Genomic DNA, 72,089 nt, shown 5'->3' with positions numbered 1-72,089 from the left:
TTCTGATCCAAAGCTAAAAATCACCTTTTACTCTATTTCCCATTCCAAATGCCATTTTGTTCCAAATAGTTCGTTAGTGGTTCTGCAAAGATATCTAATTATAACATTAAGAAACTACAATAATAAAACATATAAAGACATTTCCATGATAAAATTTCAACTCTGACTATTAAGCCCCTCCCATTATTATAATTTTCACAGAGACATTAGTGTTCAAGAACTTAATCCCATTGAAAGTTAGTTTCTTTATATTAGGTTTCAAGTATTTTGCTCTTGCAAGTTACAAGTCCAAAGGAATTAAATTCTAATTTCTTATTACACTCAGTCTGATATCCAGGGATTTTTCTGCTTTTGTGAAAATTTAGAAATTTGCTGTGCCTGAATTGTTAGATCTTATTTGAAGTGGGCCTTTCCCATTAAGAATATTTGTTTCTATTTACCTCTGCCATTGGCTATCCTAGTCTGGCAGTGAGATTTTAATCTAGAGCCTCACTGAAGATCTGTGTTCTTTGCTGCACCCAGAATCTAGCAGCTTTTCACTTTCAAAGGCCCATATGTTGTTCTTCCCATCAATGACTTAAAACTCAGTATATGGAGAAATTATTTCTTCCCTCCAATTGCACTCTTGCCTTGTTTGCACCCGCTCATAAAAGTCTGTGTGGCTCATCAACGTCTGTTGCGGTCCCTGCATGCAAGAGCATATGAAAATGATGTGAATCACATTGCCTCTGTTGTTTCAGTCAAGCAACAGCAGCCTGCTTCCCCAAGACCCCACCATGTAGAATGGTCACAACCCCCCGGTAAAATCCATCCTTTTGCTAGGACCACGGTGGTGTTTTCTTGAGGCCTGAATAGTCTTATCTTTGTTGAGGACAAATAAACAGCCCTCACATCTCTTGGTTTAGATCAAGTTCTCCAAGAAGTAGACTCCAAGGTGGGATTAGACACGCAAAAGATATACTGGGAAAAACTTCAGCGAGTGTAAAATGGAGTCAAGTCATATAGATATAATTTAAACCCTAGGAAATAGAGGTTGTCATTTAGGAATAGAACTTTAAGAGGGAAGAGTAAACAATTCAGGACTTGGCTCTTCAACTTCACCATTTAGAAGTGGAGGAGATGAAGAGGAGACTGGAAGGTAAGAGGAGAATCAAGAGAAACCAAGAGGGAGTGATGTCACAGAGGCCAAGAGAAAAGGATGTTTAGGAGGGTCAACTACAGTGAGATCAAAACCAAAAAATGACCATTGTACAGCATCAGGGAGACTGTTGGTGATCTTGTTTATAAGCTGTCAAGCATAATCCAGGAAAGTGTGGACACTGGTGATAAGGGAAAGAGGATATTGCTCCCCTCTGCGATATAGGAACAATATAATGGGAGCAATATAATGTCAAGAAGAGATGACCTGCAGAATGTTTTGAGAGATTGGATTCTGCCAATAAAAGAAGCATTTATTTGGTTATAACAGGAGGAAAGAAGAAGAGGGGTGCTGATGTGAGCAGATTTATGGATTGGGAGGGAACAATAAGAGGTCTCCTATCTGGTGCCTTCTATTCATTCTATGAAACATGAGGCAAGGTTATCCACTAAGAGTTTAAAGAAGGAAAAGTTATGAGCTTGCCATCTTGGAGAAACGAAAACTAAGAACAGAGGAGAGCAGATTTATAAGGTAACTGTGCCCGTATGAAATTCGAGATAAAGATGTTAAAGGGACACCTAAGTGATAGGACATGTGATTTTTCTCCAGGAATGTTCAGCTGCCCTAGTGAAGACTTGAGATATCAGATGGGAAAATTCTTTCAGGCTGGAGGATTGTCATCCAAGTGCCAGGCATGAAAAGATAGGGAAGGGAATAGATTTAAAATGAAGGATTTTAATGATGACCTAAGTTGTACAATAAAGGAAGGGAAGGCTGAAGGGATGGTGAGGAAATGAAAAAGTCAATGAGCTAAAAATTATATTAAGGTTCAGAATTTTTGCAGTAGGATATACTTGGCCACGTATCTTGGTGGATAGGAACTTGTGGTTGGGGAGTGAAATATCAGAATTTGATATCTGAATGGTGGCACGTTTTCTGATCTAGGACCTGGAAAAGGGTGGCCAAAGTGCATTGTAGGAAAGGTCACAGAAGATGAGGAGGCATGGAGCTTCAAGGTCAAGATGTGGATGGTACATCCATGTGGATCATGGATGGTACATCTGTGTGGGTGTTGCAAGCCAAGAACCTTGCAGGAATGTAGGTAGAAGGTACAATGTAGATGTAGGAATGTGAAGAAGCTGGTGACCCAGAGGCTAAGATTATCAATGAATGAAGAAAGTGACCAGGAGGACAGTGCCGACAGCAATGAAGAGGAGGTAGGGTAAATTTTAATAGTGTTTGTCTCATGGGAGCAGGGGTTTTGAAAGCTGGAGATGGAGTGATGGTCTGGAGGCAGCTCAGGAAAGCAAAGAGGATCCAAAGCCTTTATCCTAGCCTGTGGTATGATGGATGTAAGGGGAGAATAGCCCTCTGTCTTAGACTATTTGGGTTGTTATAACAAAATACCACAGACTGGGTGGCTTATAAACAACATAAATTTATTTCTCACAGTTCTGGAGCTGGAGGTCTGAGATCAGGGTACCCGCTTGGTTGGGTGAGAGACTCTTCTGGGTCATAGACTGCTTGTTGTCTCCTCACACGGCAGAGAGGCCAGCTAGCTCTCTAGGACCTCTTTTATCAGGGCACCAGTTCTATTCAAGAGGGCCTGCCCTCATGACCCAAACACTTCCCAAAGGCCTACCTTCTAATACTATCACCTTGGGCATTAGATTTTCGACATATGAATTTGGTGGGAGGACATAAAAATTCAGACCATAGCATTCTCCATTTGAAAAATGGGTTCTCATTGGGCAATAAGATTTCAGAGTTAAGAACCAGGATGTTGACAAAATACCTCAAGAAGAAGTTTCAAGGTGGATAGGAATGTGGTATCTTGGATGGAGATCCTGGAACAGAAAGATAAAAGGTAAAAACTAGAGAAATCTTTAAAATGTGTGCACTTTAATTAATAATAATGTATCAATATTGGTTCATTCAATTTTAACAAATTTACATTTTAATTTAAAAAAATGTACATATTAACGTAAGATGTTAATAATAGGGGAAATGAATGTGGGATATATGAAACTTTCTGTACTATCTGTGCAATTTTTGTAAGATTAAAATTTTTCTGTAAATCTAAAATTGTTTTAAAATTAAAAATTTAATTAAAAATATATGTCCCGTGGGAAAATGTTCAATATTATTTTAGTGCATGCTACTTGTAATGTATAGACCAAACTCAACGCATGACCAAGTTAAATATAGTCAGAAGTGCTGCTATGCAATGAAAAATATTTTAAACTTTGTAACTCTATTTCTGCACCTGGGACCTAACCCCTTTCTCCCCTCACTGACTTTTCTCCAAAGACTATAGAGACTGAGGGTGGTCCCGGGACGGGAGAAACAGTGGACACTCTTTGCATGTGAGATCAAAAATTTTTTTAAAAAACCAGCCAGTTTTGTGTTGTTGATGTATATATTATATATATAATATATATATGATGTGTATATATAATGTTTATATATACATGATGGATATATATAGAGTGTGTGTATGTGTATGTGTATGTATATATATATGTGTGTATATATATTCTACCTCTATGGAGGGTAGTTTGGAACTATATATCAAAATTACAAATGCATATAGCCCTTGATCACATAATTTCAGATCTGAGAACATTCTAGCGAGAATCTTACGTGACACGTGAAATGACATCTGTGCAGTGTTACCCTCTACAGCATTGTCTGTCGTGGCAAAGTGTTTGAAACAACCTAAGTGTTCATCTGCAAAGGATTAGTTAAGTAAACTTAATATGCAATGAAATACCATGTATTATAAAAGGGAAATTTTCACTCTATGCGTACATCTGTGTGTGTATGTATATATGTATGTGAACGTATCACCCAAAATCAATATAAACTAAGAAATGAGCCAGTATCTTACAAGAGTAAGAAGAGATAAACACAGAATTATGTGGGAAAAAGCCATTAAAATTGTCATATTTTAAAATAAAATGCATGTATTTCATTTCAAGATATATGAGACAGTGTGAAAAATTCTGCTTTAAACAATATTTCCAGTTGAATTAATTGAAATAAGCATGGTAAATATACTTGGACTTCCTGTGGTGCCATCCCAATATTTATTTTTCTCTTCCTTTTCTTACAGTTCTGGAGAATGACTTTAGTCCTTTGTACCCTACCTTTATAGTTTAAAAATGTAACATCCTTGTCAACTATCCGTTAGGATATCCTTAAGCCAACTTTGAGTGAAAAAACAATATGGTTATACAGTAGTTTTAAATTCTTTATATGGATTAATAAAATGGTTCAGAAAATAGTAAAAAAATTCAGTTTTAGGAATGCTAAAACCACTGAAATAAGTAATTACATAAAAAATAGAAGGTTCAAGCATAGCTTTAACGATACTGTCAGAATTTGTAATAACCCTGGAAAGAACATGATGGGAAATAAATGTCTCCAATTTCTATAAGGAGATAGTGAAAAGGGTAAAAACATGAAAACTATTAAAATATGAGCCCTTATGTATCTTTAGGAGATACCCCTCCACCAAATGAAACCACCATTAGGCAATTCCAATGATGTGTAGGTGGGACATAAAGGATTATCTTTATAATATTTTACACTGTTTTCATACTTGTTTTCTCAGAACGAATAATCTTTTAAGACTAGTTGATCTAAAAACCGAATAGCAATGCTATAAAAATAAACCAGAATGAAGAAAAGTAAGCTGATAAATTATACTTTGGAATAATAAAAGGAGTCTGTCAACTAGAAGAAGTCATAAGAAACAGACTTGCGTGAAGGTGGATGGAGGGAAGTTTATGTGGGTTAACATAGAAAACAAATTACCAAATGTCTGTATGATTTTGACTTCAGTCTTGGGTGACACGGTAACAGAAGGAGAACAGACGTCTGGCTGTCCCCACACCCTGCACCACAGCGTGCCCCACAGGCTGCCGCATGCTTTATTTTCAGTGCAGTAACCTAAGCATCAAAAATCCCAAAGGGTCTATGGCTCCAAATATATCAAGTTAAAGAAAATCTTGATTAATCTCATTCTGCAGCCATTTTACCTAAAATAAATTATGTATGAATCTCCTGCCCAGGAATCTGAATAAATTCCTGAATCAGACTGAGGAATAAATTTATTCAGAATAAATCTGAATCAGGTTAAAAAATGGTCATTGCTGTGGGCCATTCTGTGGGAGTGAAAGAGAGGGAGAGGGAAGTTACGTATATTATTTGTAGATTAAACAGCACACACGTACTAAAACTCTTGGAAACCAAGTAGTCAATCAGTTTTGACCATTAGCAGCAAATGGTTAGATGGTCTACTTATGGACTCTGTGGGCAACCTTCCCTTTCACTGGCATTGCACATATAGCCCTTTATGTTTTCATTGTTTCTTTGCACAAATGGCCACAAATATAAATGTGTTCACAAGTGTATTTTAAGATTGTTTGCACAATGAACCCATGTCAGTATGACGATATATTGTTGGCAAACATTCCAATCATTCATTAATTAATTCGTTCATTAGTCAAACATCTATTGAGTGTCTAGTCTGTGCTGGGAATTGAGCTACATACTGGGGATATACTGCTGGTGGCAGCATCCCTGCCTGACCAAGTAAGCTATCAATTATGATACACTGACAGGCTCTGACAGCAGGGTCAGGAGAGATTTCCTTTAGGTGATAACACTTGAAATGCATTAGAGAAAGAGAAGATAGGGATTAAGATGAAGAGTAGACAAGGAAAGAACTTTCCAAGCAGAAACACAAGGCTGCAGAAAAGAGCAAGTCTGGACTCTTGGGGAAGCTTCCAGCTTTGATATAATTGGGAATGAGGGTTTAAAGAAGCAGACTGGGGAGAGATGGGGGTTGTGTCACATTAATATTTGGAATTTTCATAAAAGTATGCTCTTAATTACATTGTCAAAAAAGCAATAGAGAACAATTAGCAAGGTCACAAGAGGAGGCAGTGAGACCAGTAAAAGAGCTACTGTTATAAAGGCAAGATACGGTGAGGGACAGAAGCAAGGCTGTGATGGAGAAAAAGGGAGAAAGAGGTAGTTTTGAGTGAAATGTAAGAGGTGTAACTGGCAGGAATTAGAGACTTACCTGATTTGGGATGTGAAAGAAGTGGAGGAGTCAGGGATGATGAGCACGTCCCTAGACTGGGTGACTGGAGGGTGTCAGGTACCAAGACGGGCAACGCAGAAAAGGGAGTCACCATGTGTGGGCAGTGAAGAATAAAAGGGGGCCATTATATGGGTGTAGTGCACAGAGTGTGGGGGGGTGAGAGATGCAGAACAGAGGTGTGAGTTTAGTTTTAAACATGTCTAGTGTCAATCTTCTTTGAGACATCCATGTAGAAACTGTGAAATAATCTAGAAGATGTTTCAGTGTGGAGCCAAGTGGGTGGTAATTTGAAAGAGGGGTTATGATATCATTTATTAAATGTACAAAGAGTGAGAAGAGAAAGAAAGCTAGGATGGAATCCCTAGGAACCCCAATATTAGAGGTGGAGGAAGAGGAGTCTTCAAAGGACTGGAAAAACAAAAGGAAGACCAAGAAAGAGAGGTGTCAAAGGACAAAAGTATTTGAGAAGGAGGGGTAGGTTATAATGGTCAAATCCTGCTGTGAGTTCATGTGAAACAAGTCATGAAATCCAGGAGCATTTGGCAACCCAGAGGTCACTAGTGATCTTAGAAGGAACAGATTCATGGAGATCCTGTAAGAGTGAGAAGGAGACTGAGACACTTGTAGATCACAGCATCTGAAAATTGACGCAAACGCTTTGGGCAACAGGCAGGAGAGAGACGTTGGACTGAAGGAGAATGCTTCTGAGGTGGGTACTCACAAGACCTGTGAATAGGCTGACGTAGCCAGTGAGTGGAGAGGGGAGGTTGAAGATACAGAGTGGAGACAATTCCTGGAGTTGGTTCCTGAGGAAGCAGAAGGAGCACACGTTGGAGGGCAGTCCTGGGCAGGAGGAGAGAATCCTCCCATGAGCAAGTGAAAGGAATGAGGAGAGCAGGATTCAGTAAGTGTGAAATTGATGGCAGGCAGGAGGAGAGGAGACCAGGACCTGGGAAGCTCCTACTAATTCCTCTATGTTCTTTGTGAAGTTGTAGGTGAGGAAACTTTCTGAACCAAATGTGGGGTAGAATATAGTAGTGAGGAATCACAGGATAGGGATAAAATTCTGGAACGACTTTTAGTGTGAAGGCATAGAAGCAGACACCAGGACACACAGCAGGACTGCCAGGTAGTGGTGAGGAAATGAGGGTTGGAGATGATGAATTTTTAGGGTCCCTAATCTGCAAGTGGTGTTCACAGACCTGAGACTGTGGAGAGACTGGACTGTTCAGAGTTGGGATTTCATTTTGGGGGAAGAGGCATTGAAAACCCATAGAAGTCGGGGAGTTGATATAGTGACAGAGAGGGGTCAATAGGTGAAACGTGTGGTATAGAGGGATGGGCACAATTAAAGGGAGGAGACTGAAGAGAGAAAGTAAGGAGACAGGGGCTTGGGCATTTCAATGAATTTAGAAACAAATCGGTGGGATAAATGTAGTGGGAGAGTTGGAAATATGGGAAAGTGTGTCTAAATAATAATAGAGTTTAAAAGTACACTGGCAATGTTCTAGTAAGCTTCAAATGCAGCTGTGAGAATTTGTATCTATCCATAATCCCAGGAGAATGGGCAGCAGGTGACAGCCTAACCTCCCCAGGCACAGGCTAGTGCACTGACTATTAGCTGTACCTTAATCATATTCTTTGCCCAGGATTGATTGAGGCACAGGTCACAGTTAGTCAGTGACAGGTGCTTGAGCTGAAGGATTATTTAGGGTTGTCTTAGTGCTCCAGTCAGCAGGGCTGATCAAGAAAAAGTGATGGGGAGCAGTAGCTAGAGAGAAGCAGGGACGAGAGACCACATGGCCCCAGAGGCAGATAGATGAAGCGCTAATAACTTCCCCACCCTAGCTCCAGTCTCCAGGAGGCCTGACAGAGTGAGATTTATCATGAGGCTTTAGCTTCAGGATCCTTCACGTACACGGCAGCTTCCAAGTCCCAGCAAAGTGCTCATGCGGTGACATGTTAAAGTAAAATCTGTAAATGAAGATATTACAACTGCAATTGGTTAAAACAGCAGTCGCTCTCTCCTTGTCTTCTTCTCTATCACACTTCTCTGTCTGCCTATTCGTCACAGATATTTATGGAATCAGCTGTGGGGAATTTGAGTGTTGAGTAGGAGTTACATTTAGTCTGGTTGTGTTGAGATATATTTATGTGATTCTCGGTCACTTCTGTGTACAAAGTTATCATTACCCATTGCTGTGTGTAAAAAGTACCGAGGGATGTGTTTAGCTGGAGTCATGACATGAACGAGCAGAGCCAGCAGCCATATGATGATACGAAGTTGTCCAATGGCTCCAAGATTCAAAAGTATGTGAGTATTGAGGAGGAAAGAAGGCTTGAATCATACATAGCCAGAAGCCAGTCTGAGGAACATTCTTCCAGCCATCAGACCTGAAATACTTTAAGCAGAAGATTTGGTCTTACTCATGTCTATTCAAGGAGGAAGTTCTTTCCTTTCAGGAATAAATTCAATAATACAACATATAGAATAGTAAATACACTATAAATATTTTCCCTTTATAGTGGGAATTGTACAAACTAGAATTTATCAAGATCTCCGTGTTTGTATACATTACAAAACTGTATAGCTTTACTACAAACAGATAGTATATCTTTAATGGCTCATATATGAAAGGAGCTTGGTAGAGATTTCCTCAAATTTGACAAGACCACAAAATTGACCTGATACTACCAATAATAAGATGTGAAGCTGAAATAAATTTTTTAAAATATCAATAACACAAACCAAATTTCGACCATCTGTGCTAGAAGAAAGACTGGATTATCTTTCCAAACTCTCTAGGGAAAATGTTACAAAATTGTGGTCATGTGAAGAGGTGATTAAAGAGTATACAGCCAAAGATTACAAGAAAAATATCATGGAGGTATGCTAGGTGGTTATAAATAAAGCTTTATGTTACTGTTATGTTGTAGACCTTATGGTGTTTTTCGTATTCATCAGTATTTTAATATTTGTAATTTGTTATTTCTTTTTCCATTCCATACAGATATTTATTTTTGTTTATGATTTTTAATTCTTCATTGTGTGTTATTTTTCTTTAAAAGGGCTCCCAAGATGAGTAAGCTCCAGGTCCTACAACCTGGACGCACCCCGAGACCTGACTTAGATCTGATAATGTCCCTGGCACCTCACAGCTGGAGACACTGATGAAAACCAGGCTCTCCAAGGGCAGGGATGCTGGGTAATATGCTGGCCCCAGGATGGCCATGGGATCAGAAAGCCATGCTGAAGTGGAACAGAGATGAAAGTCCACACAGAGAACAAGGACTGAAGAGATTCAGGTGTAAGATGGGTCACTTAAAGGTATATATGTGATAATCAATGAAGCAAGACTATGGGATGGCTCCCAATTAAAGATCAGTATTTGGGAAATGACCTTTTTAATCTAATTGTTAGGTCACTCCTTCCACAATAGATGTATGCCTACTATATACTAGGCACTATATGTATATGTGTGTGGGTTTGTGTTTGTTTGTGCGTGGGAATAGGTGTGCTTGTTTATGTATATGTAGTGTTTCCTTAATTACCACAATTTATCTATTCTAACTTAGTTAATCCTAGGGTAAGGGTTTGAGGAAAGATTGAGTAAGACAATGAAATGTTAATATGAGTTGAGAATTGGGCAGATTTAAACATTAAAGAGGCAACTAAGTAAGCCAACAGGAAAATAGACTTTCCCATTGCTGATACACTGTCAGGGATTTAATAGGGAGGAATTCAGATTTTTGGACATCTGCATATAGATTTTTCACTTTGTTGTTTTCTGGATTTAGAGCTAATTATTTAGAGTATACCTGAAAACTGCCCATCTCCCAAAATACTTGTCTTGTCTGATGTGACCCTGATAGGAAGCAACCTCCCTATGCCACATATCATGCACACAAAAAGGCCTACACACACCCACATACACGTAGCCACACATACCCCTACACGCATGCACATACATTAAACAACTTGGGTTCTGCTAAGCAAGATACCAACCTTGACTCTAGAAAGGCTGGAATGCAGACATGGGAAAATTCCTAAGGGATAGTGCTTCTTCTGGCGTCCGAAAGGAACATGGGATTCTGAAAAAAAATTGGGTATCCTGCTGTGCTTGGTGGATGAAGGCATTTTTGTTATTTGTATAAAATTGGATCAAAGTATTCTCTTCAGTGACTTTGTGTAGACGTCCTACTCTTTCTTGGTGACCCTTGATTTAACAAGTAAATTATGAGAGACTCACTTGGGCTTCCTCTTTCAAGTTTATCCTAGATCCCCAGCTCACCAAGGGAAACCATGGCTCCTGGGGAAAGTTTCATCATTATAATACAAAGCATCAATTGTACACATGACAGATTCCAGGGGATCTAAGTAACAAGAAGCTCTCAAGTGGGCTGGGTTCAGGAGGCCATCAGGGACCAAGATCTGGCAGAATAAATGCAAGCTCTCAGAAGACATTCTGGTTTGGATTCTATAAGAAGGGGCAACTCACTATAAGGTATTACTTCTGCACTCATGGTCCACGTGGAATCCTGTTGCATCACCCTAAAATCAGGAACCCATCAGGAGAAACAGTGTCTGTCTGTCCAATAAGGATGAGAATTTTTTTTAGTGATCGCTTCCACCAACGGTTTATCTTTCTTTATTAGCTTAAATCCACTGGCCAACCACCTCAAAAATTTCCAGGAAGAGAGTGTGGTACCTCACTGATGGATGTGGTTTATATATACACAGGTACAAGTAATTTTATTCTGTATGTGATGGAGCATAGGAGAATTCTCCAATATGAGTGTATTTCTTTACCTATAAATGTATTTATGTTCTCAGAAATCTCCGGACTTTCTTATTTCTTATATCCTAGCAAAGGCTTTCTGACATTGTTATTTCTGTAACACTATTGGATACAAAAAGAATCAGGTGGTCCAGTTCATCCAGTTTGAAGCTACAGTTCAGTGCATTAAATGATAGTATTCTCTTTCGGGCAGCAGCAATATGTGCCCATAGCAACCCAAAGAAAAAAAGATCTATGTTCACTGAAGAGCTTTTTCTTGCTATAATTGGGAAAAGTCACTTTAATAGATAAAACATTTAGCAGCCTGTGTCCCACTCTGGGAGCTGGAACATAGAGTCAATAGGACAAATTCAGTGAAGCATTAGACACATCTTCAGTTCCTAATAAACATCATATTCCTCATTCTCTGGCTTGTTTTTAGTGATGAAGCAACCCACTCACAGAGCAACACTGGGCTGGACATTCAAACTCTCTAGCAGTGAACAGTCCTGATGATTGAAAGCAGCTTTGCCATGGGGGTGATCACTACAACGTACAATTGAATTAGAATCTCAGGCAGACAATTTCCATCAATAATTAATATGTTGTTGGCTCAATAAGATAGCTGGATTGTGATCGATATTACATCATAAGGCAGTAATTGCTGAGCACTTCAATACAATTTTGAAGATCCAAAATGGATTGTAATATTTTATTTCCCAAAGCAGTTAGGTCAGCATTTTGCTGAAAGATGAAGTTGTTTTTATAAACGCTCAGTGATCAGCTGAGGACACAGAGAAAACCAATGACAGAACTGGGAACACAGTTCCTGTTTCTGGAATGTAGTTCTGTGCTTGGTCTTCCAGGCATTCATTGCTAGTGACCCTACCAGCTTAGGTCAGGCTGTGGGGATGCAGACCAGTACAGCATTGATTCTCAAATGGGGTGCCTGGAGCAGCAGCACCAACATCACCTGAGAACTGGTTAGAAATGCTAATCCAGGGTCTCTCCCCTAGACCTACTGAATAGGAAACTCTGGAGTTGGGGTCCCCAAAATCTGTGTCTTAATAAGCCCTCCCAGTGTTTGTGCTACATGCTAACATTTGAGAACACAGAAAATAATAAAAACACCAGATAAGAAGGAACCTACACATGGTCAAGTCTGGCCAAGTCTCCTGTCTTCACTCAAAAAGCCTGAGGTTTCTAGGTAATGATCATGAGAACTCAGACTAGAACTTGCATTCTAGAAGGAAAGGTAGACAAACACATAATCACAGATTTTACAAAGGAAAAATACAAGATGTTATGGGACTCCATAAGGTCATGGAGGAATTAAATTGTGAGTAAATCAAGGGCCTGATGTTTGGTTGAGACAGGAGGGATGAATAGGTGTCAGCCGGGTGAAGTATGGCAGAGGAATGATGCAGGTAAAGGGCACTTGTGAAGGAACTAGGTGATGGGAGAAAATGCTGAGAGTTTAAGAAACAGTGTAAGAAAGGCAAGTGGGGATTCCTGACTCATATTCTTTATGGGAGTGGTGAGAGAGGAAGTTGATATATCGATACCAGGTTAGCTGGGCAGATTGGACCCTAAAATTTCTGTCACTGAGAAGGTGAATAATAGTAATAAAGAAAGAGATTGGTTAAATTTTTTGTTTATTTGCTTTTTATTTTTGCTTTTTGATGTTATTTTGGTTACTGCATAGAATATACGCAAAGGAACAAGGATGGAGATCAGGAGAAGAGTTAGGGGACAGTGGCATCAGTCCAGGCGAAAGCTGATAGTGGTTTGAATCAACTGATGGTGGTTGGAGAGAAGTTATCACATCCAAACAATATACAGGAAGTAAGATCAATAGGACCCAATAATTTATTGGACTTGTGAGACAAAGAAGAAGGAGTCTTAAAGGACAGTTCTGTATTTTCTGGCATTAGACACCAGATGGATGGTGGTGCCATTTACCTTCGTAAAAATATGAGGGTGGAGGCTTAGTTCAGCGAGGTGCAAACACAGAACAGGTTTTATTCATATAATCACTATCAACTTTTCCCTTTTGAAATCTGATCCTCATCTCACCTCCACTCACTACTCATTTTAGACATCAGAGAGAAGGAAGTTACTAATCAACAGTGTCTTAGTACCTACTCATATATATCAGCTTTGTCCTATATTGGGTCCAGTTATTAAATCTTATTTTCCTTTTGGATAAATATATCATGACGTTTCAGGATCGTTACCCTCTATTACTGCCTTCTGCACATTGAGACCTGGGACGGAATCTCCTCCTGTGTCTATCTGCATTTTGGTGGGAAGAGGAGGCCAGTGGAGGTCTCCCCTCTATGATAGTTGCTGCTTCTGATTCTGGAGCTAGTGGATTCAATTAAGCTACTTGTGTCTTCATGGTCACATGGGGCTGTACAATATGGACTTCTGATCTTGCATCCTTCTTGGTTTAAGTGGTTCCCTCTCGGTCTCTGACCTTGCCTTCCTGATTTCAAAGTATGGTAGAAGTCCAGAGTGGGAGCTGTAGCTTCCTGTATCCCAGCTCCCATCAGCAGTACAAAACCTTTACCCAATTTTTGGTTATGAGCCCCAACACTCACCTGGAGTAGGTAATCTGAAGCAGTTTGCCTCTCCTTCACTTAAAATTTATATTCACACAAAATGTTTCCACAGAATTAGGCTTTCAATTATAATATACCTATAATGCGAGAGAGATTTATTCTTGGGAAAACTACAAAACCATCAGCCGAGGTATTGTCTATCATTACTCCATTTACAAACATTTAGCAATCTGAAGTCCTACACTAAAGATTTCCTTTCCTCCCAATAATTCTCAGTCCTGAAACTTCCTTATAGGCACAAAAGATATGAGAATTAACCAACTTTCGTAATTAAAGAAAACAGAGACTTTTTAAATAACACGTGGGCAAGAGACAGTTCTTGAGACTTGCCAAGAATTTTTTTTCGTTTTGAAAGAGAACAAAGAGAGACTATATCCTACAAAATATCAAAACAGTCTCTAAAATTACAATATCTAAATTGTGTTAACTCAGAAAAAAAGGAGTGAAACAATGGAAGAGAAGAGAATTCAGCAAAGAGTTATCTAAAATATGTTTAAAATTACATAAAAAGACAACATTTCAAATCAGTAGTGAAAGTATGAATGTTGTTAGAAAAAAATCTACCAATTTGATAAACAAAAAGTTATATACCTGCCACACATTAAGAATCAAAATAAATTTATATGGATTAATAATATAAATAAATGTAACAAATGCATTGGAAGCAAATATATAAGTTCATTTTCCAGTCAGAGTTAGAATTGTTTTATTAAGACATAAATCCTAGAAGTCAAAATAAATTGAAAGTTAAGATAGAAATGAAATATATATGTATATAATTAATATAAGGTAATATAAAGGATTGCCTAATTTGGTTTAGGAAGGTTACGCTTGATACACAAACCATAGAAACCATACAAAAATTATTGACAGATATGACCTCCTGTAAAATCTTCTGTATGACAAAATATACCATAAAATAATCAAAAGACAAGTGATGAACTCTAATATGCAAAAAGTTCTTATAAATAAATAAGAAAGATAACAATAGAAAAATATACAAAGCATATGCAATTGTTAATATACAAAATTAGGAAAATGCAAATTAAACAAATGGCATGGAATTTTCCCTTTAGATTGGGAGAAATTGCTAATATCCAGTGTGTTGTTGATGGTGTGGTGACAAGGTAATCTTGTGTTCCATTTGTGGAACTCCAAGTTGGTATAGATTTTTTAAGAAGTTATTCTGTCAATACCCGTTAAATTTAAATGCACATTCCTCCCAGGGAAATGTTCACTTGTATGCAAAAAGAACATGTGCAAGGACAGGCATGGAAACTTCACTTGTACCAGCAGAATAACTAGAAACAATCTAACTACCCATCAATGGGGAAATGATAAAATACAACCTGTGGCATAACCTGCAGTGGTTAAAAAGAAAAAGAATAAATCCATATGTTTTGATAGGAAAATAATCCTGAGATATTTTCAGTAATAAATGCATGGTTAGAAAAAAAATGTACATTGTGATTCCATTAATGTCATGAACAAGCCAACTATATATCTATATATATGTATGCATGAGTACTTGTAGATCTGCATAGACACAGATCTGGAAAGTACTCATCAAGCTTAAAACAATGCTTTGTTCAGAAGAAAATAATTGTATGGGCATCAGTGAAAGGGGAAAGTTTTCATTTTAGTGTATGCTTTCCATATGATCATAACTTAAAAATAAATAAGGAAAAATAGTGCTGCACAGCAAAGGAAACCATCAACAAAATGAAAAGGCAACCTATTGGATGGGAGAAAATATTTGTAAATCATATATCTGATAAGGGGTTAATTTTCAAAACATATAGGAAACTCGTACAACTCAATAGCAAAAAAAACAAACAATCCAATTAGAAAATGGGCAGAGGATCTGAATAGACATTTTTCCAAAGAAGACATACAAATGTCCAACAGGTACATGAAAAGATGCTCAACATCACTAATCATCAGGGAAATGCAAATCAAAACCACGATGTGATATCATCTCACACACATTAGAATAACTATTATCAAATAGACAAGAAATAACAAGTGTTGGCAAGGATGTGGAGGAAAAGGAGCCCTTCTACACTGTTGGTGAGATGGTACAACCACTATGGGAAACAGTATGGAGATTCCTCAAAAAATTAAAATTGAAGTTATCATATGATCCAGCAAGTCCCCTTCTGGGTATTTATCTGAAATAAACAAAACCACTAACTCAAAAAGATATATGCACCCCTATGTTCACTGCAGCATTATTTACAATAGCCAAGCTATGGAAACAACTTAAGTGTCCATTGATGGATGAATGAATAAAGAAAATGTGGTGTATATATATGCAATGAAATATTATTCAGCAATAAAAAAGAATGAAATCTTGCCATTTGCGACAACATGGATGGACCTTAAGGGCATTATGCTAAGAGAAAAATAAACCAAGCTCATAGATACAGAGAACAGATTGGTGGTTGCCAGAGGCAATGGGTGAGGGTGGGTGGAATGGGTGAAGGGGGTCAAAAGTTACAAACTTCCAGTTATAAAATAAGTAAGTTATGGGGATGTAATGTACAACATGGTTACTATAGTTAATAACACTGTATTGTATATTTGAAAGTTGCTAAGTGAGTAGATCTTAAAAGTTCTCATAACAAGAAAACAAAGTGTATAACTATATATGGTGATGGATGTTAACTAGACTCATTGTGGTCGTCATTTTGCAATGTATACAAATATTAGATCCTTATGTTGTATACCTGAAACTAATATAATTTTATAAGTAAATTATTCTTCAATAAAAAATTATACCTGTTATATTAGAATGATTGTATTATAGCCTCCCTTTGCAGGAGAGTGAGTATTCATCCCCATTTTCCCTGATTCCAATCAATTCTATAACCTAAAGTCTTTCACCACCACTTTCTAAGTGATTATCTGAAAGATCTATGGTGAGTAACTCAAAATAACTCCTTATGAATTCTTCATTCATCCACTTTCATGAGATTCAATTAATATTTCATTCTCTAAATAAACAGAGAATGTCATGGTATAACTAAAACATTGTAGTCTGTTTCCATTAAAAGTGGGAAAATTGAGCTTTAAGAGAATAAATATCTTGCCTGTGTTTATACTGCCGGTAGACAGCCTATAACAGAATGCTATCCTTGGTTTTATCTTAGTTATTTTTTTTTAATCAATAACTCCAAAAAGTGGAATTTTCATAATAACACAGGAAAAGAGGCAGAATTCCAGAGCTAAAAATTGGACATTCTCATTCAGGTTAGGGGAAAAAAACAGCCATCTGACTTTTGGGAAATCCAATATCACTACCAAGGCTGTTCTTCGTGTAGCTAAATAAAAATTTCTAATTTTCAGGTCCCAATGGTAAAACTATTCCATCTTGGCCTGAAAAACTAAACTATTCAAGACTGTTATGTCTCCTTATTCTAACTGCCACTCAATAAGCACACTTTCTATCTTTTAGCTCACTCATTCTCTCCTCCATAAGATATGGTCTATTTTTTTGTGCTTTCCACATTACTTTTTATCTCATTGTGGGGATAAATCTCCAGAATTTCTTCATATCCAGAATTTCTATATAGTTTTTTTTTAAGTGCTTCAATCCCTTTGAAGTATTCCTTCTGTTCATTAATTTTATTCCTGAGCTTATTGAATTGTCTTTCTGTGTTTTCTTGTAACTTGTTGAGTTTCTTTATGACAGCTATTTTTAACTCTCTGTTGTTTAGACTGTAATCTTCTGTGATTTCAGGTTTTCTTTCTGGAGAGTTGTTATTTTCCTTCTCTTCCACAACGTTACTGTAGTTCTTCATGGTGTTTGATGAATTGATCCTCTGCCAGTGCATTTGTGGTAGTATGTGGTCACAAATTCCACCTGCTACCCGGGGGAGGCAGGGGCTGTGTTTTCTGTTCCCACTCCATCTATTCATAGATGTGTCAGTTGAGCTGCTCTACATTTATGTGGGCTTGCTGCAGCAGCTCAGCAGGTTGCGCTCACATGGGTGGGGACACTGTCCTCAGCAGGTGGGTTGAGGCCAGGTCGCTTAGCCTACTGTGCTTGGTGGGCAAGTGGGTCATGCTTGTGTGGGTGGGCCACCTTTGTGCAGGCTGGGCATTGCATTTGGTGGGCAGTCTGGCCAAGCCACTGTGCTTGACAGGCAGGGTGCCTTCACATGGGCTGAGCAGCCACCACTCAGTGGGGAGCACTTGCACAGGTGGGGCTGCCATGGTAAGTGAGTGCCTCCATGAGTGAGGGCCGGGCTACCACTTCAAAAGTGTTTGCATGTTGGGCCAGGCTGCTCCCTCCCCTACTCACAGTCATGCCAGCTGCTATGTGAGGAACTGTGACCTGGATTGCTGACACTGGGGAGGCGGAGGCGTCTGCTCCCTTAGTTATACTGCTTCCTGGGGGTACAGTCTACCCACCTTCAAATGTATAGTTGCATGGATCTCTCAGGCATCCTGTTGTTCTGTGTAGAGAATCCTCTATTGCTTATGTCTGGTTAGTTGTAACTTAGAGGGGAGAGACAAAGGGAACAACTCATTTCACCATGATGCTGACATCACTCCCTCAAAAGACTGAATCTTACAGTTCTTTAATTTTTTAGGCTCTTAATGGCATAAGGTCTGCCTTGCACATAATAGGTCCTCACTGCTTACCTGATTATAATTATCATCATCATCATAATTAACATCATGGTGATACTATCATACTTATTCACTATTTACTTAAAGGCTTTGGGCAAGTTTGACTACTTTGAGCCTTGATCTCTTCATATTTAAAATGGGATTAGCATTACCACCTTGTAGTGCCTCCATGAGAACTACAGCTGATATGTATGAAGCATCAGAACCCTTCATAGCATGTGGGAGGTGATTAATAAAAAGAGGCTGCCATTATCAAAGCACCCCCGTGATTATTTTGTAATCATCATGTCTCTTATCAATATATCTTCTGTGGTCTATAGAAACTCACACATAGATAGAAATATAATAGATATTTAATAATGGGAGGCTGATAAATGCATGTTAGTTATTAATGAATTGTCAAGGAATAAAGGCTGAAAAGAAAAATCACAGAGGAGCTTCTGGCAGAAGCCACCCTCTCTAATCCATCTACTTAACTCTTCTGTCTGTCCCAGGTTGACATTCCTATGTCCTTGGCACATGATGGATTATGGGCTCATAATCAAAACTCAGCCCAAGGACTGTCCTAAAGCAATCACAGAATCTTCTGCCCCAGAGATTGCTCCAACTATCAGGTCCCAAAGACGTAAAAACAAACAAACCCTGAATAAGATACATTTCAATTCTCATGCAAAGCAATATGAGGCTACATCAAAACTATATCACAAACAAACTATTGGGGGGTCTACAGACTCAGGATTAGTGTTTCATAAGACACCCAGAGAGTGGGAGGACAGTTCATGCATGATAGGGGTACAGAATGGCATTTTCCAGGAAGTCTCCTGCACTTGTTCCAACCATTTTGGGGGCAGATCCAGAGGGTGTATTCTAAGGTAGTTGATCATTAAAGCTGGCTCTTCCATTTCTATTTCATATAGTTTCCATTTAAATGTAACTGAATGCAGGTGGAGAACTTTCCAAGTTCCTGTTGAGGGGTGATGTAAAGCGTTTAACATGTTATTTAATGAAATAAGAAAATAATCTTTTCTGTCTGCCACTCTTTCAAATATCCTCCACCTGCTTTCTCCATTTAATCCCCAAATAGTTATTTTCATTGAAATCTATATTGTATTATTAGAGTTAGATATTTTGCCTTATTTGTTTTTATAGCTCTAAGGTCTTAGAAAATCACTGTATTACAGAAATTATTTACTGATGTTCTGGCTTTGATAGTTTTCTTCATCTTGCCATAAGAAAAAACATTTTTTTTCATTATACATACATACAAATATAAGCATCAATGTCTGTTTAGAGGGGAGTTATGTCCCAAGTATGCTAACTGGGAGCATATTTGATCTTTTAATTTCACATCTAAGAAACATACACAATGTCTGAAACTCAGTGAACAGCTTCCTGATATTCCAAAAGGCTTAAACATGAAAACCTCTTCAGAAAAAATTAACACTTCATGTATTAATTAGTCATGGAGACCCTTAGACATGTTTCTCTTTATGGGAAACAAGGGGCATAAAATTCAGTTAGCATGAACATTAAAGAGAGAGGTTGGAGGAAGCGAGATGACAGAAAGTCAACCAGCAGCCTGAAGAACTGTGGAAAGCAGAAGGATACCCGATCTAACTCACCGGGCCGGACTTCAAGAGCTTGCCCCACCCTGAGCATGTGCTTAAGAGATGGACTCACAGGGGTGGAAGGAACATGAAGTTTCACAGCGTATGAAGTGGCTATACGAAAGCAGGCTACACTAAAATTCAGTGGGTAAATTTGCATCAAAGTGATTTACTTTTGTGACTGGGAAATACAAGACCAAAAGAAGTTGGAGGTAAAGAGGGGTGAGGCAGAAACCAAAACTTCTGATCAACAAGTTTGGAATCAAGGCCTGTCCAGTGAGCCACGACCAGCCTTTGAGCATCACGGAGGCCAAGGTTCTGTGCCTTAGAATTCCATATCTGGCAATTCCTAGATATGAACCCAGCCACATACCCAGCAGGGCAGAAAAAACATCCACTTGATCCTAACAATATGTATGTAAGTGCTGGCTCACCCTCAATTCCCAAGGCAGACTCAGTTGCTTTCTTTTTCCCAGGTGGAAGCCTCCAGGCAAATTGCTCCACTGGGACAAATTTCCATCACCAAACCCCTGTTGAAAAACCACTACCATAACAAAGCCTTATGATGTTAATAGGAAAACCCAAGAAGACCACGCTAATGTACAAAGGAGGGTCTGCAGGTAGAAAGGTGCCAAAAGAGAAAGTCCACTGGCCAAGTGAGGCAGAGATGGCCCAATGCACAGGACTTTGTGGTGTCCGTATAGAAAACTGCAGGTCCACTAGCTCACCTCAAGGCGATCAGGGCTGCAGGGAGTAGCTCAACCTAATACATTTTCAAGGTTTGGAGAGAAACCAGAGTGATAATTTAGTTACTTATAATGGAGTTAAAGGTGGTAGTATTACCAGTACCATGAAGTTTCTTAGAATACCCAATTCTGTTATGAAATTTCACTCAAAAGACCACAATGGAGCCAGCCTGGTGACATAGCAGTTGGATGCACATGTTCTGCTGGGGTTCGCAGGGATTCAGATCCCAAATGCACACCGACCCACTGCTTGTCAAGCCATGCTGTGACATATATGGGCGTCCCATATAAAGTAGAGGAAGATGGGCATGGATGTTAGCCCAGGGCCAATCTTCTTCAGCAAAAAGAGGAGGATTGGCAATGGATGTTAGCTCTGGGCTGGTCTTCCTCACAAAAAAAAAAAAAAAAAAAAAGGAGAGACCACAATGTAACCTAGGAGTTTGCTCACTGAGAGAGCTGGTTAGAATTAGAACGGAGGAATCTGAATGTTTGATAAGGGATATTTCAATCAATCCACAAAAATTTCAGAGATAGTTATCTGTCTAGATAACCAGTAGCAATGCTCTAAAATCAAAGTGTCCTTTGCCTGGAGACAGGGATAACTGATGTGGGAGATCAAAATTGGCCACCCTGATATATATCTCTTTACCTTGATTATTTTCTCTGATGGACATTTGACCTCACCAAGTAACTGCCTAAAGGAATTTAACTCTGGGTATGGACAGACTGGCAGGGTCCTCACTAAGCCATTCTTTTCAAAGTTCTGTTTACCAAATATTTACATTTGTAAAGGTATCTCCCTCTGTGTGCTGGGAAGAGGGGGAGATGGCCTTGTCTCTGGAAACTCTTATCAGTGTGGAAGGAAAGGACTTAAATCTACATACTCTTGATTACTGTGATTTCTCTCTCTCAGGGCAGATTCTCTATAGGTGGCCCTGTAAAGAATTGTCTGGCAAACATTTACATTTCCCTCTCCAAGTGAATTGTCTTCTTTCCCTCTGAAATCCCAAATCACTACTACCCCCAATATCCTCCTTTGTCTTTAGCTGAAGATGTTATTTAAGATGAGAATCACCACGATTTTGTTGAGAAACTCAGTTTCCTCGGTTTCTCCCATGTATACATGTGATTAAACTTGGTATTATTTTCTCTTGCTAACCTGTCTTTTAATTATTTGGCCAGCTATAAGAACCTTAAGGGAAAGGGCAGAGAGGGATTCTCCCTCTTCCCTGACACTGACAAATTCTTCAATGATATCTTTTTTATATCCTAGAATCTATTCAAGCTTTTTCCAATCTTACTTTTTGATAACAAAATAATTATTGCAATAATTATGCCATTAAATAATGTCATAGTTTTTTTCTTTTAATTCATCTCGTCCTTTTCATTACAGATGCTCTAGCCCCATTGGCAGCACAATGACAATTGATTACTGTCATTAAGTGTAGAACTCTGCTTGTTTCAGTTTCAGAGGTGAACTGTACCTCACCTAGAAGCCCCCAAACTCTGGGAGCACCTTTGAAAGCCCCATCTACAAGAATTTCTTCATGAAACTATATTTTTGGAGTTAAACAGTGTAGCAGTGCATCAAGAAGTAAATCATCATCACGTCATCATGGCCAACACTGATCTTCACTTCATCAAAAGGTTATGCCATGACTCACCTTTCTTAGGATCATTAATATTTTTCCCTTTTACTTTCTGCCCACTTGTGATGTTATCATCTGTTTTGCATTTAGATGAAGAAGGGATTAATTTTGAAATACTGCAGTGAACAGAATGTGGGGTTTACAATCACACAGAGGCGGACCAGTCTTTGTTGGGGATGGAATATGGGTCTCCACACATACTTGAACCCAGCAGTCTGCTATGAATTTAGCTGGTCCTTGGGGTGTATCTGCAAGAAACCCTGAAAGCAGTATGACCCAGAAACATTATGGAAAAGATGCATATATGTTTCAGAATTGACTCTTCCAGAAAGAATTGCTACCCTATGCTTCACTCTAAACATGAATTAGACTTAAAAGCAGACCAGGTGGTTTTCTGGGATATACATAAATTATATTTTCCATACCCTTGATCTTAAAAAAAAAACTAAGCACTTGGAAGTCAAAATAACTTTGCTCTAAAAGAGACAATACTGGTGCTCAGTGGTAGATGGATCAGAAGATTCAATCGATTACATTAACTAAAACATCTTGTTGGGATATCCAGTGGGTACCCCCTAAATAACATTCTATGACCCTGCTGAGATCCTCAACAAGTGGAAAAATAAAACAAACTGTATAATCTCTATTACAGATACAGGCTAAATTGAAGATGTCATTTAGTTTGAAAGCCAAAGAAGACTGTTCACTGAATTCCAGAATTAGGCCAACTCTCCAGTCCAGTCTCAGTTAGCATTGGACTGGGTGGTCCATCAGGAAGCCTGCATAGTAAGACTTGCAGCATGAGAGCCAAGGCAACCTCATGCTTTCCCTGGATAGACCCACTCCAAGGCAGAAAAGAACAGAGCCAAGCCCAGTATGCCCATTTACTCTCCCCAGATTGACCAATCTGGGGAGTCACTCATCTCTGGCAAAGACAGGTCATGATTACATCCACTGGGCTCTAATCACAGGAAGGAAACATCAGGACTTAAAGCAGGTTGTTCCTAAGAATCCTCATCTATAGAGATACGATTCAATCAATATTCTCTTACACACTTGAGCTTTAAAATATTACCAGTGAGATGCCAACTTTATTAGAAAGATGAAGAGATGATATTGTCACATCTAAGGTCAAAACTAAGGCTGAGATGATGAGGAATGTAGAGATGATGTGCAATGCTTTGTTTGGATAAATTATGGATTGAGAGCAGTCAACAGAAGGGATGGCACTTCCTAATTAAAATCTAAACTGAATGACCTGGGTAAAAGAACAGAGAGACAGTTCTGTCTTTAGAGAGTGAATAAAAGCATGAACAGATTGTCAAGTCATCCCTGAAGGCAAGCACCAACCTGAGACTCACACAAAGCAGAAGAAGCTGGGCAAACATGACATGAGAGAAACACATTCCTGAAAACAGCTAAATCTGGGTCTCTCTCTGAGGGATCAGGTTGTCCTGTAGGAGAGCTTGTGGCCCTAAAGACTCACAGCTTGCCTTGCTGGCTTTGTCTGTACCTGGCCCTCCTCCTTTCCAAACTGACAAACACCAGGGATCTACACTTCTCCAGGGAATAACACAACCCTTCTCCATCCTTCCAATCATTACTGACCCCACGTGACACTCTGTAACTTCTACATGGGAGGGGCTTAGAGGCAGTGGTCTGGACACAGAGAAGAGGGCTAAGGTTCTTATCTTAAAAGTGTTTTTGGTACCCCCCTCCCAGCTACCTTATATTGTAGGTTTATTTGGCTTGGCATGGAATTTTCTTGATTCCCTCCAGCTAAACACCACAAGAAATATGCTTCTGGTCAAGCAAAGTTAAATTTATTGGCTTGATGCAACAAGGGAGATAGCACACCATGGAGAACCTTGGAGGTTTTCAGTAAGAGGCAGATTGTGTAAGGATTTGGGTTTGGATATGTGATTTGGGAGACATAATTAAGGAACTGTAACTTTGCTTAGACGAGTGCAGTCAGAAAGCAGAAGTGATTCTGTGATTAGGTTTCTCAGTGAGTCTTATCTTATTAAGGAGGTTGGAAGAAGTAGCAGTCACTCATATTAGCTGGGAGAGGGTAATGTTTGATTGTATTTTGTAGTTTTGGCAGTGTTCTTATGTTTGTGTGTGTTCAGACACAATTGCATAGAAGTCTTGTTTTCTTCTTGCTCCATCATAGTGACACAATGGCCTTGTCTGGTGCTAGCGTTTTGTGAAATTGTTTATGTTTGATAGGAGATCCTCTTGGCATAGCTAATAACAACACATCAACTTCAAGATGCTTTAAAATTGCTCTGGTTTGTGGTGATTGTGGAAGGAATAAAGTCTCCCCATACCACTCAGAGGAACTCTACTCTTTGGCTTCCAACCAATTTATAGAACCGTATGACACAGCATCCCTCTCCATCCCTTAAAAAAAGAATAGAATTGATATTGTCTCACAAGCTGAGAGATTGCCTGTGGAGCCCTCTCCACACACAATCTTCTGGGGTCTCCCAGATCATCCCTTTTACAGCCCCAGCCAGCAGTGAAGTCCTTTACAGGTGCAAAGCCAGTGGTACCAGATTCTGAGGATCACAGACACCTGGAGGCATGCTAGTAGGCTCCTATAGACAGAAGTGAATTAGGGACACAGTGGAGTTTAAGAAAATTTTCCTCAGTATCTTGTCTCACAGACTGAAAGGCAAGACTCATCAACTTCAGGTGCCCAAGAAACAGCTCTAGAGATGGCACCTGGGGAACCATTGCCACCTTTCTGCAAAGCTCATATTTACATTAAGAATTAGGCTCCACTCAGCCCAGGCTCACAGATTGATAGCTTTACTCTTCAGGAGGAAAAATATTTGCAAGGACAAGTGAATAAAATAAGATAGTGACAGTTTCCATGAGAAATAATAAAGCACATAGCACGCTGGAGGAAGTTCACAAATCATTAGATTTGTTTATTCTATAAAAATATGCAACTCATTTAGAGTAATTAATTTGAAAAGGAACATTAGTTAGAATTTATTTGTGATGTTCAGGTACCTGAGCAACTTCAAATCATTTCCCGAAGAGAAAAATTATATTTGAGAATATCAAATAAGTATATTCCATGGCTTAGGCACCTCTATAATTTTATACCTCAGCACCCCAAGCACACGCTTCCTTTGCCTCTTACTCTATTTGTTTTTCTCTGTCTCTCCAACCTCATCTCTCTCCAGGCGTTATGGATTTGGGGGAATTGTCTCTACATGTCTTTAGTGCCAGCATCAACTGCCCCTAAAGTGTCCAGTCATCTCTGAATGAAAAGGACTGATCCGAATCTCCTCTCTGAGGAGTCTGACACCAAACATCTGTCAGCATTGCTACTGCTGCACTCATCTGAACCTGGAGGCATGTCATGTCAACTCAAGCCCTCAGCCCATCCCCCTCCAATGTTAATCCAACCTTGACTATTGGTCATTGATTACTACGCTTAAACTTTGTCACTCATACAGTTTCTCTCTACCAGGATAACCAAGTAGTCCTGTATATTCAAGATTATTAGGTGTGTGAGCCCCAATCTCCTTTCCTACCTCTCCAGTTCATACACCCTATACTCCCAGCACACACAATTTCTACCACTTCTTAACCAAGCAATGCTCTTGGCACCTCTTCGCTTTGCACACGCTGGTCCAACTGTCCAGAGGGGCCCTTACCACTTCTCCTTACAACACGCTAAGAATTCCTAAGGACCCGGACTGAATTCCACCTCCTCTGTGAAATCTCTGAGTTTCTTCATCTTTTGTCTCTCATAACATCAGAAAAGTTCTCTATGAGACCATGGACGAAATTTACTTAGATTTTTTTGTTCACACATCTGTCTCTGCTGGATTACCTACAAACTCCAAACGACCTATGGGAAGAAACGTAAGTGTTCCATATTTTTACCTGAAATATGCTCTCCCCATGACCATCCAAGCATAGGAGTTTTTTCTTCCACCTGATCTTGACATAATCTGTTAAGAATCTCCCTATCTGATACTCTAAAATTTTAACATTTCTAGTTTATTTTCTTCCATTTTGTTTTCATGATATTTTTTCATTCCTTTTCAGATTTCAAAAAAGCCTTCATATTTATTTGTCTGTGCAAAGTAAAATATTTGAGAAGAGAATCAGAGAACAAGAGACCTAGAAATCCAAAGTTGAGCCCCCAAAGCAGGTACGAAAAGGTATTCAAGGTCTGGAAGGGGAAAGGAAGTCTACATATATTCTCATATGTTAGCTCACAAAATATTTTTCACCAACATTAATTTCGAATGAGACAGAAGCCCCATGAGAGCTGAACAGGTGATCCAAAGTTCCATTGAACTTTTGAAATTTGTCTTCAATACTCTCATCTTTTCTTTCCTTTATCTTCACTTTCACAAAAGAGGAGGGTGTACCAGATCCCCAGTTTTTGTGAAAGATTAGAGACTGGTTACAAGAAGGAAAGATTAGAAAACAGAGAAACAAAAATCTCCTTTTCTTAACTTACATGTTCACCATTTCCAAACCTCTAGAAGAGGATTTCTTGACTTTGGCACTATTGACATTTGGGCTGGATAATTCTTTGTTGTGGGGCTGTTCTGTGCATTGTACGATGTTTAGGAACATCACTGGCCTCTACCCACTAGATGCCAGTAAGATCCCCCACCCGGGGTTGTGACAACCAAATGTTTCCTGGGGGCAAAATCATCCATGGTTGAGAACTACTCCTCTAGAACCACAGTTCCCCACTGTGTGCCAAGGTTCTCTGGGGTACTGTAGGGACTCTCAGGGGTCCCAAGGCACATCTTAAATTTTCTAGGGAAACACAGTGAAATTTGTCTGACACCACAGGACATACTAGTCTGAAGTAGTTCACAGTTTTAACATTAAATTGTTATATTACTTTTGATGACATCTCATGTTTGTGAATCTGGGTTTGAGGAACAGCCATAATAAAAAACAAGTACTTAGTAAAAATCAATGTGGAACAGGATATTAGAATGGCAGTAACCATTCTGATTCCAAGGTTTGAGAATGTGTTCAGTGCCCAGCTGGGCTCCTAGATAACAGCCAGGAGTGAGGCCATTTTGGAAATGGAACTTCTAACCATAGTTGGGCCACCCAGCTGGGAGCATGTGGAGCAAAGTTGAGTTGTCCCCATTGAGCCCTGGCTAAACCGCAGAATTTCAAGCACATCAGTGTTTTCAGCCATAAGTTTTGCAATATGTAATTTGAGGTTCTTTAGCCTCAACAGACCACATATACAGAGGTGTATATTAATAGTGATTGACCCAATTCGCTGCACTCTTGCTTCCACTTGATTTACTTGATTTAAGTGACCGCCTATAGACTTTCTCTGTAACTGTCAGGGTTCAGACAAGAAAATGGAAACCACTCCAGAGATTTCAAACAAGGGAAATTCAATACACGGTTTGTAACATGAAATGAGAGAGTAAGAAGCCAAATGAGAGGCAACTCAGGATGTTGATAAACACTTGAGAGCCACCACCATCCCTGGAGCTGATAAAGCAATGGGGAGAAGGAGAGTTTCCAGAACCCAGCAGCTAGAACCATCTTATGGAGACTGTCTTGTGGAAGCTGGGACCATGGAGGGTGAGGCTGACCAGCAGGCAGTGGAGCCACAGAGAAGAAGCTTCCTTACACTTCAACTTCTTTCTTTAAGTCTTCCTCATTTTGACTGGACTGCAGTGATTGCTGAGTTGAAAAACAGACCCAAGTGGCACATGTCATGTTGTATGCAGAATTAGCCATCCCTGAGACAAGAAATCTTCTGATACAGGTTCATAATCACGTGGTAGACCTTCTCTTCCCCTGAAGCTTCAGTCCACATACAAATACACTTTTGATGGACTTAACCTCTGGTCACACTGCCCAGGCACATCTGACGTGCCTTTTAAATGTGCTGACCTCGCCAAGCTAGAGTGACTCTGTTTTGGGGGTTAGGCGTGTGGATAGGTGATCTCCCGAGTGAGAGCCCCATCCTGTACAATCACAGTTGAAGAAATTTGAAGGATAGCGATTCCTAGAGTCAATAATTTTGTTTTTTATTTTCCCAACTCTTTCTTACTAACTCATTCCTTTGCCATCTTTCCAGAAACTTCATATGTCCTCTTGGACCTCCCTCTTTAAAATGCTCTTCCTCACTCAACTAAACAACTTGATTCTTAGGATGTGTACCCTAAGCGTAGGCCAGGAGAAGAGATGATGTAGCAACATTTCACGAGTAACATCACAAGACCCTGTGAGGAATTAGCCTCTTTATTTTCCAAAACTGGGTGGGTAGCAGCAGGTAGACAATCACCAACAAGAGATTTAAAATCTTAGTTGAGAGCCCAGAGTGAAGTAAGAACATGCTGAGAGCAATCTTGTAAACCCCTTACTCCTTAATTGCAGTCATTAAAATGTGCCTCGTAGTTGGGCTATTGATAATTTTATGCAGCATCCTTCATACGCAGTAATCACTTTACTCAAAAATATAGGTTAGTCAATAGGAAGATCCTTTTCAAACACTTAAACGTGCCAGTCTGATGTCTATTGGGATATCAGAATCTTTAAGAACCCATGAGCAATTTCATCACTGGATCACAGCGGGAAAAGGAAACAAAGTGATGAATCAAAAAAATGAAAATACGAATGTCAAACAATGGAACTAGTTGCCTTAAGACATACTTGATTGATTTAAAGCAACTTCTGCATTATCCTAGTTTTATATTTTGGTGAGAACCTGATTTTTGTATTAAATATTGTGTTGTACCTTTTTAAGAGCAAGCTTCTTGATCCAGAGAAATATAGTAAATTTTTGTAGAAAAATTATTCTCTCATTTTTAAAAAAAAATATTTTATTGAGGTCATATTGGCTTATAACATTGTATAAATTTCAGGTGTACATTATTATGTATCAATTTCTGTTTAGACTGAATCCTGTTCACCACCAATAATCTAGTTTTTACCCATTTTTTTTTAATAAAGCCACCACTGGTACAATTATTTCAAAATTAAAATTTGCCTTGGCCTCTGAAAGCACTCATCACTGACTATTCTAGAGACCAGAACAGTCAAGAGAAGGAAAGGGAGTGGGAGCCTAGGAATGGCGTTTGGCAGAGGTCAGAAGTAGAAGATGATGTACCGGGCCCACGGGTATTGGGCTGTGGCCTCTAAGAACCCTCTGATGTGTGGGGTCCCATTTTCTACTCAGTGAAAGGCACCCACCATTTCCTCACTCCCACTTTCCTCCCCTTTGTCTCTGAACACGTAGGGACTGCCAACCTTGGGACAGCACAGCTATTAAAGCCCTGTTTAGAACACAAACAAAATGATCACGGTCTCTTCAGCTGGTTCTCCCTCCTTCCTTAGTGTATCCTTACATAGTGGTGACTGAGGAAGGAATGATAAAAGAGAGGTTTGAAACACTCTGCCTCTGGTGGCCTTGTAAAAAATCAGAAGCTGCTCATAAAGAAATCCTGCAGAGCACGTGTGGGGTGGAAGAACTAAAAGCAGCCCTCCTCACACCTCCTGTCTTTCATCAGAGGGGTCATAGAGCCCTGCTTTTCTCAAGAATCCCACCTCCACCCTACCCGCAGAGAAAATGAAATAAACAACAACAAAAACAAAAGTGGAAATAGAAGAAAAGAAAAGAGAAGAAAAGGGAAAGACTAAAGAGCCAGTAGTTCATCTCCCAAAGGGATATATCAACTTCTATTGGGACACTTTTAATTTCAAAAACTTCAGAGGGTCAAGTAAATACCAACTTGAAATGGATAGTTGATTTCATCTTTCTCCGCGTTAGAATACAAACACTGCTATATTTTATAAGACAAATGATCTTTTGTGTTTGTCTCATCTCTGATGTTATGCTTTTCTTTAAGAAAATGAAACTGTTTGATTGGCTCTTAATTTATTTTAAATGATACCAATAATAAACATCCTTGGGTCTAAAAGATATGGTATTTTCTTTTCTGTTTCTGACCCATTAATTGCCAGAATGAATAACAGTATAAATTACGATGTTATCAATCAATTCAAAAATCCATATGCTTTAAAATTAGGAACTGAGATTCTTTTCTAGAGTGAGTTCCAAAAATGGCTTGTGGAAATTCCAGTTTCAACTGAATTACCAAAAATCCAAAAGCAAACACATTTGTCAAATATAAAAGAAGTGTGAAAAGTGTTCATTTCAAGTTTGGCGGTAATCATTGCCAAAAAGCAAGTAAAAAGGTAATTCTCTCTAAAAGTGATTAGGCCTTGGTTTTTCAGATATTTATAAATATTCTAAAGTAACACCATTGAAAAATAATTAGGAACGTTTAAGAACAATAGCCTGACTCCCTAAAGAAGGATTCTGAGCTACTCTTTGCTCTCTAATCATGTTGGCTTCATTTTAGGATTAACAGTATCACTGGAAAGCCAATTTCAAGGTCTGGACTATTTTCCCAGGTGTGATGGCTTATTTTTAATGTTCTATTTCTTCAAAAGGAAGAAGTATCTGTATTTTACTAAAATATGATTGGTTTCATAAAACGGCATACATTTTCAGGTGTGAAAATAAATTTAGAGTCTCCTCTAAATGAGAAGAGTCAAGATCTTGAAAATATCTTGGCATATATATTTCCTTATATATATGCCTTCCCTATCACGCACACGGTTCTTTGCATCTACTGGAGGTGTCTGTGGGGACTGGGACCACAGATGGTCACCTTGACACTATAATGGTGTCAGAGTGCCACCACCCTAGAGTTTACATTATGCTCCAGGTATATCCCCATATAGCTACAGATTTGGTCAAAAATTGTGTTAGAAGTGCAAAGTCAGAGTTTAATAGCTCTGTAAGTTTACACATTAAACTTAATTATTAATTTATCTGTGGTTGAATTTTGTGACAATTTGAGAACATACCTTTGTTTTGTCCTGGAAGTCGGTAATATATAAGAGAGAGACAACTTCTAAGACTCTCATGCTAATTTTTAACTGGAAGAGGAATAAGAATTCAGGAAACAAAAGATCATCCACCTATATGCTACTGAAAGATTCATGCCCTCACCTTCCCAGTGATCCAGGAGGTGGAATTTAATCATATCCCTGAAAGAGTAACATACTTCACACATGGAGTGTGTGTGCCATAAATTTTGATAAGCTCACCCACATGTTACTACAAGAGGCTTGAAAAAACTTCCCTCCACCAACTCATAGTACGAAGTACAGTACAATATTTGTTGCCATTCATAGAGCTTTGGTTTATTTATTTACCATGTTTTCCATAAAAAGAATATATTTAAATAGACTACCATTTGGCCAGTTTTAAGAGTGTAATATGCTTGAAACTTTTCAAGCCTGTTAGAAAAGTGTACTAGTTTCATTGTATTTCCTTTATTTCACAAAGGCTTGCATTTTTGCTTGTTTTATTTAATAAAAATGCTTAAAATAACATGCTCCAATCACTAGCATATACATATGTAATAGTTAAGGAAGTGGATTTATGTAGTGCATTTCTTCTTAGAATCTCCAATGTGTCATTTATATACATTTTCAGAACCCATATCTTCATTTTTCCCTAGTATTTACCTTGAGGATATTGAGGACTTACATAATGCGTACATTGTGAGATCTGCAAAATGTAGAAGTCTAGACATTCGACAAACTCACGGCATATCAAATCTGGGAAAATTTCCCATAGTGATTTCATCAGCTGAAAAGTATCATGTATAAAAGTACAATAAAATCAACTCACACAAGTACTATGGCTATGAATACATCACTTGTTGTACCAAAAATTGTGGGAAATGATCCAGGTTTCTTTGGCAGTGCTTTCAGCAGGATTCGTTTTTTTATTATTCTGTAACTATACATATGAAATAGTTTGATGGAAACATAACTAGTGAGAAAACAAACAAGGTTAAGAGCAACATGAAATAAAAATCACCCTACAGCAATCCTATTGTCTTGGATGTCTGTGTTCGACCTTACAAAATGTGTTTTGTATTGTTAATGAATGTCACATAATGTATATGCTTATAGCTCTGAAACAAATTGGATCCATTTTTTAAAGCCTGACAGAGTGATTTGGATACAAATCGAATAGAGTTAAATATAGAAGTAATGCTGAACAGCGATGGAGCAATTCAGAAATCAGAACTTTTCCTTTCGGTTAACTTGGGGTAATTTACTACATGAGAGAGGTTAACCCTGGGGACGAATTCTAAACCTTCAGGAATAAACAATGGCTATATCAGACCAACTAAAATGTTTATGTCCCTAGTAATTTGTGAATTATCCCCTGTATTCATTGTATCACGTGACTTCAGGATCAGAGTTCAGCTTTATCATTGGTTGGTTTCCTGACCTCCTTTCTAAATATTGTAAAACCTTATTATCCCTTTCTCCGCAGACACTCTCTTTACTCCTTTCTTTTGTTTGATGAAGTATTCCATTCAAAATGTAAGCTGCAAAGTGCTTATTTGACAAGTGTCACAAAAATGAGTGTGAATTCAGGGATGGTATGATATTTTCTTGGTTCTGTCCATCTCTGAGTAAATCAATTTACTTAAACCATTAATTTCAGGAAGACAGATGCCTACACATAAATAAATTGCATGGGGCACTGTCCTTTTTAGATTTTTAAAACAGAAAATAAGTATTTCTGGTCTGTGACAATTTGATCCATGTGTTATTAAACACATGTCAAAAACCTGGTTGAATTAAGCAATTTTTTTATGAAACCAGGATAAGCAGTCTTTCTAATTGCTTTGAATACTTCTTTGCTTAACAATGGGGACACATTCTGAGAAATGCATCACCAGGCGATTTTGTCGTTGTGTGAACATCATAGAGTGTACTTGCACAAACCTAGATGGTATAAACTACTATGCACCTAGGCTAGATGGTACTAATCTTACGGGACCACCATCATGTATGTGGTTTGTTGTTGACCTAAACATCATTATGTGGTGCATAACTGTGTACACAAATTGTTTCGTTTCATTAACAATCTACCAAATGGAGTAGGTACTGTTGGTATCATTATACAAAAAGGAAAACAGGCTTAAGGTGGTGGAGTAACTTGCTGAGGCTTATATCTGACCACTTATACACTCAAGTGTATGTGACTACAAAGTGCTTGCTCTTAATCTCTCTGCTGTACTCTCTAAACACCTGTGTGTTACCCTTTCCTGAAATACTTCCATTGTCTCCCATTGTTATTTGAATAAAAACAAAAGTCCCTAAAGAGGCCGCAGCTCCCTTTATATCCTTCTCTAGCCCCCTTCATCCTGGGATCTCAGTGTTCCAGTTACAAGGCCTTTGCACATGCTGTTCCTTCTGACTGAAAATACTTTTCCTTTCCCACTTTGCCTGCTTAAATCCTACTCACTACTTGTATTTCAGCCCAGTTGTGTCTTCCTCAGAAAGACGTCCCAGACCTCTGACCATGTCCACCTCCTTGTAGTTTTTGAGACCATCATAGACCAGTCCTTCATCTCACTTTTCGCAGCTGTAACTTCACACATATTTGTGTGATTGCCACATTGCTGCCTCCCTGCCTGGCTGCAGAGCCTGCATCATAAGGGCTGTGACAGTGTCTGCCCATGACTATTTTTTCTTCTCCAGCACAAGTTTCTGAAACAGCACGTGGCAGGTATTGACACATGCTTGTTGAATGAATGGATAAACGAGAACATTTTGTGGAAAACAGTTATTTGCTTTTCCTCTTTCCTCACCTATAGAGGGCAATGGTTTTACCACAAAGAAGATACTAGAAAGAAAAGAATGAGGAGAACAATTAAGGCAAGAAGAGGGAGAACGGAACAGTTTCATGATAATTATACAGTGGAAATATTTTGGAAGAGTGGTATCCCTCAGATTCCAGAGAGAGAAAAGTATCAACGCACATCCGTTGGTAATCACAATAGCGTTCATGGAAACTGCCCAGAGAAGGAGCCAGCCACCTTTGCCTGACATCTATGCGGACCATGTCTGACATTGTAACAGATACGACAAATGTACAAGATGCTTCCAGCATGTCCTAATATTTCATTCACCTCATCAGGCAACCAGTCCGTGGTACTCAAAAAGAACTTGGGGAGTATAGAACATTGAAAAGCAATGTGACACAAGGAGGTATTTAAATTGTTGATGTGGCCTTGGGTGAAGGATATGATAATGGTGGGGGATGTTTTTTATATTTGGGTCCTCATATTCCTAACCATGAATTATTGCTGTAGGATTGAGATTAGCCTTCAGGGTAGAAGTCAAATGTATTTAGCAACCGTGTTACAGAAGAGATAGAAGTGGTACCCAGCCAGTGTCAAGTATTAGATGGAATATTGACTTATAAGAGAAAAGAAATCTAGAAGCAAGTCTGATAATGACAAACTATAAAATTCCATATTGCTTACACAGAAATGAAAATACTGAATAAATCTGTGACTATCAGGCTTTGGTAATTTAGGTTTCTTTTCTCAGTTGCTGGCTGTCTGTCGTGGTAAATATTATACCCTTATACTCAAATGATATACCATTCATTTTGGGGAAATAAAAGCTTTAAAACAATTAATATGAAAGGTCACATATTCACTCTAGATAAATACAGGTTTTTATTCCCATAACAACTTGCCTGACTTTAAAAATACTTCATGAAATTACTTTTAAAAAGGCAAACTGACACAATTAATAGAATAACAAATTTACGTTCATTTGAACATTAGAAGTTGGCCCAGAGTGAATCCTAGTAATCCCATGTTTATTTGTTCTTTGAAGAACCAAATCAGGACAAACTTTTCAAAAATGTGTCATTTTCAGGTGAAGTTATCCCCAAACCATTTATTCAATATGCATGGACTATAATTCTCATGACACCATTGTAAGTGGAGAGTATTATCCTCATTTTACCAATAAGAAACCCAGAACTTGTCTCATAGCTATAAGGATGGGAATTGGTTTTGAATCCAAATATAGACCTTCCAAAGCCCTCAGGATGATTTACAATCACAATATGCACAAAAGTCAAAATGTGTACAGAGAAGAGTGAGTGATCTGCCTAGATAAGAGGAAGGGATATTTGAGGTGGGCCAGAAAGCGACCAGTTTGCTAGACAGAGAAGCTTGGGAAGTGATTTTTAGGGAGAGAGAGAAGCATTAGCAAAAACACAGAAAGATGAAACTACAAAGAATATTCTGAATTTATGACATAATCCAGTATGGCCAAAGCACGCAGTATAGGGTTGAGGGCTGGGAAGGGAGTGAAACTTAGGGGAGGGCAGGAGGTAAGAGGGGAGAATGGGAACAGAGTGGCAGATGACATGTGAAATGCAGCCCGGATGGAGGGAAGAGATACTAAAGATCCAGTAAGCAAAATGTGGCTTTCTCCACTGGGCTTTCGAACAATACCAAACAGACACATCATTAGATCTGTGATTTAAGTAAGCCCTTAGGCAATAGAGAAGATGGCTGAAGACTGGATAAAGAATGGAGGAAGATGAGGAGAAGGAGGGGCATGAGAAGAAGAGAAGGAAGACCAGAAGAATGAGGAAAGGGAAAGGAGGGAAAAGACTATTGAAATAACAAATACAATTGACATAGAGGGGATGGGTTGGAGGGCTCTGAAGTTCCCAGCCGGGTCATGTCCAGTAAAGCTTCCAACCAAGAAAGGAAGCACAGGAGGTCTGGCTGGGGAGACATCTTCAGCTTGGGGCACGTTGTCTCCGATATCTGATAAATCAAAAAGGGGAGTGGTCTAGCAGGCTCCTGTAAATGCCAGTCTTGATATAAGGAGAGCATTTACAGATAAAAAGAAATGATTGATTTAGTATATAAGAAAAGTACAAGAAACTTGCAATATGAAAGGAGAGCTGTGGGCCTGGAAAGCAGTCAACCAGATTAGAGTCCATAGCTTACATCTCAGGAGACTGAAAGCAAGAAGGTGGAGGAAGGAGCACTCGATAGAATAGACAGTACCCTTGAAAGACTGGGAAACCTTGAGTTTTTGGTAAAGACAAATAAGGGGGAAAAAAGCAATTATAAACTTAATGAAAAACATAAAAGTTTCCAAGAAACCTATATTTCCAATATGAATAAACTAATCCATTTATAATAGAAACTTTAAAAAGAAAGTTAAAATAGTTCCAAACAAGGGATTAAAAGTATAAGAAATTTAAAGAGATAAGGAAATTGCTGAAAATGACTTTTTTTTTTCTATTAAAGGTGATGGCAACCAGTCACTTTAGTAAAAACAAAAGTGTGTCAAACTCAAGGCATAAAACTGCATGAAATATAGCATCATTTTAAAGCAACCGCTGAAGTATAAGAAAATCTTGAATTAATTGCTTATTTGTTCTTCACATAAAAGAACCAAGAGAGAAAAAGCAAGAACTGCCTCTCTGCATGCAGAAATACTGGTGCAAACCCTCTTGCTCTGCATTTATCACCACGGAACTTCTCTCTGCTGAAACCACACCAGGGAACATATTAGACAGTATCTTGCAGTATGGCTTCCAGAAGGATGGGGAGAGTGTCAGAAGATTTGACTGTGTGTGATGGTTTATTTTATGTGTTAACATGGCTAGGCTAGTCTGGAGTCCCCCAGTCTTTGGTCAAATACTAGTCTAGATGTTGCTGTGATGATATTTTGTAAATACGATTAACATTTAAAATCTGTTAACTTAAATAAAGGAAATTACCCTTGATAATGTTGTGGGTCTCATCTAAACACTTGAATGCCTTAAGAGCAAAACTTGAGGTTTCCTCTAGAAGAAGGATTCTGATTCAAGGCTGTAACATAGAAACTCTGCTTGAGTTTCTAGTCTGCTGGGCTGCCTTCTGGATTTCAGACTTAAGACTGCAACACCATCTTTCGCCTGAGTTTCCAGCTGCCAGCCTGCCTACAGATTATGCGTTAGCCAGCCCCTACAATCAATGAGCTAATTCCTTAAAATAAATCCCTATCTATCCATCATCTATCTATCTATCTATCTATCTATCTATCTATCTATCTATCTATCTATCTATCCAATCTTTCCATCTATCTACTTATCTATCAACATCTGTTTATCTATCTCCTCTTGGTTCTGCTTCTCTGGAGAATTTAGACCTATACATTGTGTTTCTGGGATTCCTCCCAGTGATTCACCTCATCTGGATTCAGAAAAGTGGCCTTTCCTTAGGTCCTGAGTTACTTGTGCATGAGTCATAGCTTCCAGTAATTTGGTCACATGAGCCTTGGGGGGATCACAGATCTGAACCCAAAGAAATGGAAGTCTATTCACTGTATAACTCATTTTTTACTTGGTGCTATTGAGAGTTCTCTTCTTAGGTTGACTCATCCCATCCTGTGAGCTTCTACCTAAGGTCCTGTCAAGATGAACCTGAACTCGCTCACTCTCTGCAGCTTCTTCACAGGGACAATAAGGAAAAGCAACATGTTTCCTGGGAGTGAAGGAGAGGGAAACTACCAAGGACACCGAACTCCTAACAGACAGCAGATTAAGAGGAAAATCATTACAAATCCTAAATAAGAAATAGATGACAAATTATACAGCATCAGCAAGACAACATTAGTGCATGAGCTGTTCTTTTCACATAAATCCCAGGTCTGTTTCTAATATGGCTACAATCGTCTTTGAATTCAAGTCACTTCAGTCTGTGTAGGATGAAATTTATCTCCCTCGTGTATCCCTTCTGAGTGGGGAGGATGACACTCACATAAACTTCTCTTTTTTCTAAGCAATGGGACAACTTCCAGTGAGATGACCCCTTTAGTTTTTCACACCCATTTTCTTTATGTCATGAAAATTCTCTTAGGGCATCATTGCAGAAATGCCAATAGTCCCATGGTAGGAATGTATCAGCATGATTTTCACTGTATTGCTCCATATAAATTAGAAAAGCAGAAAACTGTTGAAATTGTGGATTCTAACTGCATGAAATCCAGCTGCACGATATTATTTTCATCTTATACAGCCTTCAGAAAAGCTTACATAGATATATGGGCATGTTTTAGGGCAGTGCTCAAACTTGAGTGGGCCTGGAGGGCAGGTTAAAACCTGAATTGCTGAGACTGTCCTGACTTTCTGATTCCGTAGGACTGGGATGGGGCCTGAGAATTCTAGCACGTTCCCAGGCGATGTTAATGCTGCTGGTCTGGGGACCACACACTGGAACCACTGATTTAAGGAATAACAGGCATTAAATTACGTGCTATTCCTTTCACGGGACACAAAAGGGGATAATATTTTATTCATTATATAAGAAATCTCTTCAGCTCTTTTTTCATTAGTTTCAGGATTATTTAAGAGTTTACAGAAATTGTGAAACCAACCCCAATGAGAGGGAATTATTTTTTTCCTTGTTCTGGATCCCAGCTGGGAAGACAATAGTATTTAGGGATCCCCTCATTTCTCTTTTAGAATTGCTTGATTTTAGCTCGCCATAATACCGCTGTCACCACTTGGAGGCTGCATTATTCTTCTTCCATATGTCGCCAGAAAGAGGAAAAAAATCTATGACTTATTTTTCTTTCTTTCCTTTATTTTTTTTCTGCAATCAACTTATAGATTGTATTTTTTTTTTCTTCAGAGAATAGTTTGGCTTATGTAAAATACTTTTTCATCATTTCCATTAGTGCACCATTCAGTTTTCTCTATGTAATCAACTTATCAATACACTCTGTCTATTGTGTTTGTTTGAGGTAATAAGAAAAAAAAATACCCACCAATTCACTCCCTTAAGGAAGGCAGTGTGGTGCAGAAGAACAAGTATTTATTGGGACATCAGAACAATGGAGGTGTGAGGTCAATTTTGCCACAACGAAAAGCCCTGTTTTGTTTAGCACTTCACTGCATCTCTCTGGGCCTTAGATTCCCCAGTAAAAAGTACAGGTGGTGGTGGGATGACTGTACAATAAAAGCTCAAAATCTCTTTAAAAGTCTAATTATTAGGTAAGATTTTAAATGGTTACTAATAAATGTAATGAATTATACAAATAAATATACTATAATTTACACTAGCTCTACGTTACATAACAATATATTATAACCTTAAGAGCCATTTAACATTAAATAAATTATATTGAAGTTATCCTTATTTCTAGAACTTGTATATTAAAAATTATTAATTTTATGTTTTAATACATTTTCTTCTAAGACCCTGAAAATCTACCTATGAAAAAATTTTGACCATGATTTTAAACGAATTTACAGATATTTTGAATGCTTCAAGCCTACTATCCATGGAAATCTAACAAGCTTCTGAGACTGTAACAAAGATGACAGTTTAGATATTTTGAATCTGATTGAATGTGTTTAAGGCTGACTACATCTGTAATAGTCATCAGGATTTTTCTACTATAGTTATATAATTTATTAAAAATGAGGAAATTTTATCTGAAAGTATATCTTACACAGCAAAAATGTAATTTTTAAGATAAAATATAATTTAATCTTTAATGTATAGTACAAAATATATTTCAAAAATAGAATTTTGTTACTAATTTTCAAAACCATGATCTTAAGAGCTAATTAAGCATAGAAATCTGCTCAGAGCAGGAGAAAGCTGTGATACTTCCAGAGCCTATAATCTTAATGCATTTTTAATTGCATGTAGCCCAACATATGCTGGTTGCATAAACACATAGACAATATTCAGAAAAAGACATAATTCACTTTTTTTCCCACTCTCCAGCAACAGTTTGATTACTTACTAAACTTTAAGTTCATATTTTAGAAAGTAATGAAATTGTTGGATTTCTCATTGGTTATCAATTTATCTTTCCCTGCACACATGTGATCACTCTGTCCAGTACTCATTTACTATTTTCATGTTTGATAAAGAACATACCACTACTTTATAAGTATTGCTACATTTTCATTACCAAAGATGATTGAAGTAATTCAGTTTGGATAATAGACCAAATTTTTTCATGGTGTAAAAGTAAAAATAAAAAATTTTCCTTGTCGGTAAAAAGTTTTAAAACCTTTAATATTGTCCAAATTTATCATTTAATAAATGATGTAGACTTGGGTTCATACAGATGAAATGGCTTATATCCTACAGTGAGAGATCTGAGATTAGAGCTCCAGATTTCCTCATGTGACAGAAGAAATAAAACCAAACTACTCTTTAAATGTGTCCAGAGACTGAGGATCTATCTCAGGTTGCAGGAGGAGACTAAGAACTCAAGACAATGAAATGTAATATGGATCTTGGACAAGAAAATGGGCATTAGTGTGACAATTGTCATAATCTGAATAAGGTCTGGAGATGAGTTCACAGTACTGTATCATTGTCCCTATTTTTTTTTAATGAAGCAACTCATTTAAAATTGTTAGATTAAAATATTTAATTCTTCCACAGCTCACGTTTCATATAGCTTCAGCCAATAACTCAAAATGTTGCAATGATATTGGCTTAAATCTTTTTAATGCAACATCTACCCAAATTTATTATAAAGGTAGAGTGATTTATGGGGTACTGTTACTTCTCTCACATGAGAAACATCATCTCCTCTCCCAATAAAGTTTTCTTATGAACCCATTAAGCTAAAACCTTGGTAGAATTCTTTGAGCAAAGTCTGTGGTCTGAGATCAAGTAGAAGCACTCTAGATAGGCCTGACCTGGCTGGTCTTTATGTCTGAATTTGTGGGAAAGAGTTTAATCTACAGCCTGACTCTCTGCTCACTTTATCCCATACGGTTTTGAGGGCTCATCTCCATCAATTATTAATTTGGCATTACCTAAGACATATTATCTTAGTAGTTCTGCTAATTGTTTATGTGCTTTAAAAACAGGAATCGACATCTCCCTTTTAAATATTTAGGTAACTTCTGTGTCCAATTCCCTAGCATAATCAAATTAGTTGTGTCTGCTGGCAAGAACAGAGATATTGTACCAAAGGAAACACTGTAGAAGTGATCAAACCTGATCAAAGATCCTTATTCCTACTGACTTCAGGTTCCAATAAAACAGTGGACTAAAAGACCAAAGGTCATGATGTATGCATTGCAACTGGGATATAGAAACTGCTCCCGTCTACCCTCTGGTAGGCTTTGGCTGGGGACACAGGCTTAAAGGGACCCTCATATGGTTTTATCCTCCTAGAGAGATGGTTTAGATCCTGGCTTGTGCCGGAGTCCAGGAAACGTCTTACAAGACCTCATGAGTTCTTAGATCTATCTGGGGATTTCTACACTCACAAGACAGGTTACATTCTCTGTCCAGAAGAAATGCCTGCTTCTGTATCTGGAACTGTTGAAGATATTTTCTCCTTACATTCAGAATTCTGGTTTGTATCAATGCTTGATTTTTCTCCTTGAAGTAATTTTGTAATTTTGTTTAAAAAGGTCAGTGGTATTGTCATAATATAGAGTTACTGTATAGGAGCTATGGATTTCAGTTACATATGTAGCATATTGTTGCCCAGTCCTAGAATCCAGGGCAGCCTAAAATTAGTCAGAAACTCCTCTTCATTCTACTGTAAAATTGTTCAAATGTCTATTGCTTAATAAATGAAGGTGCTGTTGGGATGCAGCATGGAAGAGTGAGCCAGGCTCAACTAACTTTTAATCCTTGTTTTCTGCATACACTTTGGCAAGTCACTTACATTAGTGGTTCTCAATTTTATCACCTGCAAAGTGGAGGTGACTCATCTCACAACTGTTGTGAGGAATACGTGAAATAAAAAAGATTTGGTACTTGGAGCATGTGCTCAACACACGCAAAATTCTTCTTCCTAATAATGCATTTAACAGAATTTATTTTGGAGAATCTTAATCTTTCATCCACTTACTGAGTGTTCATTCAATTTTTAATTCTATAAAAACTTGTCAGTTGCATGATTCCTCGAACTTGCTCTAGTTATTTTCAAATTGTATGCCCTTTCCTATCATTATCATTCCTATTTTTAAAAATCGACAGATGATTTTGGCAAGCCATAAAGGTTGCCTGCCCAAGAGCCATCTCCACCTCAGCATCACCAAAGAGGTCCTAGATTAAGGTAGAGGTCCACTGCAGGGGCATGAGACAGGCATGATAAGTTCGTGCTTCCATTAAGGCAGCAAGATACCATGCAGGGCTCCTCTCTAGAGTGCAGTAAATAGTCAAATGCCCCTGAGACAGGTGAGATCAGGAGGACTGCGATGGCACATAAGAGACAACTGGTAAATATCTATCTCATTTAATCCTCATAAAATCCTTATAAGGTCGGTATTGCTTTGCTGCTAATTATTAGTTCCTTAAAATAAAACTTTGAAACAAAGGCCTAGCCTATATTGTTAAATGTCTTCGTCTAATCAATAAATGATAGTTATACAGCAGGCTGTTTCCTTTGTTTGCCATATAAGAAGATAACATTTTTACTTTATATAGTATAAATTGGTGATTGGGTTTATTATTTGGTTTAGACATATCACCTTCCTCAATGAATTTAGAGTCTCTGTAAACAGAGTCTTAGTTACTGAATTTAAAGAATTTAACCATTAAATAAATTATTTATCTATGTAATGTTAGGTCTTATGATAAAACTATCTGGAACTCAAAAAAGTGGAAAAAAGGCCTCTAAATTGCCAGTCAGATGTCATTAAAAATATGCTATAAAACCCAAGAATGTTGTTCATTAACCTTCGGCTTTAATTCTGCTCTGACTCCAGTCTGCCAGATTCTGTGATGTGCATGGCCATGGTGGCTCAAACAAGAAAACAGAAGGCAAGAGAGGGACTATTTAAGGAAATCCATTGCTGCTGAGAGCTCAACAGCAACGACAGATGGAAACCTCTGAAAAGCAGAACCAAGACCTCAAAAAGCATAACATTTTGGACCGGTTGATATAGGGACAAAGAGACTCACATATTTAGATAAGACAGTGGTTTTATGCATGATGAGTCACAGGGCTAACTTGGAAACATATTTTATACAGATTGCTTTTGAAAGCAGTGAAATTTATAATATACTTGAATTTTTTTCATTTAAATAACTTATACTTAAAAATGGTGATGTGGGGTTAAAATTGAACTTCCAAATTTAACCTGTTACACAAGGTACAAACAAAAGTTTTATTGTATCTCCACTTGGATTTTTTAGATATGTAAGAAGGAATTTCTGTACCTCATGCAAATTCTTACAATTGATTTGTCTTTCTCTACCCAACACTCTCAACAAACCTGGAAGAGGTAAGAAGTAAAGGTGCCATTGTGAGTGTCCCAGTGGCATTTGATGTCTTGTGCTTACGATGTGTGGTACCAGGTCTAGAATATAAATAGGTGATGGAATAAGACCTGCGGGCTACTGAACATTACGCGGGGCCTGTAACCTCAGCAACAGGAGGCCAAGAGTGCCTTATGCTTAGTCCAACATTTCATACAGACCAACCCCAGCCCCTACACGCCCCATGCTGGACTAGTGAACAGAGGATACATTCTGATCATTCATGATGGATCAGTCTGTGGCTGTGAGAAATGTGCTATAAAGACAGAAGAGAGAGAAGCTCCAAAGATCCATACATCTTTGGATAGAGCGATGATGGTTGTTGTGGGCCCACATTGCTGCCAGTTGCATAGGTTCTCAAGGAGACAGTCAGTAAAGAAGAAGGAAAAGTTCCATCAGCTGAGGATGAAATTAGAAAGCCCTGAAGCTGCTTTACTTACCAGCATCCTCTTCAAATTCACCTTCTGGATGCTTTTTTTACCAATTCTTTCCAGGATCAAAGGTGTTCTTAATAAATGTCTGCTCTTTTCTTTCTTTTTCTTAACCTGCACTTGTTTGATTGAGGAATAGTGTCAAGTCTGATAAAACAGAAATTTTGTAGTGACACCAATGGACGTAGACCTAAGAACACATTCCTTAGTGAATGGCCTTTACACTCAGAACACAGATTCAACAATTTTTTTTTTTTCCTTGAGGAAGATCAGCCCTGAGCTAACATCCATGCCAATCCTCCTCTTTTGCTGAGGAAGACCGGCCCTGAGCTAACATCTATTGCCAATCCTCCTCCTTTTTTTTTTTTTTCCCCTTTTTCTCCCCAAAGCCCCAGTAGATAGTTGTATGTCATAGTTGCAGATCCTTCTAGTTGCTGTATGTGGGACACCGCCTCAGCATGGCCGGAGAAGCGGTGCAATGGTGCGCGCCGGGGATCTGAACCTGGGCCACCAGTAGTGGAGCGCGCGCACTTAACCGCTAAGCCACGGGGCTGGCCCCAGATTCAACAATTTTGAGGAAAACCACACCAAGATTTAGAGCTCTCTCTCAGCCCTCCATAGACTTTATGGCTATTATTTCATTATGTCCTAACATTGACATCTTTTTCCTCCCAATACCTAAAATACAGATGGTGTAATCTTCTTACCAGAATGAAAGAATTAATGAGAATTTATTAAGAGTAAAGAAAATGGGAGTAAATATGTTCTCAGGCAAAATTGCAACTCCACGGTTCTTCACCTGCTCGTCTGCGTTATCTCGCTGATATAAACAGTACCCCTTTTATTTCTCCTCCATGACCCAATTATTGCCCCATCTTTGGATGCTCCCATTGCTGTAGGAAGAACTATGTGAGTAGTTTTCATCAAGGAAATATATTCCTTCCATGTTGAAATGGTTAAAAACAGACCTGTTTTCTCCAAACTCTCTCATCCCACCCCAGCTAGATGTCAATGATGCCCAGTGGGGTCTTAGGAAACACACACTGATGATATAAGAGCCTCCATCAGCCTGGGCCCTTCAACCCATCCCCCTCTTGTCCCATCAATAATCAGTAACACCCATGTGGGACTGTTACTTTTATTGCGATAAATTTCTGAAATTTGGGAGTTATCTATTACAACACTAGCATCACCTTATCTAACAGAGACTTGCACTCAGATCCTAACTCTGACGCAGCATACACTGTGTGATGCTCTGTTAAAGTGACCTGGAACCTCACTGAGCAGATATAAGAGGGGTTGCAGGGGAGAGGGTGGAATCCAGGCAGGAGGTCATTCCAGTTTTCTGGGATTACAGCTAGTCCCACAGGAAAGCTGAAACTCCATACAAGTGTTTTTCAATCTCGTTTTTGGCCTTTATCAAGAACAGGGGACAATTTATGTAATTGAATCTCCATTTCCTTCTCTTATCCTGCTGCATTTGAGGAATAAAAGGGGATCTGAAGGAAAGATTTGAAAGTAGAAAGTTGGGATTCATAAATTCACTACTAACAAGAGAGGTATTGTTGCCAAAATGATACAGAGACATACAGTTTCCAATTCACAAGAGTACATGTTGTCAAAGAAATGTATTTCCAACCCAGATGAATGTAAACTGTTTGTGTGAATGTAATATGGTACAGTTTCTGAAGATACAATCCTTTTTAATACTTCTAAAACATGCCTGTTTTTCTGGAGTTCTCTGGGGAATAAATTAAAGTGTCAAGCTTTTATGATTTCAATCTCTTATTATGATTCATTTATGCAGGTAATTCTCCTTAATGAAATGACACCCACGGGTCAGGCCACACTCTTTAAAGAAACATCAGCATTTGACAGCTCTGCTCCCCTGCAGGTACCATGGTCCTGGCAGGGGGCAGTGGTGGGGGCGGGAATACAAAGTTAATATTAAGTAGCTAACACTCATGCCCCACCGTTCCTCATTTACTTCTGCATTGGTCCCATTCCAGCTTCTGGATTAGGAGTTTCGGGACCTGCTCTTAAATGTGATGCCCTACATTAGCCTAAATCTCAGAGGAGATTGAAAATCAGTACTTTCCAAGTGCCTGACTATTCTGGATCCTTCAGTTAGATTCCTGTGTGCTTCCCCATCTCTAAAAATGACAACTCTATCTTCCAGTTGCTTAAGCAGAAATCCTTGGAGTCATTTTTCACATCATTATTTTCTCAGACCCTGTATCCAATCTGTTATCCAACCCTGTCCAAAATACCTTACAAATATATCCAGAACAGGCCCTATCTCATGGTCTCCATGGTAACAACTCTGTTCCAAGCCCAAGATGCTGGCACCTCTTGCCTGGATTATTGCAATAGCCTTTTAGGGATTGCTGGTGTCCCTGCTTTAGGTCTGCCTTCCTACAGTCTATTCGCAACAAAACTGCAACCTATTAAATTTAAGAAAATATCCCTTCATTGGTTTCTGTCTCATTCAGGGTAAAAACAAAGTCCTTAAAATGGCCTCAAAGGTCCTATCCTATTGGATAGGGCCAATCCAATCCATTAGCAGATTGGAATCCTCTAATCTTTGGGATATTTCCTCCTACTGTTCTCCCTCTTGATCATTCCACTGCCCTCCTCTGCCATTCCCAGAACTCTCTGAGCTCACTCTCAACTTGGGGTCCTGGCCTGGCTGCTCTCTGTGCCAAGCATGCTCTTTGCCCAGTCAGCCACTCACCCTCTCCCATCAGAATACTAACCTCCCTATCCATACTCTCTGCTTTACTTTTCCCTTGGGACTTGCCAACATTTTACACGTTACTTATTTCACACTCACCCCTTGGTAGGCATGTAAGGATGTGGCATTTAGCCTGTTTGGCTCACTGCTGTATTCTAAGGCCTAGAGCAGGGCCTGGCACACAAGGTGCTGAGTAAGTGTTTGTTCAGTGGACACATGTTTTACCCACAAAAGGATTGTTATTGCTGCTGTATGTTGTCAAATTAGTAGTAGCCATTTCAGAGTAGGTATTTGCATTTAATAAATAAAAAATTCTGCAGATTTCTCTTAGGTTCAGTTCTGTCCTGGTTTTGTTTTATGGTGAAGTGAAGAGAGGGAACAGGAGTGAGATTGCTGTCTCTCAGTTTCCTGTGAAAAAGGACATGTTTTTGCACATCAGCTCAAATTATTCTTCTGGAAACTCTTATGAAGTTTGAAATCTTAGGTACGATATATTTGAGCTGTTTATTTTTTCCATTTCTGTTTTTCTGATTGTTTTATTGTTGTCATATTTTTGGTTTGTTTTTAGTTTAGTCAGTCACTGGATAATATTCATCGATCATTTACTATGTATCAGTCACTTTGCAGGACCCACACAGAAATAAGGCAACAGCGGGATGCCAGGTCCACGAACATTCTAAAAGGGCAAATTGCTGCCGTGCTTCACACACAAAGTCTGTGTTGTCTATGATAAACAAAAATCTGATTAGGGAAGAAGTTTTGGCAGCAAGGCTCCCTGAGAAGGAGGAGGTAGACATGGAGCAAATAATTATTTTTCCTGATAGAATTGTCTACAAGTAAATCTTCCTTCCCGTTTATTAGTAAACTGTGACAGGTGGGTCATGAGGTGGGGGATACACATAGGATTAAATTCTGTTTTCCCATCATCATCAAATCATTATTTGGTTAGAATATTAAAGCAGAGCTTGCTCCATGAGGCCTCTCATTTAAAATGTATATACTGGGTCCGGCCTGGTCGCATAGTGGTTGAGTTCACGCGCTCTGCTTCGGGGGCCCAGGATTCGTAGGTTCAGATCCTGGGTGCAGATCTATGTACCGCTTATCAGGCCATGCTGTGGCAAGTGTCCCACATATAAAATAGAGGAAGATGGGCACAGATGTTAGGTCAGGGCCAATCCTCCTCAGCAAAAAGAGGAAGACTGGCAACGGATGTTCACTTAGGGCTAATATTCCTCACAAAAAAAATTTAAAAAAATAATAAATAAGATAAAATGTATATGCTGTTAGTACATTAGTGTGAATTATTTATCAGGATATTTATGAAATACTTCAGGCCCAGTGGAATTGAAAGAGAAGATAAGTGATGAGAAAGAGAGAAACAAAGAGACAGGGAGAGAGAGAGAAAGAGAGAGAGAATCAAGACCAAGAGCCAATGGGTAGAAGCTTCCCAAACCCACAGGAGGAAAGCAGATGGGGCACCGTCCCACCTTGAAACTGCAGAGAGGGAAGAGCTTTGCCCAAAGACTGCTTTATTCAAGAGCAGTGGCCCAGGAAATTTTCGCTGCTACCTCTGAATGTCACTTCTAGAAAGTGTGCTAGTCCTGTGTGGAAATCCAGGTCGAAGACAGAGCTTCCATCCCAATTCCTGCTCCCAAGGAAGCACATAGGGGCTCCTGCTCACGGTGGCAGCTGAGATGGCTGCCAGCTTAGTGCATATGACACACCGACACTGAGCAAGATGCAGATTACACATCCCAAGTGCCCCCAGCACCTGATAGTGTTCTGCTCAGCCACCTGGAGAAGTGAGAGGAAGACGAAATGGTGCTGGTGCTCTGTGAATGCAAAAAGTGTAGGTTTTCTTCTCAAGTTCACCATTTGTAGACAGTCAGATAGAGGAATAGTTGAGAGGCAGTTTTAGTATGTTTCATCCCTGTGAATACTCACCTTGAAAAATAAAGATTTCTTATCGTTGTTGCTCTCCAAAAACAAGTGGATGACTTTTGACTTTTGGAGATAGAAATTAAACATTTCACTTACTAACACAAAAATAGAGTTTTTTAACTTAAAAAACTTAAAAAAAGATTTTTTTAATGTGTAATACCTGAAGAATTCTGGGTGTTTTTCCTAAAATGTGTAATTTTTTTATCTCCCTTTCACAACTGCAAGAATGTGCTAACATACTCACTAATACCTCATTTTTGCTTCTTTTTTCATAAAGAACAAAAAAAGCTTTACTTATTCACTTTTTTTCAGAAAAAGAATGTTGTTACACTACTGTTCAAAAAGTTTTGGTTACTCTAGTAGAAATCTACAGATTTCTGTTACAAATGAAAGTGAATGGAAAATGTCAATATTATAAACAAAAATCATGTTCAACTGTAAATATTTTCCCACCTCCTACCCTTATTCAGTGGTTCCCAGACTGCTTGATTTAATTTCTAGTTCCATCAATATCTCCTGGGCCATAAACCTCTAAGGGAAAACACTAGACCCCCACACTCACAGCTCAGCATGCCCCTCTGCCAGGACTTCCCCTGCAGGTCCCTGAACTGTTTGTTTCCTCCTGGCAAGTCTTACACTCATTAGTATTGGTTTCTCTGTCTGCAAATGGCAGCCATTAATATTAATCATAGTTTGACAGAGGGCTTTTTTTTTTTTTTTGTGAGGAAGACCAACCCTAAACTAACATCCAATGCCAATCCTATTTTTTGCTGAGGAAGACTGGCTCTGGGCTAACATCTTTGTCCATCTTTCGCTACTTTATATGGGACGCTGCCACAGTATGGCTTAACAAGCAGTGTGTCGGTGCGCACCTGGGATCCGAACCGGCCAATCCTGGGCCGCCACAGGGGAGCGCACGCACTTAACAGTTTGCGCCACCAGGCCAGCCCCTGACAGATGGCTTTTTGCAATTCTGATCTGCCTGTGTCTGGGTCCACTGCTCTGAAAATGACATCATCATCGTGCCTCAGCACATCCTGCCTGACATAGTATTTTGCCTTTCATAATAAGTGCTCCTTCAATATGGCTTATTTACCTGGTTTGCTGTTGAAGATGCTTTTAGCTCAGGTTATTTTCCACGCTCAAGATATATCCTGCTTCGTCTGTAGGAATGAAGATCCAAAGGACTGGATCTGCCCCTGAAGAGAGCAGCCTGGGGCAACACAAAGGGATGGGAAATCCAAGGCTCCCAGGATGCAGGCCAGATGTTGGCAGTTCCAAGTTTAGTAATTATTCGTAGACAGAATAAAGAAGGATATCCACACCCCAAGGTGATCACAAAGAAAGCAGGCTTCCCTAGTCACCCTAAAACCACAAGTGACCTCAGGCTAGACAAGATACCTAGAGATAAGGCCAGCCTCATCCCAGGTTGACTTGAGGGATGCTGGGAGGCCACTGCAGCAGAAACAACTAGTTACCTATCCAGTATCTTTCTACACTTCTGTGGTAACAGGGCCCTGAATTTGTTTGAGGTGGTGATGTGTCCAGATAAAAGATTGCAAAGTACCTAAGCTTCTTTGAGATTAATTTCTAGCCAGTGATTTATATTGGTGAGATATGAAAATATACTAAAAATGGGAACATACATCTGCTTAAAGCTTTTTTATACTTTCTCCCTTCCTCTTTCCTTGGAACACAATGAGATGGTTGGAGCTACAAAAGCCATTGTGGATCCTGAAAAATTGGGACTGTCAGCCTCCAGCTTAGAATCTTGGAAAAACAGAAAGATGGAGGGAGCTTAGGCCCTTAGTGGTGCAGAAGATGGCAAAACAGTTCTGGACTTTCTACTTTCATAATTCTTTTATGTGAAAATAAATAAGTTACTTTTATTTCTTGTCTATGCAACCAGCAGACAAATAAAATTCCTATATGATAGAGTCTTCCATAAGTGATATTCAATCCCCAATGCACATATGCACGTACATACTCACAGAGACACACACACACACACACAACACCAACACATAGATCGGACACGCACACATACACAGGTTAGGTGTCACCGATGATTATTCATTGACCTCCTCTGTGGATATAAGTCTGAGATAGACAACTTGTTTAGTTTCTATTTTCTTAGTGTATGGCTAATTTTATTACAAAGGGATGATTCCTTAAAATAGAATATAAAGGGAAGAGGTACACGTGGGACAAAAAGGATATAAAAAATGGGGAAAGCAGAACCATGGGTAAAGGAGGTGGAAGCATATCTGGAAAAATTAGAACCCTAAACTGTATGTGGCCTGTGATTAAACAATATCTAAATCATGCATATTGATATTAATCAAGCTTGGATGAAAGACAAAAAGAATGAAAATGATTGCTTTAATTGGATTGTGGGTTAATATTTGAATATTTTTAATTTTCATTTAGAGTGTTTTAAATGTCGAATTAATAAAAATAAATTATATTTAAAAAATGAGAATGGTCATGTTAGTTCTGCTTTTTATCAAATGATTGATCAGTTGTTCTTATCATGAATGCATAATCCATGCGGTTAACTAATATTTGATCCAAAGATTAAACTCCTTTGGTGTAACCATAATCTCTTCAGCTACTTGTCTCTCCAATCAAGACAATCAATATTTTTTCAATTAACATTAAAAAGGTTGGGATGGATTTTCTTTGATGAAATTAGTGGTGTTGGAGATATGATGATTGGCTCAACAGTGTAGAGACACAATCCCTATCCTTATAAGAACCGAGTGTAAGAGTCTTGTGAACACTTCACCCCACATCCTTTAGAAAGTTACCCAAAGCCTGATTCTGAAGCCATCCCTGTTCACCCACTGACTTGGTGGATACTAGTTACTTGAAGCTGATTATATAAAACTGGGTCTGCATCTAGAATAGTGTCCTAGAGAAGCCTTATACAAGGTATGGAGAAACTCTTAAAAGATCAGAGAACTGGAGGTTTACTGAGCTGACATGACAGGATACATGACTATTCTAGACCTGCCTGCTAAAATAAATATTCATCTTGTACTTGTTTCCACGTGTTGCACAACTCAGCCTACAGCCCGCTTTCATACCCAATATCAAGGTCGTGTGGAAGGCGACAGGTAGACCTTGCCAAACTCTCACAATTCATGGTTATGTATTTATCAAAAAGATCCAAATAGTTGTGCATGATGGATCTGCACAACTCAGTTTACAACAGGCACCAGTGACAGATATCAACAACAGCAAAATTTTGCTTAGAGCTGCCTCCACCCCTACTTTCCACATTACACCTCCCAAGACTGAATTAGATTCTTCTCCTTTAGATGCAAGACAAAGGAAATTATTCAAAGTGTTCTCCCATCGTGAACCCACCGAATAAAAGGTACGTTCTACTATGAAGATTCCTTGTTTCCTGGTACAACAACCCTGTGTGTAATGCCAAGCTGCTAATTAAATTAAAGCTTGTTATCCCATCTTTCTTGCCGTCTTCTATCATGCTATGGAGCATAATCAAAGAAACAATCACCCATATTTAGGACAATCTGTTTTTAATCAATCTGTTATTATTCCACCCTGACGTTATTGGGCACAGAATGATTAAACAACCATTCCTGGGAGATTTAGATGATGCCCAAAAAGGATCCTGGTTTCTGGGTTTTGTCATAAACAGGAACTTCTTTTCATATTGGGCTCCAAGAAGAAGAGATTCTTCCCTAAACGCTGACCTAAAACATCTCTAACCTGAGCTGGATTCACTGGAGAGAATTAAAATTCCACCATCCTCAGCTGGCTAGACAAAGACACGTGGAATGCTTGGGTTTTCAGCCATTTTAATCATGTCCAGAGCTAGCTATCCTCACTCTCACCAGCTAGTTCACACAGTTGGTTTCTGGCTTCTTCCAGCGTTTAAGTCAAAGCCTCCATCCTCTTGCAACTATGCCATTCACAGTATTTTAAAGGAATTGACAGAAGGGCTGAAGAACGCATACCCTTCTGCTAGATGGCACCAATGTTCTACCTGCATCATGGTCTCCCACTCAGGCAGAAATTCAGAAACTTGATACAGCAAGTTTTCACATCAGAGCTGCTTTGAGCTCACTGTCCGCACTGCTGAATGGACTGCACTCAGGGTTTTGTTATTTTATTTTCTTCATATGACTCAGTGGCTCATTAAATGTGTGTTGGGTTGGGAGTGAGGACTGTGAGTGAACGGGAGCGGGAGAAAGAGAGATCTCAAGAATGAACAAGAGAGAGATGAGAGAGAGCCTTGTTTGTGTTGAGTTGAATTTACGTGTGCTGTTGGCAGCCACAACTATGGTTGCTAATTTTTTTCTTTGGAGGAAAAAATCTCCCAATTTACCTGACACCTGAAATCTCAGAATTTACCACTACTTGCAATTTAAGATTCATACAGTCAGAAGAGATAATGCGTTAGCCAATGAGCTCGTGCCCTGAGATGATTTTATCTGTTTTAAACCCTCTGGCTCAGTGCTGCTACAGGATAAGATAGGACTTTTAGTGGGACCTGGGACCTCAGGGACAGCTGCAGAAATCAGAGGTGAGGGAATGACAAGGACCAACTTGAAGCCTAGTTCACAGCATTTCTCAGCCCCGACTCTAAGGAGCACTGGGATACTTAATCAGAATATAAGGTAACAGACAGCTCTGAGGGAAAACACCGAACCAGCCTCACACATGTTGCTTTAATGCCCTACACAAACCTAGCAGAGGACTTTACAGAGCCTCCCCCCAAGAGAGCTCCATTTCCTACCCCGACATGAAAGCCGCCTGAGATAAAACCTGCCGAGGTGAGAGAAGTGCTCCTTACAATAACGTAGTCTCAAAGGGCAAAGTACCCCATTAACCTGGCTACTTAAGGAGGGGAAACCACAAAGCACTTAAGCGGCACATAACCAAGAAATTAAATAACCATAATGACTAGCACCTGTAACTTAAAGACGCCACAAGGGATACATAATCTCTTTTTTAGGATACATTTTTTAGAAGGTGAAGCATTCAAAGGAAGCCCAACTTTTAAAGAACAAATTTAATTGCCTAATAAACATATTGAAGGAGAAGATGTAAAATTAAAGCAAATAAATTATTTCCTTATGAAAACAGAGTCAAATGAGTAATGAAATTATTATAATTATGTAATTTAACCATTTAGGTCTTCTCCTAGTGTAACTGCATGACCAAAATATCCTGTTTGAAATATCCTCCAAAATATCCTGCTTGAAATGTTCAGTCTTCTGCAGACGAATCAATATAATTCATTCTCTTACAAATGATGATAACCCTTAGGCAAAGGAATCCATGATTAGCAATGGAGTCATTGTTACAGGCTGAGGAATAAAATGAAAATTTTCATCTTGTTTTGCAGGATTTACTTTTATCTTTAGATTTCTATTTTCTAGATATATTGAGAAAGATTATTGACAGAAATAAATTTTTTTGAAAAATTAATGAAATTGCAGTAAGAAAGCTTAAATCTGAATCCTGAATTAACATAACCCCAACTTTACATTCTAAAGTTGGCATAACAGAGAAATGAAGAGACTAGTTTTCAGAGGATGGTGGTGGTGGTGTTTTCGCAGGAGGTCCGTGGGGTAGGATCTGAAAGTAGAGGAGGAATGAAAAGAAGACACTCTGCTCTTCTGATGAATCGTAGCCCTGTCAGCTAGGGCCACCCTGCCTATCTGGGGACCCCTAGAGGAGATGCTCCTCCTCCTCACCATGGTCTGTTTTCTCGCTGGGCATCTGAGTCTGTCCACAGATGATGTGTATGTCTTACCCGACAATTAGCCCCTGGACACGGGGCAGAACAAGCAGGCACATCTGCCACTCCGTGCGCTGGGAGAGCTCAGCAGGACATGTGTGTGCCCTCCTGGGATGGTCAGGGTGCTTGCATAGTCCTGCTGTAGCCTGTAGCTACGTTATCAGACAAGATAATCCCTCTGATGAGGCGCTGGCCTTGGCAGTGAGTGGGGGTGAGCAGGGATAAGCAGGGAGGTGATCATGTGTTGGGTGCGATTTCCTGGAAGTTGAAGTTTATTTACTCTGAGAAGGCTTGAAAAATACTATTCAGGGAGGACAAACCTGAACCCTGGAACAGAAAGGAGTGGGAGTGCACGGTTAGGAACCACACAGCACAAGTGAGGGGCCCCCTGTGAAAGGTTATGGGAAAAGTCATCTTTAACAAATAAACTTTAATTTCTTTCTTCATCTGTGGCAATTTAACTCTCCCTTCCCAATGAGATGAAGCTGACAGACCCCATATGGTGTGGCCACATCCATGGCGACCTCCTCCAAGAAAGCTACTTTGGAAATTTCAGGCTTATAATGAGGGACACTGTGGCCCGAGGGTTGCATGCAGTGGTGTCATGGAGGCCTCCCTGTGGGCACCCAAGAGCTGATTGTGTGCAACCCGAGTTCAGTGATGTCACATTGGCAGCTTGAGGTGGAATGTGGTGGGAGTATTTGCACAACAGAAATAAGCAAACACTGAAAATCACCTGTCTGTCTGCCTGCTTCTCTCTTTCTCTATTTTTCTTTTTTCTGGGTACTGATTTACAATCACACCACTAGTTGCTTGTCCTCACTTCCTCATCCATTGTGGAGAAGTTGGTGGCCCTCAGGAAAAGAGGGTCTGGACACAGGATACAGACCAGACAACCAAAGAGCAGTGGCAAAGTGAATAGCTTGGGAGCAGCTGTGAGACAAAGACCACAGAGGAAGGAGATCCTTCTGGGGAAAAGGGAAATGCCTAACAATGAGATACACAAGATCTAAGCAGGGGTGGGAGAGGAAGGCCTTTGGGGTGAAGAACACAGCAGGACTATCCGGGCGTGGTGGATTGTGGGAAGTAAGGATACGCCAGTGCAGGACAGAAAAGCTAGCCAACTTGGTATCTTTTATGATAGAGATTCCAGTTCAAAGTATGCTCTCTGAAAGAGATATCACATTTATTGAGCACCTACTGTGTACTGGGTACTCTGCTATGTGTTGGGAATACAATGGTAGAAAAGCACACGCAATTCCTGCCCTCGTGGAACCAACAATCGAGAGGGGGGAACAATTAATGAAATATTTAATTATAAGTGATTCAAAAATTACAGGGACACAACATGTCCTCATGAAACACCCACCAATCTCCTGCCCCCAACACCTCATCATTTACCTCCAGAGTACACAGAGGTTGGAGAGGGGATCATGTAGTGGGAACCCAAGAGAAGATGCTGAGAGAAACTGCTTTGTAGCCCGGCTTAGCCAACCCTGGCTGTATCTCTTTGGCAAGTTAACTTTCTCAACATCCAGCTTCTATCCTTAAAAATGGGTCTAACAATAACTTCTTTGCAGAACTGTTGTGAAAATAAAAGAAAATCAATGGGAATTGCCCTGTATGGTTGCTGAAATATGTCAGTGACTCAATATATTACAGCTGCTATTGCTAGAGTAGAACAATTTCTCCCCATCACCTTAGTGTCTGGTGAGCTGTCGTCTTTCCTGATGGAGACAAAGGGCAGGGAAATGATGAAAACAGATCAGATGTAGGAACTATCTTTTCAAATGATTTAAGCCAACATTGAGGTCTGGTCCATGTAAGAGGACTTGAGCTTTAATCAAAGTGTTATTTCAAGAACTTCTTGAGTCTTGGGATAGATAGCTTATTTTCTTTTGGTTAAAATTGGCAAGAAGAATGTGGGTATTTATTTTCCTGCATGATTTTAGAACTGATCCTGACAAGTCCTTAAAGACTTTTCCAGAGTTACAACACAAAGCTAAGACCTTACTTAAGGTCTTGAAGCAGCTCACTGACCTGAATGAATGTTATATCAAAACTGTTCCCAACTGCCTTGTTGGAGGAAATTGTGCCTAGGGAAGCATGGTTTTATACACTTTCTTATTAACTTATAAAAGGAACAAAAGATAGTATATGATGCACAAATCAAAAATTGATGAGAAAAAGTCCAGGAGACAGGTCTCACTTTATGGAAGCTGTGAAGAGGTAAGAGTGAGAATATAGAAATTTATGTTTTTTCCCCAGTGATGCAGATTTTCTGTTCCCATGCAATGCTTCCTTATTAATACTTTCACAGTTATCTATGCTGATTTTTAGAAAATATAATCTATTAAAGTCTTTTTGTAAACCTCAGACCCCTGATTGTTAGTACAGAGGACTTGGTTGAAAACACAAGTGAGACCTCCCTGAGGACTCCCAAATACACTTCAAGGAGACTTTGTGAAGTCCTTAAAATACAGTTTCATACATCTACAAGCATATCTCTTTGTTTCAAAATTCATAACATATTGTATATATTGTGTTCTATTTTTGATAAACAGTGCACCATGAACATTGGCACATATGTTAAATGTTCTCTGAATATCCCAAAAAAGCAAAGAAACCAAGTTCTCTTATGACTTAGTGGTCATCAGGCCCCACCTTTCTCAAGATCCACTAGATACAAGACTAACCAGATTACAGGCTGAAATCTAACCAGCTCCTGAGTCAGTCTGACCTGAGCTGGCAAGATGCTAGAGGTCCTAGTGCTCACATTGGGTGGGCTCTGGAAATGGCCATGGTGCCCTGAGTGCAGGACATGGCATGGCCCTGGAGAGACCACTGTGTCCGCATGGGGCCGCTGAGCTGCACCTTCCCTTTTATCCTGGAGATATTTTCCAATTCACCCATTTGATCAACTGAGTTTATGCTGCGATTTCCTGATGAACATATTATATAGGTGAAGGAGCCCATCCCAATGGGCAGCTCATTCATTGTCCTGCTCAGCTCTTGGTGGTCCTGCCCCTGGACCTAGACCCAGATTCCAGACCTGCCCTGGGGTTAAACTCCAATCCAGATGAACCCTGGACCACCCACCCTTGACCTTTCCTGGAGCGGTCTGCTGCTACACCCCCTCTGAATGTAGCCCTGTGGGCACTGTGCAGTGGGCCAATTTCATTCCTGCCTTTTCTCACTCAGGCACCTCCTAGCCCAGCACTGATGGCTTCTAGATCCTCCTTTCCTACTGGCTCATGCTGCTGGGGTTCCAGCATCATTAGAGTGAAGCCCCCACCGATCAGGGCACAGGGCTCCATTCCTGAAAGCAGAGTCAGGGCAGCTGCACAATCACCCCAATTGCACAGCTTTGATAGACCACGCCTTTGTCCAGGCAGACAGGGGTGATAGACAGAAGCATCATAGGAGATGCCCCTCACCCCCACATCTGCCTTCCCCACGTGCCCTCTCCCCACATTCTCCCACAGTCGGTAACAGTATCACCACGGGCCTTGACAGGGATGCTGCCTCTGTATTTCCCTCCTTTTCTCTTTACTTCTGGCAAACCCGGCAAGTCTGCTCAGGGATCACTCCTGAACGTGGCCTGTCGAATGTGGCCTGGGCTCCTTCAGGTCTCACTTCTCTCACCCACACTGCCTCCCTAGTCTATCGCCACCAGTGCCTCCCCCTCCAGGCCCTCTTCCTCTAGGTGGCAAAGCCTCTTTCCTTCAAAATCAGGCTGTACTGCTCATCTGCTGGAAAACTTTGGTTGCTGATCCATTGAGATCTAAACTCCTTTGTTGGCCCATAAACACCTTTACCTTCACAGTTTTCTTTTAATCTGCTTCATAGCCTACCATCCTACCCCATCACCTCCATGATAAGATTCCTCTGCAAGAACAGAGATCAACAATAACAGTGGTTTAAAAGAGGAAGCTAATTTTTGTTTTGTAAGAAAATCCATAAGCAGGCAATCCAAGGCTGGAGGTGTGACTCTGCTCCATGAAATACTTACAGACCCAGGCTCCTTCTAGCTCACTGCTCTGTTAGACGTCATGGTCCAAGATGAAGGCTTCAGCTCCAGCCTCTACTTCTGCATTCCTGGCAGAAGTTTGGAGGAAGAGACAAAAAAGGGGTAAAGGACCAAGGGCAGCTGTCTTTTAAGGAATTTTCCAGAAACTGGTGCACAATGTTTCTACTTACATCTCTATGTTCAGAGCTCAGGAGAAGCATCATCAGAAAAGAAGGCTGGGAATTCTAGACTTTACTCTGGGGCTTCTGCTACTATGGAAGAAGTGGGAGAGCAAACAATCTTGGTCACACCCACGAACCTTCAACCCCAGTGAACTTGTCACCAAGGCCCCCAAAACACCACACCCTTTGTGTACCCCTATCTTTGTCAGCACCACTTTCTCCTTTTGGAATTTTCTTGTTCTTCTTCTTGGCTTAAAAAAATCTTAAAAGAAAAAGCCTATTCATCCTTCACGATGACTTGGCTCATATTTCCTTTCTCTGGTTAGCATTTTCTCCATGCCGGACTGTTCTAGGAATGTGCGTGCGTTAACTCACTTTTCACGACTTCCTCATAAGATGGGTTCTGTCCTCAGCCCCACCGACAGATGATGCAACGGAGCCACAGAGAGGTCACAGACATCATGCGATGTCACAGAGTCGGTCCCTTGCCCACACTCCTCCCTGCTTCTCTTTCCGTCACACTCTCCTCGGAGGTCCTTGAGCATTTGACTCCTGCTCCTGTGACTCTGTAATAATCCTTCCCTCCTGCGCTACCCTTCGCTCAGATGCCACTAACCTGCCAGGCTACTGGGTGCAGGGCCTGTCCTCTCTGTTCGTATCTCTAGTGCCCAGCCCAGTGTTCAAACACTCGTGCCCTGTGGAAATTATTTCCTCCGGGGCCTGTAAACAGCCTGTCCCACCTAGATACTCAATGAAACAGCTGCCATGGGGTAGAGATGAGACCAGTCATGCCTGGCCTGCACACAGGAGTGTGTGTGAACGTGTGTGATGTGTGTGTGTGTGTGTGTGTGTGTGTGTGTGAGGGCAGGGGCATTGCAACAGCCCGGGGAGACACAGGAGGGACTTCCTAACACGGAGTGGAGCCCTGGGTCAGAGCTACGTGCAGGAAAAGGGAAGGACGTGTAAAAGCAGGAGGAAGAAGAGGGGCAGAAAAGTCCGGTTGCTCCATGGTGAGCCTACTGGGCCAGGTGAGGGGCCCAGAAATGAGCAGAGTCACAGCCAAGACAGGAGAGGTCAATGAATGCAGTAAGAAACAATGGGTCCCACTGGAGAAATCCCCACGCTGAGGCGAAAGCCTGTAAGAGGAGCTGTCTCAGAGGAGCCAAGAAACAAAATCAAACAAAAGGGAAAGTACAGGAAGGGTCTGAGTGATACAGAAGGAGGAAGTGGAGCAGCCACGTTCCTGAAAGATGGGGAGCCCCTGGTCAGGCGGAGCGCTCAGTCATGAAGGGAGAATAAGCAGTGCTTCCTCAGGGCACTTTCCTTAGGTGCATTAGCACTACGGGTGACTAGAGTCTGTGCCCAAGTTTCTCTGCCCAAGGACAGTGAGTGGCTGGCCTGACTTGGGTACCACCCTGGGTGAGGAAGGGTGTCTCACCTTGAGTCATCGTCTCCCAAACTGTAACCAACAGTAGCTGTGTAGTTTCCAAAGCAAAATTGGGGTGCTGATCCCCAAAGAATGGAGGGTGCATGCTAGTCAGGGGAACATGTCTGCTGTTCACTAGAGATGGGAAGGGTTTCTGCCGACAAGTGTGAAGGACATTATTCCAGCAGCAGAAGTGGGATGAGTAAGAAACAGAGATGGGAAATCTCAGGTGACAGGAAGGGAATGATGAGCAGACCAGAGTGGCCAGAGCCAGATGGTGATGGGGCCGAAGTAGTAATTGCGCTCGAATCCGAAAAACCTGAGTGCCACACAAATAAATTTAGATGCTATTTTGTATACAGTGGGAAGTCACTGAAGGTATATGGTGAGCAGTGGTTCAAGGTTATTTTGAAAGATCTTTGCAGGGTGGAACCAAGGGAGGAAGGATTGGTGACAGGAAGATCAGTTAGGAGGCTATTGCAATGTTCAAGACACATGTAATAAAGACTTAAGACAAAGAAGTGGCAATGGAAGATGACATCAAAAATAACTTTCTTTTTCGAAAGAAGAATTTAAAATTGTATCTTCTCAAGTGAAGCCACTCCTTTGTTGCCCAAATTCAGTTCTGTCACATCCAGCCACACAGGCTGTGCATGACCCATGGAAATGAATGGCTCTCCTAAAATTGTGTGACAGACTGCCCAGAGCAGCCCTGCCCAGAGCTTCTGAAATATGTAGGTGAATAAATATCCACTGCTTTCTCCTAGAGACCTCCAGTGATAGGATAAATCAAAAAGTCCCAGCAAAGCAAGGAATGGAAACAAAAAATATTGGAGGCATGCAAGGAGGGATCAGAAAACAAGAGACAAATAAAATAATAAGAAGGATTTTACACTGCAAGCATGATGGACTCCGAACTACAGACAGGAGGAGAGATGGATTGTCAGAGGCAGAGCAGCTGCAGAAGGAGGAAATCAGTTATGCATGTGTAATTTAACAGTTCAGGAAATCCAGTTACCATTTTCATCCAAGCAGAGTGGTGTGCCTTGCTATTCTTATGGAATTATTTCTTTTCAAATGTCCCCATGGCATGACTGTATCTCTGTGGGAACGGCTACCCATGAGCCAGTCCCAATCCCTTTCTCCCACACCTGCTTCCAACCACAGCAGCCAGAGAGCCAGGCATCCTCTTTCCCAACGCCCTGTGCTGGGAGTGCCCTGAGGCCCAGTCATAAGGAATGTGAGGAACAGTCCGCTGGGGGCTTGTGGGAAAGATGTTTCCTTCTCTATAAAATAGAGGAGATCTCTCACTGCCCTGGCATTCCTGCTTTCTGCCTTGGAATGTTGCTATGCAAGTATATGACACGTAGAATTGTGGAAGCCACTTTCCAACCACGAGAGAAATGCAGGAGAACCATAGAGTCTCTGACTCAGGTCCCGCCATCTTGGAGATGCCAAGCCAACTTGGATCCACTGGGCTTCTGGTGAAGTAAACAATGTACGTTCTTATGGTTTAAGCCACTGCCAGTTGGGCCTTCTGTTACCTGCAGATGACTGTATCCTAAACTATTCCTGTCCCAGCTGAAGGGTATAAAACATGCACTGCTTGTACCAGGCTGAGCTGGTCCTGTCTGCCATCTGATGAGGATGTTGTACCCAGGCAGTAAAAGGATATTATTGACTGGGTCCTTCTGCACCATTATCTCCTGAAAAAAGAGGCATATTTATAGAATTGATGAATAATTATGATAAATAATTATTTTCAACGTCTCAAACAAAATCATTCATTCTCTCTCCTTAATTTCCAAACATTACACAACATCTCTATTTTAATTAAAAAACATGAACTTTTTGATGACATAAATTTTAATAGTGGGTTGCTTATCAATTGACAGGTTTTCCATTTCCTAATTATGACAAGCCATCTGCTTCAGGAATTGGTATGTTCTTCTCATTGTTTTGTTCTTTATTTCTGAAATGAGCTGGCATGACAAAAATGCTCTGATTTTAAACAATTAGACATATTCATTACAATTAAGTTTTGAGAAGAGCAGGTTTTTAATTTCCACAAATCTCTATGTTGCTATGTTCTTATGAGTTGTTTCAGGCCACACCATTAGCAGGCAGTCTATGACAAAAGATTCAACCGCTAAAAAATGGTAAACAAGGCATTGGGATGGATGCACCTTGCTGAGTAAGATGAGGGTGTGCAGCTAAAGTGTGAATTTACTTTGAATTCCATTGATCCATTGTCTTACAGTTCAATGTATAAGATTTTATCTCCTGGGGTTTTAAAAGTTTCTTTTGGGTCTTGGCATAAGTAGATCATAAATCAAAATATCCATCTGTCAGTTTTTTGGAAATGAAGTTAGTTCTACCAGCCAGAAGTAATAAATTTAAGAGCTTGAAGTTACATTTGTTAAATGGTCTCTTGAATTTGGTATTACACGTCTGCTCTAAGAAAGTCGTTAAAAAGAATAAAACATTAAAGCACAATTTTACTTCAATTCTCTCTTTACATGCCTCATTTTTAAGACCAACAATATGCATCTATGTCTCCCACAGGAGGTAAGAGAAGAATGCTGATGTTGGTGATGGAAGAGAAGCTCATTACCTGGTTCTAATTAATTTGCATGTGATACAACATCTGTGCTGATACAATTAAAAATTGATTTAAACATGTTGAACATGGAGGAAGTTCAGAAAAAAGAAAAGGCATACCTATTTGTAAGTGACCAATTACCACATAGACAAGAAATGTGGGAAACACAGAATTCTATAAACTGCAGGTTTATTATTCAAGATATCTGTGTTATCAAAGCTAGATAATTTATTCATAAATTACAATAAAAATTGCCTGACTTTTGGTGCTGCTTTAATTATACAATGTCCAACTGGGACTGCAAGTTAGAATCACTAGTGATGTTGAGAGAAGCACACTCTGCTGAGAGCGAAAAGTACCCCCCATCACCTCCTGCCTCCACGGTGGGGCCATGACCCAGCATCCCTGAATGGTCTAGCATTTGCCCTTCAATGCAGTATCCATCACCAAGTAGTAATGGAATGACCTCAGTTGTTGCCAGAAAAACACAAGTGGGGCTTGTGAGAGCTCCTCTGTCTCATTTCACATAAGCCTGATTTGTTTGATGCATCATTAAACCAGGAACAGTAATTGTGATAAAGTGGTGCTTGTGAAAAGATGGAAATGCTCAGAGGAAATGAGAGTCCACTTAGGACTCAGACTTGAATTGCTGCTTTTAAAAAAGGGAAAACAAATCTCTTTTGGCATCTGAAGAGCAAGTTTCACACTTCTGGTTTACATCAAACAAATAACCAATTCTCGTGTCTCTTGGATATTTGTGATATTTCTTTCTACATCCAAGATCTTGTGTGCATTGACTAAGGTAAACACCGGTATTGCCATGCCATCTTCCAGGAAAGACGAAAGGAAATAGTGTTCAACTGTCAGACTTACTAAGCATCATAGGGCAGGAACCTCAGAGATCTTAATTCTGTGTTCTTCCTGTTTGTAGTTTTGAAAGCCTGAAATGTACATACTTTGTGTAGTCTGAGCTGTGGTGGTGAGCAAGTGGGAAGTGTATGGAGAACGATACCCACCTCCCTCTTCTCTCATGGTGTGTTATAGACTGAATGTTTATGTCCCCCCAAATTTTTATGTCGAAACCCTACCCCCAATGTGATGGAATCAGGAGGCGGGGCCTTTGAGAAGTGATTATGATTAGATGAGGTTATGAGGGTGGAGCCTACTTGAAGGGATTCGTGCCCTTATAAGCGTCATGAAAGAGCTTGCTTTCTCTCTCTCTGCTCTCTGTCACGTGAGGACACCACAGGGAGTCGACAGTCTGCAACCTGAAAGAGAGCTTTCACTGGAACTTGACTGTGCTAGCACCCTGAACTTGAACATCCAGCCTCCAGAACTGTGAGAAATAAATTTCTGTTGTTTATAAGCCACTCAGTCTGGTATTCTGCTATAGCATCCTGAGCTAACTAAGATGCTGTGTGATGGTGGGAAGTTCTTTCCCTGCTGAGTCTCTACTTCCTTGTCCACCAAAATGTTGCTACATTTATCTGCAAGGATTGTCTCAGTCCATCTGGGATGCTATAACAAAAATACCATGGACTAGGTGGCTTATTTCTTACAGTTCTGGAAGTTGGGAAGTCCAAGATTAAGGTGTTGGCAAATTTGGTGCCTGGTGAGAGCATACTTTCTGGCTTGTAAGTGACTGTCTTCTCCTTGTGCCCTCTCATGGTAGAGAGCAGAGAGCTCTCTGGGGTCTCTTTTATAAGGACACTAATCCCATTCATCAGAGCTTTGCCCTCATGACCTAATCACCTGCCAAAGACCCCACTCCCAAATACTATCACCTTGGGGGTTAGGATTTCAACATATGAATTTGGGGGGGCCACAAACCTTCAGTCTGTAATAAGGATTAACTACCAAAAACAAACAAAATCCAAATATAGTAGCTGACACATGTTAGAAATAAAAGTATTATATTATTACTATTTACTAGTATTATATCTGCACTTCATTATCAGTTGTAAAAGGCATCTTACTTAAGCTCATAAACCACTATCCACTAGAGAACTATAAACCGGTCATCTATCATCTTCAGAATAAAATTCAATAACATTTAATAGAACAAAAAATCATCTAGCGCCCAACAAAGGTAAAATTCATAACAGCAGGCATAAAATTGTCCTTGTATGCAAAGAAGGAGAAAATATTATCAATAATCAAGAAAAAGTCAATTAATAGAGAAAAATATGGAAGTGATGGAGAAGATGTAGACTATTAGAAGAACTATTATAAATGTACTCAATATGTTTAAGAGTATAGAAGAAAAAAATGAGGACAAAGAGGATAGAACTGGAAAATAAAAGATTCAAAGGTAATTTTTAGAGTTGAAAAATGCAATATCAAAAATAAAAAAAACTGGATAGAATTAACAATAGATTAGTATTACAGAAGAAAAGATCAGTGAATTTAAAGACATTGCTATAGAAATCAACCAAAAGGAAGGATAGAAAGAAAGTGGTTTAAAAAAAAATGAACAGAGCATCAATGAGCTGTGAGACAATATGGAACAATCTACTGGTACCTAGAATAGAAATGTCAGAAGGAGAGAAGGGAAGAAAGAAAAGGAAAAACATTTGATGAAACAAGAGGTAAAAATTTTCCAAAGTTGAAAACTATAAATCCAAATATCCAAGAAGCTCAACAAATATAAAGAAGAAAAAACACATCAAGCACATTATTACCAAATTGCTAAAAATTAAACATAAAAAGAACAATTTTAAAAGTAGCCCAAGGAATAAAAACAAAGGTAACAACTTAAAAATGTAAGAACAAAGAAGAATTTCTTTTGTCACAAAATATGTAAACCAGGAAACAGCAGAGTCATTTGTAAAGAACTGAAAGAAATACTGTCAACCTAGAATCATCTACTAACAAAAATACCTTTCAAAATTGAAGGCTAAAAAAAAAAAACTTTATAAACAAATAAAAAGCTGAGAGACTTTGTCACCAGAAAAATTTCACTGCAAGAAATAGTAAAGAAAGTTTTTCAGGAAGAAAGACAATGGTACAGGAGAGCAATTTGGATATGCATGAAGAAATAAAGAGAACTGGAAATGGAAAATATAGGAATAAATGTGAATAACATTTTTCTCATTTTTAAATATCTCTAAAGGATAATTGTTCAAAGCAAAAATAGTAACTTTTTAAAAGTAGGACTTACACAAGTGAAATATATGGCCGTAATGACACAAAGAATGGAAGGGAAGAAATGGAAATATTGTGTTGTACTTTTTTTAAACTATGGGTGAAATGATATAGTGTTATTTCAAGGTAGATTGTAATTGGTTAAAAATGTACATTGTAAAACCTAAAGAAATCATTAAAAAATAAAACAAAGAGTTAGCTATAATACAAATAATGGTGATAAAATGGAATTATAAATAATAATGCAAGCATTGCAAAAGAATGCAGAGTCAGGAAAAGAGGAAAAAAGGAACACATGGAGAAAATCAAAAACAAATATCAGCAAGATAGATTTGAACCCAACTGTATCAAAAGTCCAGTAAATGTTAGTTGTCTAATTTTAATAAAAGACAGAGATTTTCATTTTAGATGAAAATCAAGACACAACTATATGCTTTCTACAAGAGACCCATTGTCAATATAAGAACAAAAATAGATTATAAGTAAATGAATGAGAAATACATACCACGCAAATACTAATCAAAAAATAGATGGCTATATTAATATCAGAGATGCTAAATATTAATATCAATGTACCTTTTAGAACAAGAATTCCAATATTGAGGATGGAAAGAGACCTTCTCTAGGCTAGAGGGGTCAAACCAATAAGAGGATATAACAATAACAAATGTATATGCACCTCATAACAGAGCTTTGAAGTACATGAAGCAAACACAGATTGAAGTGAAAAGAGAAACAGGAAAACCCATAATCATAGGTGGAGAGTCCAACACTCCTTTCTCAGTATTGATAGAACAAGTAGAAAATCAGTAAAGATATCAAGGATGTGCCATCAGACAGCTTGATCTCAATGACATTTATAGAAAATTCCAACAAACAACAGTAGAATATACATTTTTTTTTTTTCAAATCTCATGGGTCATATTCTGGGCTGCAAAGCATGTCTAAAGAATTTTAAGAGAATAAAAAACATACAAAGTGTGTAACTTATCCAATTAACTAAAAATTGTTAATTGTACTAATTAAAACTGATTATTTTTAATTAAACAATTAAAATAGAATTCAATAACAGAAAGATATCTGGAAAAATTCCAAAACATTTGGACATTAATCAGCATGCTTATCAATAATCCTTCGGACAAAGAAGAAATAACAACACCTCAAAATTTGTGTAATGTAGCTAAAGCAGTGTTTAGAATGAAATGTATTGCGTAAAATGGTTAATAGGGAAAAGAAGAAAAGCCTCAAGTTGATGATTTAAGTACTCCTCCTTTAAAAGTTAGAAAGGGAAGATTAAATCAAAAGCAAGCAGAGAAAGACAATAGTAAAAAGAGGATAATCAATTAATGCTTTAAAATAATATGAACCAGCAACACTGCTCCAGGACAACTTGCTTTTCCAAGCACAGTGGTAAGTACCTGGTTCATTCTGAAGGGACCAAGGTGAGCCTCAGAAATTATCCTAAAAGAAGTGCCCAATTTGGAGGGTACATGAAATCAACAAAATGGCTCATGGAATGTTCTCTGGGTAATCTATAATTAGTCCAGAACTCTCCAAATTGTCACAATAAAGTATTGAATGAAGTTGACAGGTAGATGCCTTTGAGGAAGAGCATTCTCTGATTTGTTTAATTTCAATCAAGGCTTTAATTTTAGGAAACTGGATTTAATTACTTATTTTATAATGGTTAAAAATCTGGCAGCTTTAAAAACAGGGACCGTTTGTTACGCATGTTGCTTAATCTCACGTTAGCCTGTAAAACAAAATTTCAAACTTATGGTCATTTAGCTGAAGCTCTTATGACTGACAATACTACTTGTGTTGTTTCTTTAAGTAAATTTGGGGGATTTTGGTTGTCATCATCAGAGAATGTTTTATCATGGAATTTATTAAATATGCACACACACACTTCACTTTTACAACAGGAAACCTCTGTTATGTTTGAAAGTCTTTGCAATTAACTTTGCAATCACCGTATTTGAATTATTCCAGGCAGATATAAAAAAATAGAATATATATTCTTTTTTCAAAGCCAATGAAACCTGTAACGCAGTCTCTCAATACTATAAATAAACGTTTTTGTAAAAGTATCCAGTTCTCAGCTTCCAATTGTAATTTCTAGAGATTGTAGATGATTATTTATATGTTCTGGAGGCAGATTTTTGATGGATTAATCCCTATAATCCATCATTTTTCTTTTTTCCCCCATCTGTTCCATGCATCATTTTTACACTTGATTGCAGAACTTCTGACGCTAAATTTCAGAAAACGTATAGTTTTGTGACCATCTGCTATACCACATGATCATGTCTACTGATATTACCTATTTCTCAAGACACTCAAGTGTCTTTTAACAAAATTTGACATTTTCACTATGACAATCTTTCATTTTTACAAGCTCTTCACTGATATGTTTCAAAAAAATGAAAGCAAATTTTGCATTTCCTTTCTTATAAAGAGAAATGATCATGTTTCCTCTAGGATAATAATAAACTTATTCCCTTGCAGACGAATATTTGGAAATGTAAGTGAATGCATTTAAAAACAACTGTGCAATTACAGAGTTTGTTTTGTGACCTTTTTGGTGAAGGCCAATATCATTTTTTGCTTTAGTGGTAACCTATCTCATAAAAATCCTTAGATCATCTCTACTAGATATCATAAAAGAGTATAAAAGCAATCATTAAGGAAGAATACTTCTGCTAATCAGCACGTGAGTTTCCCCAAAATATAAACATCATAACACAAGGGACAGGAAGGAGAAAACTGGGGAGTTTCCACACACCCCTACCCTCGAGGATCTTGGATTTGAGGGGCTTCCGTGGAGGAGACTGGTGAGGAAGAGGGAGTGGGCATAGTAGTTAGAATGATTTTGGCTCAGACTGGCTTAAACCATAGTGGACTTTTTTTTTTTATTGAGGTAACATGGGTTTATAACATTATAGGTTTCAGGTGTGCATCATTATATTTTGACTTCTGTATACACTATCGTGTTCACCACCAAAAGTCTAGTTGCCATCCATGACCACACAAATGTCCCCCTTTACCGTTTTCACCCTCCCCTCTTCCCCTTCCCCTCTGGTAACCAACAATCTGTTCTTATGTATGTGTTTGTTTGTTTATCTTCCACATATGAGTGAGATCATATGGTATTTGTCTTTCTCTGTCTGACTTATTTTGCTTACCATAATATCCTCAAGGCTCATCCATGTTGTCACAAATGGCAAGATTTCACCTTTCTATGGTTGAGTAGTATTCCATTGTATGTATATGTATACCACATTTTCTTTATCCATTCATCTGTTGATGGTCACTTAGGTTGTTTCCGTGTCTTGGCTATTATAAATAATGCTGCAATGAACATAGCGGCACATATATCTTTTCAAATAACATTTTCATATTCTTTGGATAAATACCCAGAAGTGGAATAGCTGGATCATCTGGCAGTTCTATTCTTAAATTTTCGAGGGATCTCCATACTATTTTACATAATGGCTACACCAATTTACATTCTCATCAGTAGTGTACAAGGGTTCACTCTTCTCCACATCCTCTCCAACACTTGTTATTTCTTGTCTATTTAATAAGAGCTATTCTGATGGCATGAGGTGATATATTATCATGGCTGTCATTTGTATTTCCCTAATAATTAGTGATGTTGAACATTTCATCATGCGTCTGTTGGCCATCTGTATATCTTTGGAAAAATATCTGTTCAGATCCTCTGCCCCCCCCCTTTTTTTTTGCTGAGGAAGATTGGCCCTGGGCTAACACCTGTGCCTATCTTCCTTCACTTTATGTGGGACGCCTGCCACAGCATGGCTTGATAAGTGGTGCATAGGTCCATGCCTGGGATCTGAACCTGCGAACCCTAGACCGCCAATGTAGAGGAGATGAACTTAACCACTACGCCACTGGGCCGGTCCCTGCTGCCCATTTATTGACAAAACAACTGTGGTTGTTTTGTTGTTGTTGAGTTATATGCATTCTTTATATATTTTGGACGTTAACCCCTTATTGGATAATAGATTTGCAAATATCCTTTCCCAGTTGATAGGTTGTCTTTTTATTTGTTGACTGTTTCCGTTGCAGTGCTGAAGCTTTTAGTTTGATGTAGTCCCACTTGTTTATTTTTGCTTTTGTTTCCCTTGCCTGAGGAGACATATTCAAAAAGATACTGCTAAGACTGATGTCAAAAAGTGTATTACCTATGTTTTCTTCTAGGAATTTTATGGTTTCAGGTCTTACATTCAAGTCTTTAATCCATTTGAGTTAATTTTTGTGTATGGCATAAGATAGTGGTCTAGTTTCATTCTTTTGCAGGTGGCTGTCCAGTTTTCCCAACACCATTTATTGAAAAGATTTTCCTTTCTCCATTGTATATTCTCGAGTCCTTTGTTGAAAACTAGCTTTCCATTCATGTGTGGGTTTATTTCTTGGCTCTCAGTTCTGTTCCATTGATCTGGGCGTCTGTCTTTTGCCGCCCCATGCTGTTTTGGTTACTACAGCTCTATCGTATACTTTGAAATCAGGAAGTGTGCTCTTCCCGCTTTGTTCTTTTTTCTCAGGATTGCTTTTGCTATTTGGCGTCTTTTCTTATTCCATATAAATTTTAGGAGCATTTGACAATATTCAGCATCCATTTATGATAAAAACTCTCAACAAAATGGGTATAGAAAGAAAGTACCTCAACATAATAAAGGCCATATATGACAAACCCACAGCCAACATCATCCTCAATGGTGAAAAACTGAAAGCCACTCCTCTAAGAACAAGAACAAGACAAGGATGCCCACTCTAATCACTCTTATTCAACATCATATTGGAAGCCCTAGACAGGGCGATCAGGCAAGAAAAAGAAATAAAAGTTATCCAACTGGAAAGAAAGAAGTAAAACTGTCACTATTTGCAGATGACATGATTTTATACAGACAGAATCCCAAAAATCCACCAAAAAACTATTAGAAATAATAAATGAATACAGTAAAGTTGCAGGGTACAAAATCAACATCCAAAAAACAGTTGCTTTTCTATACACTAACACCAAACTAGCAGAAAGAGAAATCAAGAAAACTATCCCATTTACAGCCACAACAAAAAGAATAAAATACCTAGGAATACATTTAACCAAGGAGGTAAAAGACCTGTACACTGAAAACTACAAGACTTTGTTGAAAGAAATCAAAGAAGACACATAGAAATGGAAAGATATTCCATGCTCACTGATTGGAAGAATTAACATAGCTAAAATGTCCATGTTACCTAAAGCAATCTACAGATTCAATGCAATCTCTCTATCGAAAACCCAAGGACATTTTTCGCAGTGGACTTTTGATCTCACTCATCAGCCAGTCTCTAGGAATAGTGGCTCCCGGGCAGAAGACCAGCTCTGGCTCTCTGTTTTGCTCCTGCTCCCTCTCCTCCCTCTCAGCAGTCCTGGGGAAATCGGATTTCACACCCATAGCGGACATCTCCATAGCGAACCCCAATAGGGCTTTTCCTTCTTCCTTGCCTGATCCCCTCATCCCTCCCACCTGATGCTATGCAGTCACCTCCCAAATAAATGATGTGAGCTAAGCCCTTGTCTCAGGCTCTCTTTAAGGGGAGTTCACACTAATGCCAGGCTTGCCCTTCTCAGCAAGGGCAGAATGCTCATAATGCAGAATGCCATCCAAAATGAAGGCTGGAGCCTTGTATGTTTCTGAGGCTTTGAAGAACTCGCTGAGTTTTCTTGCACTCAGATAAGGGCTAGGGTGGCCTTGTGCAGCCACCCGCGGTGCACTGCCCATATACAGAGGTGCTACTCACATCTGCATGACATTTAACTCCCCCTAAGAATTATGCAGTGCACAACCTGCACAACTATATGCAGTGGCTTTGGGAGGAGAGGGAATGGAATAGGCATCCCCTCTCAAGTGGATTTGGATTCCTGGGGATTCTCCAAGAATCCTCTCTCCTTCTGGGCCCTCAGTTACATGTGCACTGTGAAGCCACCAACAGTCATCTGTCATTGTCAACAAGGCTCAAAAATGCTTTTCTAAGCTTTGGGTTTGGATGACTCACTTTTTCAAATTTGCTGTAGATCATACTCAATTGGAGTATAAAACAGTTTTCTGCAAGCAAGTTGATGTTTATGTTCACATTAGGGAAACTGCACTCTTAATTATTTTTCAAATATTAGTTGGGGTCACAGAGTGTAGTGGGGACACCTGTGGGCCATTGAATCCATAACTGCATAATAGAATAAATTAATTAAAGCATTTAGTGAGCTCCTGTTCTATATGAGACACAAGAGCAGATTGCGTGCATGCGCGCATGTGTGTGTGTGTGTTTGTGTGTGTGTGTGCACGTGCGCGCTTTGGG

Source organism: Diceros bicornis, chromosome 20 (assembly GCF_020826845.1).
Source record: "Diceros bicornis minor isolate mBicDic1 chromosome 20, mDicBic1.mat.cur, whole genome shotgun sequence".
Taxonomy (NCBI): domain Eukaryota; kingdom Metazoa; phylum Chordata; class Mammalia; order Perissodactyla; family Rhinocerotidae; genus Diceros; species Diceros bicornis.
Note: the sequence above shows the minus strand (reverse complement) of the source record.